This window comes from Vigna unguiculata, chromosome 5, assembly GCF_037176805.1.
Source record: "Vigna unguiculata cultivar grain cowpea cultivar isolate G323 ecotype 2 chromosome 5, ASM3717680v1, whole genome shotgun sequence".
In the NCBI taxonomy this organism is placed as follows: domain Eukaryota; kingdom Viridiplantae; phylum Streptophyta; class Magnoliopsida; order Fabales; family Fabaceae; genus Vigna; species Vigna unguiculata.
Window position 1 is genome coordinate 7,103,780 of NC_140796.1, and position 69,782 is coordinate 7,173,561.

Consider the following 69,782-nt stretch of genomic DNA (forward strand, 5'->3'; position numbering starts at 1 on the left):
GCAAAATGCAAAATATATGATAAGTCGAAATACACGAATTAGTAATATTTACTTTCATTATACTTTACTAATTATTATTATTTATTTTTATTAATTAAAGATTACTACTTATTCGTTTTATAACAGAATTATTATTTTTTATGTCTAAATATTACTGATCTAAAATAACACATTTAAAAAAATTACAATTTTTCATACTATTTATCATTTAATGTTGTCTGCTATCTTAGAATCCAAATATATATAGGAATTAAAATATCTAAATCCCTATATAACCAAATTTAAATTACATATTTTAAAACATAACTACGAAACTTAAATTCACTTTGACGTATATAGTTCATATATATTACTTTTGTCAACTATAATATTCTGTAACAATATTTATGGAAAAAAAATACCCATCTACTTAAAAAATTAACATTTTATTCTATCAAAAATACAACATTAAAAGAAAAAAAACCACAAAACACTACCCGTGCGTACGCACGGGTATAGCACTAGTTGAAAATACAAAAGAAAAACGTTCAACATAAAAGGAAGAAAAGAAAAATCATCTCAGAGCAACTGAGTTATACAATCAAACCAAAAACTCAGACACACAAACGAAAAAAAGAAAATGATATCAGAGCAAGTGGGGTACTGGATCAAACCAAAAACTCAGACACAAAACGAAAAAAAGAAATGCCATACCTAAACTGGAGAAAAGAAGAAGCAAGAACCATATAAAAAACGAAACCACTAAACACCACCCTTAAAAAATGATTTCAAACGTAGCTCAAACAATTAATGCACGCAACATCAATCAACTCATGGACAATATCCCTCCTTCCAACACTTAACAGGCGGGAAATATGAAATTACTTTTAACCCCGATCAATAAAGTCAGATTGAGTCTGGAGAAGAGGGTTACATGAGTAAAATACTCAGCATTGTGTTGCAAATCACGAGTAATCACATGGTAAAAGGTTAATTTACGAAAAAAGATGTTAAAAGGACACATATCAACGAATTAAGTTAGGGTATTTGAGTAATATCCATAAATGAAGTTACGAAAAAACCTGTAAAAAGAACACGTGTTAATGTATTAAGTTAAGGTATTTGAGTAATATCCAGAGGTATTTGTTTTCTTATAGTTATAGTTTAGAAATGTCTAGTATTTAAAAAACTCCTTACATGATACAGACACTTGATTATGATAGGAGTGTAATATTACTGTATAACTAGCTACCTGCTAAATATGCCATTTAGCTCTCTTACTTACTAACTTAAACAAAGATACTTAGTCTAATTTGGAAGTCATTACGTCTCATCTTTATCACTTAATTAATTATTACTATTTGTTTAGATTCTAAACTTGATCTTAGTGAATGAAAAGTTAATTAATACATGATAAATAAATATGTTTGATATAAGGCGAATCGAGGCCTAAAACAAATTTATAAAATTTAATAGAATTATATTAATAATAAATAAAAAATTGAGACTTCTTTTCTTAACATAATTTTATAATTAATTTAATAAAAATATATTAATATAAAAAAATGAGACTTTTTTTTAAACATAATTTTATAATTAATTTAATAGATAAATAATAATAGTAAAAAGTAATTGAGACCTAAAATAAGTGTTTTCCTTACTATATTTTTAAACTTCAATCAATGCTAATTTGATATAAGATAATTTGTGTTGAGATATAACCCATTATATTTAAGAGTGTAACAATATTCAATTATCACTTACAATTAAAAAAAATATTAATTGATGTTACCTACAGTAAAAAAATACTTTTATTCTATTTCAATAATGAAATAAATACAAAGTAGCTATTTTCCTTTGACAATCACTAATAATAAATAGAACTTTAATTCATATAATATGTGGATAATATTCTAAACATATTCTATTTCCTTGTACACAAAAATGGAAGTATATCACAAGTCTGTTATATTATTATTATTATGATTATTATAGATAATTTATTATTATTTCTTTTAATTTTATCTTCAATATCTTAGTAAGATAAATGAATAATTATTTATTGCTTGTTTCTTTTATCCTTCTGTTAATTTATTAGTCATTTTTTTTATTTTAAATCTTAAAATATTTTGTACAATGAAGATTTGTGTAATTAAAGAAGAACTATTTAAATAAACGAAATTAAGTATACAAAAATAACTTTTTTAAATTATCTAATAAATTAAGAATTTAGACAATTTAATTTCAGAAAATTAATAATTAGTTTTTTTTAAATGCAATACATATAAAAAATTACACAAAAGAAAATATGTGTACTTCAAATTATAATAAATCAAAATATGTAGGATATTTAAATAAACTTAATAAACATAGAATGAGTGAAACAATTGAAAAATAATAAAATGAAAAAAAAAATTCCTCCTTCTAACTTCCGTTAATTTGTCGGCCCAGATCATAAAGTTATTAAAAGAAAATATAATTCTATTATTGTTGAATTTATTTCACAAAAGTGGCTTTAAATTAAAGTCCGGTGACCCTTTTTTCTTTGTTTATTATAATGAAAGAACGTAAGGATCTGCGCCATAAACTAATGAGTATGAACTCACTTTGTTAGGGTTTTTGTTAGATTATCTTTCGTATCAAAGAATGTGATGCTCGAGAAAACCTATATATGCCTTTTATTCTGGAATAAAAGAATATATATATATATATATATATATATATATATATATATATATATATATATATATATATATATATATATATTTCTTTAACATGACAAAGTATTTTATTTGTCTGAAAATACACCAATATTTTACTGTTTAAGGTTTTTGATGTAGCCTTTTAATCAAAATTATTATTTAAGTAGCCTTTCGATCAAAATCTGTTGTCGATAGAACTGTTTAAGGATAATTCACACTACAACAATTTATAGTTTAGATCACACTAAAATAGATAACGGCTAAATAAATGTAGCCTAAACATATAATAAACAACATTTTTATAAATGATGTATAAATATCATGAAAGTTCATGATTATATAATTGTTGCTTTAAACTATGTGGGCAAAACTAGTAAAAATGTGGTCTAAAAACATAGGTAAGGTATAAAATCAACATGTAAAATTGTTGTCTATTGTGAGAATTTTAAGCAACGGTTTTAAAAATATTGTTATACTAAAAACTGTTGTCTATTATCTATAGCTACACTCACCTATACCACGCCTAAAAAATCGTGGTCTAATCTTTAAACCACGTTTTTTATAATTTATATCATAATTTTATGCCGTTGTCTAAAGTGATTTATGTTGTAGTGTCATATTGATAAGCAGTGAAGTAAATTTTTGTTTACAATTTTTATTCGTCATGTTGAAGTATTGCAATACATTTCTAAATAATTTACTAGTTTACATGTATTTAACTATAAATAGCACCGTATTACAAAATGATTACTCAAATAATACTATTAATAATAAAAATATGAAAATAATATAATAATAATAATTAGAGCGATAATAATACTGAAACATATATATAAATAATGAATATTATGTTAAATTATATATTAATTTAATATTTGGTTCATATAATTTAAAGAATAACTTTAATGTAAAGATTCTAATGTGATGATTATTAGAATATAAATTATTAAAGTTATGGGAATTATTTTAGACTTATTAAATTAATTCCCTCACTTCTCACTTCATAGGGGGTATTATAGTATTTTATTAAAGTTTTAAAATACTAGAAGAAAGGAATGACCGTTGCTCCTAAAAAAAAGCTGTAGAGTTTTTACGTTTCAATAGAACGTAAAGAAAGGAGACTTTGAGAAGAGAAGACTTTGTACTTGGTAATTTTATATCATCAAGAAGCCATTAAAGAGAAGTAAGAGACGGGAAAACATTGATTAAGAGAACTTTGTAATGGATACAGGTAAGTTCTTAAACTCTTCTAATAATATAATTGTGAGAATCATAATTCCTAAACGTTTCTCTTCTATAATAGAGTAGTTTCTTATATTGATTAGAAAATGGAAACTGCATAAAAAAATTTACATTGGTATTAGAGCCAGGTTTAGGAATTTATGATTATTCGTAAAAGTTTTTCCCAAATTATAAAACCCTAATTTGAAATTATGGAATTTAGGGGTTTTTTTTTGTTAATTGATTTTCACTGCACCATTTGGATTGCAATATACATTATTTATTAGCATATAAGGATTAAGGGTGCCATGAAATTCTGTTGGACATTAAAGGTTTATTGGAAGCCGCGAATTTATGTTTGGTTATTGAAATGCAAATGTGAATTGAAATGTTTTCACTGTTACGAGCATACACATTGGTCTCATATTGCCAAATATTTTAAGTATGCGTCACTGTTATGGAATATTACTTGTTATTGCTTTGGATGAAGTGAAAACTGTATTAATTGGTAAGTTGCGTCAACAACTAATTTCGTCCGAGTAAAAAAAAAAGTGTTGTTTGACTTAGATAATAATTAGGAAGAAAGTTAAAAAAAAATACAAATGAATATTTAATTGAGCATAAATACATATTTCTTTTTTTACTTTTTTATCTTATTTCAACTTTATTTTCATCTTCTCTTTGTTTTGTTTTTGTTTCAAATTCGTTTTACTTTTATTTTATTACTATTATTATTGTTATTATCTTGTATTATTTTAACCTTCTTTTTTTAATTTTATTTTGAATTTTTGTCTTATTATATTTTATTCTTTCTCTTTATTTGGTTTATTTTTATTTTTGCTTAATTTTATTTTATAATCTTTGGGTTTAATATGTTTTACCGTACTTTTTTCATGTTAGCTTTTTTTATCTTATTCTTTTCTTATTTAGTCGTTTGTTTTAAAAAAGAAAGTTTTCCTTTTTTTTATGCATATCCATTTTCATTTTCTTAACAACCTAATTCCTTTTTTATGTACCTGCACCATTCATTTACTTTTTCTTACCTTTTTTTTATTTCGTTGAAAAGCCTAACAAGTTTCTACCATGTTTACATCATCTTATTTCGTTTTTACACTTTTGTTTAGACTAATTTACGTTTCTCATTCTCACACCCACCTTTTCTCTCTTTGCATTCTAAAATTCTCCCAATCACACGCTTCCACGTTGCCACGTGTCACATGTTTTCTCCCTCAACTTATTTTCTAAACCATGCAAAAAAGGCTCTTTTTTCTCCTGCACCAACACAACCTACTGCCTGCAACTCTTTCTTACACCATCATCTCTCCACGTTGGTTTCATGCATCAACACACGGTTTCATGCATTAACCTTCATACATCTCCTTTGTTTTAATCAAAAAATTGTCGTTCTCGTGGATTCCCTCAATTATCAACACGCAACCGCCAACAAGGAATCTTTCTCTCCTATAACACGTTTCCTTTATCTTTCCTGGAAGGCCCAACACTTACTCAAAAGGAACAATAGCCACCATCATCATTCACCAGCACAAACCAAAAAACAACAACCCAAAGTCTACTCTCCTCCACCTACACACACAACTTCCAAGCATCCGAAGAGCACACACAGTGAGAGCACAAAAAGAGAACAAGGTGAAGAGAAAAAAAGAGTGGAAACCGCTCGGGCAAGGCAAGGGGGCTATTGTTGCTTTAACGGTTGAAAATGAAACACCATGACACTCTTCCGTCACCAACCTCTCTCACTGCCGTCACACCCTTCCAACTCACATTTTCCTCCATTACCGATTACCACAACAAACACACAATACTCCATTCTCCTCCCTAGAACAAAAAACCACACTTCATTCACACTTGCATTCATGATTATCATCCATTCACCAGTTCCCCAGTATTACATACCCCACCTTGCTTCCTCCATCACTGTCACGCTTCCTTCCACCGTTAGTTAACTTTTCTCTCGTCTTAATCATTCACCTGCATAAAAAACCAAAATAAAACACAGATTAACTATCCTCCATTGTTAGCCACCGCTCCAACATTTTCACAACACACCAAACCCTCGCGTCTCAAAACCCAAAAATCCAAATTTCAGAAGCAGAAAACCAAGAGAAGAGAAACCCTCGCCGGTGGAGTGTAGTCGGCACGATGGAGTGTGGTCGCGTGACGTTCTCGAACCTGGTCGCGGTGTGGTCGGCATGGTGGTGGCGAGTTGAGGGAGTCACGACGCCTTTCTCTCTCGCGGAAGAAGAGAAGCAAGGATTGGGGATGAGTGGGCGCTGGAGTGGACGCCGGCGACGGCTGGAACCGTTGACGTAGCCCCCTCTGGTCACACGAGCGAGATGCCGCCGCTATCTCGCGTTGGGGAGGAAGAGAAGGACGTGTCGCTGCCGGCTAAGCTCCTGGCGGTGGTCGACGTTGTCGTTAGGGTTCGTCGCCGGCCAGAATGAGTGTAGAGCAGATGGGTGATGATTTGTTCATGCGTGAGGTGAAGGAGAGGGCCTGGTGATTTGGGATCTGATTTGCTGATGAAGAAGAGATTAGGTTAGATTAATTAGGTTTCTCGTTTAGGGTTTAGTTTATGTGTCAGATCAGTTTCGCCTTCTGCACCCCACTTTTGATTTTCACACCCCTTTTTTTTTATCTCTGCACCCCATTAATTTGTTTTGTTCTTGTTGTTGTTTTTTTTTTCTCTGCGCACCCATGTTATTTGCTAGCATCACACCCTTATTTTGGACTGGTTTGCTACCTGCTGCACCCCTATGTTCACTAACTCCACCACTCATTTGTGTTGTATTGTATTTTTTATTTGCACTCCCATTTTTATTGTATACACCTGATTCACTTCATGTACCTCTCATTAATCACTCTAGTACTCCCATATTTTGTTTTTCACTTTCATCCTCCTTAATTAAATTATTTCTTTTTATTTATTTATTCATTTATTTTTATTTTTTATTATTTATTTATTTTCGTTTTTTTATTTATTTTTATTTATTTTTCTTTTCCTAAAAAACCAAATATTTGAAAATTATTAAAAATTACAAAAAATAGAAAATCTAAAAAATGAAAAATATTTTCTTTTACTTTATTGTGTCTGTCCGGTCGTTCGCACCGTGTGACACTTATTTTCTAAAAATATCAAAAATAGTTTTCTTTCTCTTTTAGTGTATGTTCGACCGCTCGCGTCACGTGACACATATTTTCAAATAATCTCAAAAACACAAAAAAATACAAAAATTTCAAAAAATACAAAATATCAACATTTTCCAACAAGTATCTTTTTAAGAACTACGTGATCCCTTGATTCTCCCATGTGAGATACGTAGGAGCAAGGCCAGTCCTTGTCAGGTTCACCTCCAAAAAATCAAATCATTTTCTCAATCGTTTTTTTAAATATATTAAAGAACTACGTAACCCTGATTTCTCATTTTGAATGAGAATACGTAGGACCAAGGTCAATCCTTGTCGGGCCCACAAAATTAAATTTTTTGTTGTTGTTTCTTGTTAGCATTTTTGTCTTATTATTTTTGGGGAAAATTAACATTTTGAAAATCACATCAACTTTGCATATTTAATAAAAGGTACCGCCCTCGGGCGAGCGTTGTAGGGTGCTAACACCTTCCCTACGCGTAACCGACTTCCGGATCCAAAATCTAGTTTTTCGCAGACTTGTCTTATCTTTATGGTTTTCCATAGTTTTCCATAATAACTATGGTGGCGACTCCAAATCTCTTTTCAAACCCGTTTTCTTTTTTGGTTCGTCGTCCCGTCGCGATTTCGGTTGCGACAAGTTGCAATTTTAATATAAATTTATTTGGAAGTTGAATTGCAAATTAAAGTTTTGAATTATGATTAGAAGTGTTGACTGTTACGTAATGGTGACTATGAACATGGTATTTAATTTAGGAATTAATTGTATGGTAAATTTGTAATCACCAAAGTGATCAAATTTTACGTTTTAATTAATTCTAAAGTAAAGTTGAATTATGGAATCACTCATGAAATAAAGGATATCAAATTATGAACATATTAATTGTTCATGGGTTTATTGAAAGTTATTGTTATAAGACATATATGGATTACCCAAAGGTGAACCATTGCTTACAATGATATTAAAGTGAGACATACATTTGATATACTTAGTAAATATGTTTGCATATCTAAAGATAGTATACATGTAGACTTGAGTATGACTGATTGTCTATTAAAGTACATCTATTTTTTATTTTATTTTATTTTATTTTTTTATTTTATCATCTTAATTGTATGATATATGTCAGTTTAAGCATCACCCAAAGGTGAACTTAAATGAATGACTCGTATGGTATTTGTTAGTTTAAGTGTCACCCAAAGGTGAACTTAAATGCATGACTAGTGTAGTTATTTGTCTGAATCCATTAATTTTATCAAAGCATTAATGTGTGAGTTTACATATATTTCTTTTTCTACAGCTTCCATGAATATGTGTGGTTTGGGCAGTGGTGTGATCAAGTTCAATGGCTTGAACTATGCTGATTGGTACGAACAAATCCAGTTTCAATTGGGTGTGTTCGATTTAGATTTGACCATAGTTATGGATGAGATGCCCTCAACCATTAATGAGACCAGTACAGCAGATGAAAAGACTCTTTATGAGGCTTGGCAAAGGTCTAATCGACTGTCTTTGAACTTGATGCGCATGACCATGGCAGAGAATGTGAAGCCATCTATGCCCAAGACCGAAAATGCAAAGGAATTTATAAGGATGATCAAGGAGTATTCACAGTCGGACATTACTGATAAGTCCATTGTGGGAACTCTCATGAGTGAGTTGACAACAAAAAAGTTTGATTGGTCACAACCCATTCATGATCATGTAACAGGAATGGCAAACATAGCTGCAAAGTTGAAGTCAATGGGAATGGAGGTGAATGAATCCTTTCTGGTACAGTTTATTGTGAACTCTCTTCCTCCTGAATTTGGCCAGTTCCAAGTGAATTATAACACTATTAAAGATAAATGGAACTTTCAAGAAATAAAGGCCATGTTAGTTCAAGAGGAAGGAAGGCTTAAGAAAGTGAAGGATCATTCAATTCATCTCATGACTCATGATGGTTCTAGCTCCAGCAAAGCTAATCCAGGAAAGAAGAACAAGAAGGCCAAAGCCCCAATGAAAGTTAATGAGGGTAGAATCAAGAAGGACCTTAAATGCTTCTTTTGCAAGAAGATGGGTCACTTCAAGAAAGATTGTCCGAAAAGGAAATCCTGGTTTGAAAAGAAAGGTACATTTTATGTTTCTGTAAGTTTTGAAACAAATATTGTTGAAGTGCCTAATAATACTTGGTGGTTAGATTCTGGAGCTACCACTCATGTTTCTAATATTATGTAGGGATTTCTTTCAATCCAGCCCATAAAAGGAACTGAAAAGTATTTATACATGGGGAACAGAATGAAGGCACAAATAGAAGGAATAGGGACTTACAGATTGATTCTAGACACTGGTTATTGTCTAGATCTTGAAAAGTGTCTCTATGTTCCTGGTTGTGCTAGAAACTTGATTTTTGTTGCAAAGTTGGATTGTTTAGGTTTTAATTTTAAGATTGAAAATGGTGTTTTTCATTTGTATAGACATACGTATTATTATGGTTCTAGTACTTTATGTGATGGATTATATCGTTTGAATCTTAATTTTAATTTTACTAATTCCCTGTTTAATGTTGAACATGTTTCTAGTAGTAAGTGCAATGTACAAAATGAAAATTCTGCTTTCTTATGGCATCAAAGATTGGGTCATATATCCAAAGAAAGGATTATGAGGTTGGTGAAAAATGAAATCTTACCTCAATTGGATTTTGGTGACTGGGATGTATGTGTTGATTGTATTAAAGGTAAACAAACTAAACACATATCAAAGAATTCTGCCACAAGAAGTAATGAACTTCTTGAATTAATACACACAGATATTTGTGGTCCATTTGACATTCCATCTTGGAGTGGTGAAAAGTATTTTATCACCTTTATAGATGATTTTTCACGTTATTATTATTTATATCTTTTGCATGAAAAGTCTCAATCAGTGGACATCCTAAAGGTGTTTATTGATGAGGTAGAAAGGCACTTAGATAGAAAAGTAAAGGTTGTGAGATTTGATAGAGGTGGTGAATTTTATGGAAAATCCACTGAAAGTGGACAATGCCCAGGTCCATTTGCAAAGTTTCTCGAAAGTCAGGGTATTTGTGCACAATATACAATGCCCGGTACACCACAACAAAATGGTGTAGTAGAAAGGCGGAATCGTACTCTCATGGATATGGTTAGGAGTATGTTGAGTCATAACAATGTTCCTTAATCTTTGTGGATGTATTGATTAAAGACTGTTGTTTATCTTCTTAACAGGGTTCCTAGTAAAGCAGTTCCTAAGACTCCTTTTGAACTATGGACTGGAAGGAAACCTAGTTTAAGACATCTTCATGTTTGGGGATGTCCGACAGAAGTAAGGATATATAATCCACATGAAAAGAAGCTTGATGCAAGAACCATTAGTGGTTACTTCATCGGCTATCCTGAAAAGTCAAAAGGATATAGGTTTTATTGTCCTAACCATAGTACAAGAATAGTTGAGTCTGGTAATGCTAGGTTCATTGAGAATGGCCAGTTCAGTAGGAGTGAGAAATCACATATAGTAGACATTCAAGAGACTAACAGTAATGTTTCTACACATGTCTCTTCTCAAGTTGTTATCCCTCTTGTTGTATCACAGTCACACAACATGCATAAACAACAAGTTGATGTTCCAATACCACAAAATGAACATATAGATAACGAACCAAGTGACAATGTGCAAGTCACTAATGAGGAAATGGTAGAGGAACCACAAGAAGAAATATTAAGAAGGTCTGTAAGGCAAAAGAGACCAGCTATTTCAGATGACTATGTGGTTTACTCTATTGAACATGAATGTGACTTAAGCATTGATGAGGATCCAGTCTCAGTTAAACAAGCCATGGAAAGTGATAATTTTGAAAAATGGTTCAATGCAATGAAAGAAGAGTTAAAGTCAATGGATGACAATCAAGTTTGGGATCTAGTAGAATTGCCTGAAAGTTCTAAACAAGTGGGTTGTAAATGGGTCTTTAAGACCAAACGTGACTCAAAAGGCAATATTGAAAGATATAAGGCCAGACTTATTGCCAAAGGTTTTACTCAAAAGGATGGCATTGATTACAAAGAGACCTCTCCTGTTTCTAAAAAGGACTCTTTGAGAATTATTTTGGCTTTGGTGGCTCATTATGATTTAGAGCTTCACCAGATGGATGTAAAGACCGCCTTTCTAAATGGTGACTTAGAGGAAGAAATATATATGAATCAACCTGAAGGTTTTGTTTCCACAGGAAAGGAAAATATGGTGTGTAAATTAAATAAGTCAATATATGGACTAAAACAAGCTTCTAGGCAATGGTATCTCAAGTTTAATGATACCATCACGTCATATGGTTTTGTAGAAAACACCGTTGATCGGTGTATTTACATGAAGGTTAGTGGGAGCATGTTTGTAATTTTAGTCCTATATGTTGATGATATTCTGCTTGCTACTAATAATGTTGCCATGTTACATGATGTAAAGAAGTTTCTCTCTAATAACTTTGAAATGAAAGATATGGGTGAGGCATTCTATGTGATAAGAATTGAAATATTCCGTGATAGATCACAAGGATTGTTGGGATTGTCTCAAAAATCATATATTAACAAGGTATTAGAGAGATTCAGAATGGATAAATGCTCTGCTGGAATAGTTCCAATTCAGAAAGGGGATAAATTTAGTCAAATGCAATGTCCTAAGAATGATTTGGAACGAAAGGCCATGGAGTCAATTCCTTATGCATCAGTGGTTGGGAGTTTGATGTATGCTCAAACTTGTACTCGGCCAGATATTAGTTTTGCTATTGGTATGTTGGGCCGATATCAAAGTAATCCTGGTATGGACCACTGGAAAGCTGCAAAGAAAGTTCTTAGGTACTTACAAGGCACCAAGAACTATATGCTCACCTACAAGAAGTCAGATCATCTTGAAGTGATTGGTTACTCGAATTCAGATTATGCAGGATGTGTGGATTCAAGAAAATCCACATTTGGATATGTTTATCTATTAGCTGGTGGAGCAATTTCTTGGAAAAGTGAAAAATAATCAGTTATTGCTACTTCCACCATGGAGGCTGAATTTATAGCATGCTTTGAGGTTACTGTTCATGCTTTGTGGTTGCGAAATTTTGTCTCAAGGCTTAGCATTGTTGACAGTATTGCTAGACCATTAAGGATTTATTGTGACAATTCTACAATTGTTTTCTTCTCTAAGAATGATAAGTACTCGAAAGGTGCAAAACATATGGATTTGAAGTACTTATCGGTCAAAGAAGAAGTGCAGAAACGTAGAGTGTTAATTGAGCATATTGTTGCAGATTTAATGATAGCGGATCCATTAACTAAAGGCTTACCACCCAAAACATTTATTGGTCATGTTGAAAGGATGGGTGTTATGGACAAGTCCTTCCTATGAATGTAATCTGGTATATATACATTATTGCATTAATGCTCTCTTTGTTTGACACTCGTGAATTCAATTATAGTTATGTTTCTGTTCATTTATTTGTCATTCACAATTAAAAGTATACATTATTGTTTAGTTTGTGTGGAATGACAGGATGTATCTTTGAAAAGAAAATAAAGATACATATTATAGTATAATTAAAGTGAAATTGAGTTAGATGATTTGTGATACATGGAAGGAACCATGTTGTTGAATAGCTTGCAACCGCCATGATCCATCATCGAATTCAATTATTAAAGAAAGTTGACTTGATAATTCCAATGAATGGTGCACACTTAAAGTTTAATATTGGATCTTCAAGTCATCACATGAACCAAGTGGGAGAATGTTAAATTATATATTAATTTAATATTTGGTTCATGTAATTTAAAGAATAACTTTAATGTAAAGATTCTAATGTGATGATTATTAGAATTAAATTAATTCCCTCACTTCTCACTTCATAGGGGTATTAGAGTATTTTATTAAAGTTTTAAAATACTAGAAGAAAGGAATGACCGTTGCTCCTAAAAAAAAAGCGGTAGAGTTTTTATGTTTCAAGAGAACGTAAAGAAAGGGGACTTTGACAAGAGAAGACTTTGTACTTGGTAATTCTATATCATCAAGAAGCCCATTAAAGAGAAGTAAGATAAGGGAAAACATTGATTAAGAGAACTTTGTAATGGATACAGGTAAGTTCTTAAACTCTTCTAATAATATAATTGTGAGAATCATAATTCTTAAACGTTCCTCTTCTATAATAGAGTAGTTTCTTATATTGATTAGAAAATGGAAACTACATAAAAAATTTTACATATTAATCAGAGATCAACAATTATAATAACAATAATAAATAAAAGATAAAAGGTAAGGAGTAGAAATATCCTGGGTTGAGGCACGCATAACGCTATCCTTAGAGAGAAAACGCCCCTACTGCACAGGGCTAAACAAATATATCAATACACAATCATATATGTTTCTTATCATATGCGTTTCTCTCCCAAGATACAACAACCCGTTAGATTGATCGAGTGCAGCGAAGGATCTTCGAACCTTATGAACACCACTGTCTTAAAGATAATATAGAGAAGAAAAGAACACTCTTGAGAAAACTCTAGTATTTGTTATTCTGTGTTATTCTATCTTTCCCCATGCACCTAGGTGGTATTTATAGGTAGAAAAGGAGACAAAGCAGTAAAGTGTAATAAGAATATAGCCGTTAGCCATAAAACACATTAACCCATAAATTAAAGGTCTATAAAGACATGAGTAACAGTAGAATTTTTATTTTAATTATTTATTTTTTAAATTATATTAAAATATTTCTAACAATCCCCAACATAATTTAAAAAATAAAACAAAAACATATTATCTTTTAAAACAAAATATTGTAATTCAGTATAAGGAACCTTCCGGGTCTGACCCTTACACTTAGTTTTTATAAACTTTCACCCGAGAAAATGCAGAAACTTGATTATCTTGAACTACATCTCCTGATGCTTATATATATTTTAGTTACACGTCATAACTTGGTGTCACCGTAAGTGGGAATTGTTTCTACCTGTCAGCAGACTGTGGTATGACGTGCGGGTAACGAAATTTGATTCCAGTTCTTTCGATTCGCTTCATTTCAATACTTATATGTGAACGCAGAAACGTAATTGATCTGCAACTATAGAATAAATCCCATCGTTAAGTTTTGTCCCCTTTGGATGTTTTCTCATCCTTATTGTAATTTGCTTCTATAAGTTAGTCAATGAATTTTATTTTTATATAACTTGTTTAAATTCTTAATTTTTATTTTGTATAATTAATTTTAACTTATATATAAGCTTTAGTTACTTTTAAAACATTTTAAAAAAAAGTTTAGAATTAATGTTTGGTTGGGCATTTCTTAAATCAGTCATACATTAAACCATTTCCAACAACGTTGGCAGAAGAAGAACACAGCATATCCCGTTCCCTAACCCTAACAGAGAACTTAATCACCCCACTGCGCCTCCCTTCCCAATCCCTCAACCCGTAACTCAGAATCTGCAGGTTCTGCTCCGGCGCCGCCGCCCTGAGAACCTCGGTTATGTCTATCCTCGCTATCCCAACGTCCTTCATGCTTGGAGCGTTCTTGCACTTCACTGTCAGCGTGATGGACCTCGCCTGCGCCGGTACGTCCACCTCTAGCTTCTCGTTCCATGACGGGTTGCCGCTGCCATCGCTGGTGGTTTCCACCGTGGCTATGCCGGTTGCGTAGCTGGTGATGGAGTCCGCTCGCACCACCACGTAGAGGTTCTGAGTGGCGTGCCTCCAGTTGGCGTGGAGGTCCTCCACCAATAGAACAGTGAGGTCTAGGGTTCTCTTCAGAGGTAGGAATGGCAATGGAGCGGGGTGGGGACGGGTTTCACTATCCGATACCCATCCCGTAAAAAAGGTTCATCCCCATCTCCATACCCAAACCCAACGACTATCAAACTTTTATCCCATTCCCATCCCCACCGGGTAACGGGTATAATCTTGTACCCATACCCGTATCCGTTTTCTTACTACTTTAATATTAATTTTAATTAATTTTTATAAAATAATAAAAAATTACGCTAAAGGAAACATAATATTATCAAATATTCAATATTAGGAGTATGGTTATTTTTTCGATATCAAATACTTTGAAATAAATTATAATTGTTTACATTTTATATTAGAATACCAAATAAAATTTAAAGAGAACCAAAACATTAATTAAATTTGCAAACATTAATGAAACCTAGTTGATAAATTTTAAAAATATTTTTTAAAAAATATAAAAGGAAATTTTTTTAAAAAAAATATATAAAAGGAAAAAAATATTTAAATTAAAATATATTTTAAATGTTTGTTTATTTCAGTTTTTTAAATTATAATGAATCTATTTGTTATACACTAATAAAAGTTATAATACATCACTTGATTAAAATAACACAAAGAACAAATAATAAATATAATAATAAAATTTTAACATAAATCTTGTATCTTTTAAACCACAATATATGTTGAATGGTGGTAAAAAAATATTCATGGCAATTACATTAAATTTTTATATTGTAGTAAATAAAAATTATTTATACAATTATAGTGAAAAAATTAAAGTATGCTTGTAATGAGTTAGAAAATAAAAAATAATTAGATAAAATTTATCGAAATAGTATTCTATATGATGAAAATAAACAAAAAAGAAAAATATAAAAAAATTAACAAATGTGTGTCTTATAAATAATTTGGAGACTATTGGAAGGAATCACACAAATGAAAACAAATATATAATTAAAGGTATGATAAGATGAAAAATATCTTAGAGATCTAAGAAAACTTTTCAAATATCAACATATATACTCAATGTTTGATAAAAAAATGACGCAAAGAACAAATAATAAACATAATAAAATTTTATCATAGATCTGGTATCTTTTAAACTCCAATATATGTTGGATGGTGATAAAAAAATATTCATGACAATTACATTAAATTTTTATATTGTAGTAAATAAAAATTATTTATACAATTATATTGAAAATATTAAAGTATGATTGTAATGAGTTAGAAAATAAAAAATAATTAGATAAAATTTATCGAAATAGTATTCTATATGATGAAAATAAACAAAAATAAAAATATTAAAAAATTAACAAATGTGTGTCTTAAAATAATTTGGAGATTATTGGAAGGAATTGCACAAAGAAAAACAAATGTATAATTAAGGGTATGATAAGACGAAAAACATCTCAGAGATCTAAGAAAACTTTTCAAATATCAACATATATACTCAATGGTTGAGAAATAACAAAAAATGTTTTAGCGAAATAAAAAAGTTCTTCAAATGAAACAAAAATTAATAATAATAAGTATTTTTTTTTATATTACCTAGTAAATGAAATGTTTATGCTATTAAACACTTAAATTGAGAGTATTAAATATTCTAATGTGAAAGGAAAATATACAATAAAAAAATATTAAAAAATAATAGAAATATTCAAATGTTAGACCTAAATTTTTTGTAATTAACATACATCATTTTCACATAATTACATAAAGGTTGTGATAAAATAAAAAATATATTGGAGATGCGAAATAAGTTTCATGACAAACTAAATATTTAGAAGAAATAAAAAATAAAAATCATCCTCATTTAAATTATTAAAATATTTACAATTAATTAAGTAACCCTATATATATATATATATATATATATATATATATATATATATAAGGGTTACTTAATTAATTGTAAATATTTTAATAATTTAAATGAGGATGAGGATATGGCGGGGACGGGTATTATGGCGGAGATATATTCATCCCCATCCCCATCCCCATACCCAATTGAAAAAATCGGAGATTCCCCATACCCATACCCATACCCAGTCAATGCGGGGATTCCCCGTCAAAACGGGGACGGGTTCGGACAATACCCACGGGGACGGGTTTGTTTGCCATCTCTATCAGAGAGTCGTGTGATCCGGGTTTTGAGTCCATGGGAGAAGCTTGGAGAGAATAGGGTTAAAACTTGGTGTGGGTTTTGCTAATGGAGAAAGGAAGGGAATGCAGTGATATATGTACTTTATAATAAAGTTTCTTCTTTTATTTTTTTTTTAATTTTTCATCACTATGAATAAATTAAATAATAAGAATATATTTGATGTTTCATAAATTTTAAAAAGATAGTGCAAAACTCTTTACCAAATCTTACCGCTAAAAATAAATTAAAGAAATCTATATTTTTTATTAATTATACTAGTGACATCGTATATATGTTGTCGATTTTTTATCTTTATCACAATAAAAAATCTTAAAATTATAATTATAAAAATAAAATATAAATAATTTTTATAATTTTACTGTAAATAGTTGACGTTTGTATTATCATATTTCTTACAGGTTAAAAGTCGATTTACATCATATAAATAAATTTCATGTTATATTTTATAAGATTAAATTATATTTAAAATTTATTTTTTAATATTGTATAACTTGATTATGATTTATCAAAATTTGATATTTGTTGATTTTACTGTTATTCACTATTAATATTTAATCTTATTAGCACTTTATAAGTTAGTAAGTTTAAGTTATATTTAAAATTCACTTTTTAATAACTGTTATTGATTGTATATATTATAATTATTTTAATTTAAAAAATACTTAAGTTTAAAAAATCTGTCAAATTGAAAAGAAATGATTAAATTTTAAAAAGTGTCTCTTAAAATATAAAATAGTTATGTTAATTTAAATATTATTTATTTATTGGAAAATAAAATAAAAATATATATAAACCAAAAGAGTAAATTATTTGATATAAGGAAAAGTTATGTGCAATCTATTTATACTATACTAAAAAATAAAGAAATTTTAATTCAATAAATAAATGTGAAACATGAAATACGTAACAGGAGAAGTAATCTGAAAGCATCCAACCTATTTATACTATACTAAAAGATAAAGAAATTTTAATTCAATAAATGTGTCCACCTCTCCAGAAACATTAAGAAATTCATTTTAATAGAAATACATCTTTTCAACATATTCTATAATCATGAAACACATCTCATTCACTACCATTAATAAAATCAATAATCATTTCAATATACTAAATATTGTTATGAAATAAAGTTAATAACATAGAGAATGATGACAGATAATAGAGAAGAGAAAAAACAAGAGAGAATAGAGAATGAGAGAATAGGGAGCAACTCATCTAACTATTATTATTGATAGGAAGAGTCCTATTTATAGATACAATATGTAATCCATAAAGGAAACAAATCAACTTAGTTAATACAAATATTTACCATAAAGAGTAATGAATCATATGAGTAAATGTATCAAATCAATGGACAATCATTAATTCATAACACTCTCCCTTGAGTGTACATTGATAAAGAATGTGCCTCGTTAAAACCTTACTAGGAAAAACCCATTGGGATAAAAAACCTAGTGAAGGAAAAAGAGTACAACATTTTGTATTCTTTAATACAATATTGTTCATCACATGTTCTATTTCTCCCCCTCATGTAAACTTACATCATTAAGGTGACAGAGTCCAAATTTGTGAGTCATTTGCTCAAAAGTTTTTCTTGGCAAAAACTTTACAAATAGACTTGTCATATTTTCAGATGAACGAATTTTTGGATATCTATATCATCCTTTCAATTGAACAATACATTATTGTCTTCATATATGGTTGTTGATTCCATCTTTCTCGGGGATAGTCACAAGTTTCTTGCACATGTTGAATTATAAACCTTAACCAAACATATTCACAACTTTCCTCGTAATTTTGTATGATTAGACGATGTTGCTACTATGGTTTATTTCATATACCTTCATGAAACCATTGTGCTACCACATGTGAACAAACATCTTGTTTGTGATCAACCATTGTGACATTGTAAGAATATGTAAAATAACATGCATATCCATAACCCATTGGTCTGAATCTGAATCATTTGGATGGAATAAGCTCATATTCGTAGTACCCTTAAAGTAACGAAGTATATGTTTTACTCCAAACCATTTTCTTCTTGTAGTTGAAGAATTATATCTTGCTTAACAAATTTATAGCAAATGCAATATTAGATCGAGTATAATTCGCAAGATACATTAGTGTTTCTATGACACTAAGATATGGTGCTTCTAGACCAAGAAGATCTTCATCATTTTCTTGAGGTCTAAGAATAGTCTTTATCAATATCTAACGACCTCACAACTATTGGAGTGCATAATGGACATGACTTGTCCATTTAGAACATTTTAAGCACCTTAATCATATAAGCCTCATGATGTATAAAAATACTTTTATTTAAATACTCAATTTCTAATTTCAAACAAGACTTTGCCCTTCAAAGATCATTCATCTCAAATTCTTTCAATTGCCTTGTGAGCTCATTAGTAGTTTCAACGATGTTTATGTCATCTACATAAACAATAATTATGAAAAATTGATTTTCTAATATTTTCATAGAAATACAAAGACAAAAAGGATCATTTCCATATCCTTATTTTAATAAGAACTCAATAAGATGGTTATACCACACACATCCTTACTTTAATCAATAAAAGAGCATGTTCAATTTTATTGAATAACCCTTTTTAGAATTTGTCTTGTTGGGCAAATAAAATCCTTCAGGGATTTTCATATAAATATAATTCTCAAAAGAACCGTACGAATAGGTTGTAACATCATCCATTAGATGTAAATGCAAACCTTGTTGTGCAACTAGGATAATCGAATATTGCAATGTTGTTGCATCCAATACTAGTGAACATGTTTTTTCACTAATCAATACAAGGTTTTGTGAATAACCTTGAGCAACCAATTATGCTTTGTATCTAACAATTTCATCATTTTTAATTTGATTTTTGCGCAAAAATCCATATGTACCCAACGAGTTTCATAACTTTAGGTGTGCGAACTATATGTTCAAAAACCTTTCGTTTAGCAAACAAATATAATTATGCTTCTTTGCATATTTTCATTTTTGGCCAATCTTTTCTTTGCCGACAATCTTCAATGATCATTGCTTATTGATCCTCATTGTCATTCATAGCATTCATCGCTATGTTATAAGTAAAAGTTTCGTCAATGTTAACTTCATTTTGGTTCCATATTATATGATTCATGACATAATTTATTGAGATCTCATCATTTTCAACCATTTCAGGTACCTGAGGTTCTTCTGGAACCAAATCATTAATTATGTCAAATGAATCTTTTGGGATTTCAACTTTTTCGATTAGGTTATTTTGCATATTAGCCCCTTTTCTCATTCAAGAGTTTTTATCTTTGGAACCAATAGGTCTACCACGCTTCAAACGTGTTCACATGAGTTTTTCAACCCTTTTTTTTTCGCATCATAATAACTGATCATGTCAAACAAGGCAATCATTTTGATTTGTAAACTTCTGGTTTACCATGACATGCATTTAAATTGTACTAATAAACTTGTAGTACAAACTATAAGAGAATGTTGATAATTTCTCCAATACACTTTCTTTTTCAACTCAATCATAGAGATATAAAGATATTTCATATCTTTTTCATTGTTTGTCTCAATATAATATCCATTTAGACAAATATCATTGAAACTTAATAAGTTTTTATTCAACTTCTTGGTAGAAGTATAATAGCTCTTATAGAGTCTTCAAATATATTTGTAGTACTATAAATAATACAAACATTGATGTCTCGCATTATCAAACAAGAGAAAAATGTATTACTCTTGAGAATTATATAAGTTGTTGCACTATCAATAAGACACATTTGATACTAGTGCAAACATTCGTTTTTTATATAAACGTAAATTTCAATATGAGATTTTTTTGTAACACTCTCATAATCAATGAGGTGATCAATGCTTCCATTTTCTTTAGCAAAGAAAATAACAATATCAAGATGTATGGCCATAATCAGAATCACCATCTTCATAAGCAAATTGTGTTTCTATGTTCTTCTCATTATTTGTAAGATGCTCTGGTGTACAATAAGTACAACTCAAATGGCCTTTACCATCGTAATGATAATATATACCTTCATCTTTTTGTCAATATTTTCACATTTTTCTTTTCCTTTTTTCACATTATCGTGCCACTTCTGGTGACAAAATGTGTCTTTGAAATTTTCTTTATAACCATGTCCAAAATCAAGATCATGATCGATCATGAAAATATAAATAAAATGTTGCTGCATTCACTTCTGGGAATGGAGCAGAACCAATTTGGACAGGTTTCATGATTTTTTATCAAAAGCTCATTGCTTTGTTCAGCCATACAAAGACATGATATAAATTCATAATATTGATTGCTGCATTCACTTATGGAATGGAGCAAATTAGGCGGATCTCATGATTTTTCATCAAAAGCTTTATTGCTTTGTCCAGCCAGCCATACATAGGCATGAAATAAATTCATAATATTTGTGAATCCTTTTTCACAATATTTTTGTCGCATGAGCAAATTAGTTGCTTAGATGCTTTATTTCTTTATTTAATGGTATCCCAATATCCATTGTATCTTAAATGTATTTCAACATTTAAAATCCAATATAAGGAATTCTTCCTTGTAGTATCAAGGGTCACAAATCTAAATTTTGCAACGTTTCGCGTGTTTAGAACTAGCATATAAAAATAATATTAATAATAATAATCATCATCAAAATAATAATAATAATAATAATAATAATCACCATCATAATAAAAATAATAAGAGAGAGATGAAAATTGATAAATTCAAACAATTCTTATCATAAGAGAGGAAGAATATAAGGTAAAACTATAAATTGAGAAAGGATTAGAAAGAGCCTGGATTGAGAACGCATAGCACTATCATTAAAGAGAAAAAGCTTCCACTAGTCCTCAATTCGTTGGAGCATTGTGCTGATAACGTGTTATGAAATAAAGTTAATAACATAGAGAATGATGACAGATAATAGAGAAGAGAAAAAAACAAGAGAGAATAGAGAATGAGAGAATAGGGAGCAACTCATCTAACTATTATTATTGATAGGAAGAGTCCTATTTATAGATACAATATGTAATCCATAAAGGAAACAAATCAACTTAGTTAATACAAATATTTACCATAAAGAGTAATGAATCATATGAGTAAATGTATCAAATCAATGGACAATCATTAATTCATAACAAATATATAATAAATATATATGTAAGAGAATCAATTCTAACATCTCTTTTGCTAGTGTTATAGTGTTAAGATAGAACATCAAATTATATAAAATATTTTGTACAAGGGTTAGAGTACCATTAAGTGGTTTTTTAATTAAAATTCATTTTTTTCTGATAAAAAAAAATTAAGAGAATTTTGTTGAGTTTACCGTTATTGATGGTTAGTCTTGTATTTGATATATGCATATGTGAGAAATTTATTGTAAATCTTATTTTATAATTTGATTTATCATTAAAGTTAGATTTAAAATTTTTATTTTAATAATGTTTATTGATTTTGTTGTAGTAGTTATTTTAATTTTAAAAAATGGTCAAATTAAAAGAATGATTAAATTTTAAAAAATATCACTCAAAAATTAAAATTGATAAAATAGTCACAGATATAATTACTGATTCAAAATAATTATTTTAATATGTATATATAACTTATAATTAAATTTATTTACTAATTTAGTCTCAAATTGAAAATGACAAAATTGGATCGTTTTAAAAAATTAAGATATTAAATTGAATAAAAAATTTTGATAAAGGACTAAATTGGAAACAAGTTTAACCACTGTCATGTATCATAACTGTAAACTGTCACGTGGCATGACAGTAACCTGACATGTGATATATTATAAATTATAGAAAAATAAAATTAAAAAATTTCGCGACTTGACATCTGTCCTGTATGAACAACGTGTCAACTCCAACTTAACAGAAATAACCAAATTGAATCATTTTAAATAATTAGAGGTACTAAATTAAACCAACAAAAAATATGGGACCAAATTGAACTAAACAAAAAAAAAATAGGGGACCAAATCAGTAATTACACCATTGTTATATTAATTTATAAATTATTTCTTTTTTAAAAATTAAAATTAAAAAAAAATGTAAACCATAAGAGTAAATTCTTTTATATAATGGTATAAGGAAAAACTATGTGTCAATTTATTTATACTATACTAAGATAAAGAAATTTTAGTGCAACGTGAAACATGAAATACATAATAACAGGAAAACGAATCTGAATGCATTCACGGTCTTTCAACATTAAGAAATTCATTTATGTAGAAAACACATTTATAAAACATATTCTCTAATCATGAAAACACATTTCTTTCACTAACCTTAATAATTTTATTTCTCAATAATAACAAATATATATTTAAGAGAATCAATTGAGTTGAGCTCCATTTAAAAAAAAAAAATTAAAAAGTACAATAAAAATTTATTTGAAATCATTAATTATAGAACTTCTCCATTCTTATATATTTTAAAGTGTTGGATTCTTCTTTTTTTTATTCATATTTTGTTTTCAATTTTATCCATTAAGGGATCATCTTTTGAAATTTAATTATTTTTATCAAATTTAATTATATTTTAAATTAAATTAAAAATATATACAAAATAAATTAAAAATATCTAGAATTAAATTATAAAAATGATTCATATTTAATTTTACAATAATAATTTTATTTATTTTTATTAAAGAAAAGATTGAATACGCATACACATATTTTCACTATTATTAAAATGAATCTTATATACATTCTTTTAAGTATTAAGAATAGAATTCTTTAATTTCAACCTAAAAACTAAGAAAAACCCTAAATATCAATGACATAATCACACTAATAACTACTTTACATGGTTCTTTACAAACCCCGGCACGTTTGTAGAAACATCTCTTAAGAATCAGGTTCTCCAACCTATATTTAGGTTACCATGGGTTCTTAAATTAAAAATAAGATATAGAATAAATTTTGATATCCAATAAATTTTTACACTTATTTTATATATTATTTTATTTTTTATATGTTTTTACACTCCATGAATTATTTTAGGAATAATATGATTATTAAGAAGTTAAACTTTTATATTTACACAAAAATAAAAAATAACAAATAGGTGTAGAAATGTGTTAGGTGGTGAAATCACTGCAAGAGAAATAATTTTTAACGGAAGTTATTTTTGACATTCCCAGCGGTTTTAACCCCCGCTAAAGGTGTTACCCGCGGTTTGATTTTTCTCTAGGAAAACCAGCGTCGTTAACTGATTACCGGCGGTTTTGAAAAACCTCTGGTAAAGTAGCATTTACCAGCGGTTTTGAACCCCGCTATTTACCGACGGTTCTAGAACCCCACTACTTACCGGCGGTTCTGGAACCCCCCTGCTACTTACCGGCGGTTCTGGAACTCCTGCTACTTACCAGCGGTTCTGAAACCTCCGCTACTTACCCGCAGTTCTGAAACTCCGCTACTTACCGGCGGTTCTGGAACCCTTGGTGCTTTCCAAAAGTTTTTCAAACCTTTGTTTGTTTTCAATTTCAACGTTTTTAAATTCCTGGTAGGGTTTTTTCACCCCTACAATTCAATTCATTATTTATAGATGACTTTTGCTTGATGTTTTAAATCCCTTTAATTATATTTGGTGCACTTTTTTAATCCACATAATTCCTGAAACATATCAAATAAAAAAGCAAAAATTCTAAAATTTTGATATTTGTTTATAACTAGATATAACATTTATAAAAACAAGAAAGTTTGTTTGTTTAAGGTAAACAATAAAATTTAGATGTTCAAACTAGTGGAATATTACAATATATTTGTTTTTTCATAAAAGTAAAATAGTAAAAGTCTAATATAACATTCTTCAACTATCAATCTTGATCTTGAGCTTAATCATTTGTTTCTTCATTAGGAACACTTCCTTGATCAGACACCTAACATAAAAAAAATCAAAATTACTAACATTCATTACAAAAAAAAAATATATTAATATGTTAAAGATTTAAATATTACCGGTGATTAGGGATGTCAAAAAAATCCCCGCAACAGGTAAAAAATGGATATTAAAAATGGATATCTGCTACTCGCGGGTACGGGTATTTTTGATACCCGCATGTTAACGGGGCGGGTATGTGTATCATAGTATCCGTACCCGCTAAACTTGCACCCCTTGACATTCTTCTCTTTCCTTTCTTTGAAATTGAGTATATACATCAAACCTTATATAGACAATGATGTTTATGGTATGCTGGTTGTCAAATGATATAATCAAAATAAGAATACTTGGCATGTGACAATTGAGGTTTATTATTTGCTTATTTTTTTTATTTTTCAGGAACCAATCGAAGAAGGTGAGTTTGTTGATCAAAGCACTAATTAAAGAATTTCCATTGTGTTGAACTTCATTTTATATTTACTTTTACAATTATTTGGACTTGTATCAACTTGAATTTATTTGAACTTTATTTAAAATTTATGACAGTGATGTATTTTATTTTATTTTATTTGAATTTATGATTAAATATTTATTTTTAAATAATTTTGCAAATATCCGTGGGTACCCGTGGATACACGTGGATATGAAAAAAATAGGCAGATACCCGCACAATGGATACTCGACGGATATAGGTACGGGTACGGGGCAGATATTTATCCAACGGGTAGGGTAAGGGGGAGCTACTACCCGTACTCTACCCATCCTGTTGACATCCCTACCGGTGATGTATGAAACCTAGAAAACTATTATCATGTTTTTTATTTATTTTTTACATTGCTTAATATCACCAACACATGTTATTATTCACATTTTCTAACAGTAATAGCAAAATACTTTCATGTTCTTCTTCACTAAACATGTCTTGTACAATAAGATGGACAAAACATTTATATAGAAATTTTCAGATAAATGAAATTAAATGAAAGAAAAGAAAATAACTAAACGAAGGTACACAAAAAAGAAAGAATATAATGAACCTCAGCAGTAGAAAAAAATAGAGGAATATAAGATTTATAAGATTTGCATGTAAAAAATATAAAGAGAAACAAGTGGAAGTAAGGGATAAAAGAGATAAGGAAAAAAAAAAAACATAGAAATCAGTGGTATTGCCATTCATATTTAGACTATGCTTATACCATAAAATAATATAATATTTACCATGTAATGCATGCAATTATAGTGGTCTTAATTAAATGTCGTCCCAGGCACCTGCTTGTCATTGAGAAAAATATAATCATTACCTTAGCCATTCTTAGAATGATGAAAACAGTATACATGATCAATGATAGGCGTATGGAAAATAATGGAAATTAAAGTTGAACAAAAAAAAATACACATTTGAAAATGTTATAAACATTGACAACATATTAATTGAAAACCATTTCAGACAATGTATATTCCAAAATAATGATTTTTAGGGTTAAACCTACTGATCCAAACTATATCTTGTAAATAAATATCTTAGATCTCAGAACACAAACTATTAATAGGAATACCCTATTATGTTAGTGCACTGAAGAAAAAACACAAACAATAACTGAAGAGAAAGTAAGGAGAAAAATTTTCCATAGTTATTTATTACACCTAAGTTTACCAGATTTGATTGTATTCATTAGATTGCAATTATAGCATTGTACTTAATTATCTCATTAACAAGTATATATATATATATATATATATATATATATATATATATATATATATATATATATATATATATTGAAGTACCAAACACAACAAACATACTTTAACAATGCCAGCTCTTGTTTTGAACAATCAAGATCAAGGTATGAGAAAAATTAAGAGACAACACCTGAAGTCCAATCATGCTTGCTATTGTTGCTGCAGGGTTCTCCAAACCATGGTGTGGCTCAAATAATTCTGCAACCAAGACATTCCAGTAGTCCAGACATACCTGATATTTTTTGGAAAACAAGTACACATAAAATAAAATTCTTGTACATTTCAGAACACTAAGTTAGGACACTTCCAATGGTGGGGACCAAAAGAGGTCTCTAAGATTGAGAACGAAAAACAATTTGAGCAATCACAACATAAGCATTCATAGTGAAGACATAAATGTTATAATCATACCTTAAAAACCTCAGTATCATCCACATATGAGATATTGATGAGATATTCAAGACCCAAAGGCAAAGCAAATATATTTTCTTGAGTGGACTCCAAAATTCGAATATGAACCTGCATGAGTAGAAAGGTATCACCACACAACTATTCTTGTTAATAAAGACCTGAACACTCATCAAACAAACAAAAAATCAATAAGTGAAATATACATAGAAAGAAAAAATAGGAGGAAGAGTTGACATACAAAAGCAAAAAGAAAGACAAAGGAAACTTCGGCACAACAGTTCATGGTATCGTACATTCTTTCACCAGGTCACATTACATTTCATTAATATAAACCTTCCTTGTAATCACAGATAACATAAAATTGAAAAAATAAACTTGCCTTGAAAAATGATGTGAAGAACAGTGCCACATTTTGTATAAATGCCTAAACAGAGGGGAAACTTGTCAGATAGATGCTTCACAAGTAATTTAGTAGTAAATCAGGCTAGCTTACGGAGACTTACTTGCTCCTCATTTGAACCATGTGCATATGCCTCAGGTATATTAGTAGTGGGCGGAAGTATGCTCTGCATTAAACATAACATTATCTCAGAATCAACCAAAGAAACTATCACATTATCAACAAAATAAATACAGGAATATGATGAAGCAAATAGGCAAATAAAACGTTGAACAGAAAATTATTATTTAAACACACCTGCAACTGAACCATGAATATGTTGTACATCTTAATATGAGCATCAAAGTAATTCTGAAACTGAAGGCTGCAACCTGTGAATATTAAAATATAGTGATTTCATCTTGAAAGTTCCAGGTAAAATCTTATACACATAGAGGATGGATCATACCTCGGTTAAGCATTGCAATGTCAGGTTCTGATAAGCAGGAACTGGGAAAAAACTTTAGCAGTGTCTCAAGCTGTAATGAACAAACAACTAAAAGATTTCAGAATTACTCAATTGCAGTGCTACTTAAGTAGAAAACTGCACCTACCAATGGTGATTCAAATATATAGCCCAAAGGAATCCATGATAAGAAGGCATGCAATGTAGACAGTGTTGCACATATGAGCTCAGTTCTTTGGGACGCTGATAACACATATAAGCACAACTCGTGTATGAGCTGAAATTCACTGCAAACAACACGTATAATTCTTAGCATTATGTAAGTACTCCTTCCTTAATAACTAAAATGAACTGGAGCCAGAAAATCAAGAGTGTAAAAAAATAGATAATCAATGTCCAGCATTGAGAAATTAATTCCACCAATAATCTAACACAAAAGAGAATGCTATCCCCTGTCACCTTTCCTGATAAATGTATTTGTGCAATTTATTCTTCATAGTTTACCTCTCAGTATGTCAGTTATAATTTTGTCACTATAAGACAATTACACTCTATAATGTAAGCTTTGGCTCTATATATATTTTCAGCAACAGAAGCTTATCTCTCTACACATTTCAATAAAAAATTCACTTTATTTTGTATTTTATAAGCATTTCAATTCAGAATTCTCTATTTTAATTAATTTATTATCCCTTCTGTTTGTCAGGGCCTATCAGAGAACAAGAAAAAACGATATATCACCAAAGTACAAGAAAGAGAAATGTAATAGAAAAAAAAAGCCATGGTGTAGCCTATAAACAAAGTCAATCGCTATTACCTATTCAATGATTGTTTAAGCTCTTTTATCTTCTGCTGAGTCATCTCTCCTCTTGAAAAATCAAAAACCTCTTCACTCAAGAGCTGAAAGAACATTTTGCAGTGTTACTCATTGACTAAAGGAACATTCTTTATGAGAAAAACGATGAACATACCTTTAATATTGCCATACAATTCTCGCAAATTGTTTCACTTGTTTTAGCTGCTGAAACAGGGTCCGGAATGAAGCTTCTCCATCTCACTGGCCATTCATGCTTCAAAATTTGTGCATGCAGGATTTATTTGAGAAAAACATTCATATGTAGTTAATCAATCAGAAAAAGAATGTAATCAAACATTGCAACAGAATTATTAAGTGAAAGGTAGTTCTTTTATCCTAAACCTTGTAAGGAATAGAATGTATATTGAAACTACTGCCCAATGAGTGCTTTTATTGAATTCAACAAGGCTATTAAATAGCCAGTAACCGAATACATTAGAATAATAACTGAATACATAAAAATAGTTACGTGATAACAGTGAAACATAAAATGGTCCTAAAAGCTAGGCTTTATTATGCAGTAACAGAAAACACTCCTAGAAACTAGGCTTCATGTAGCAACAGCACAGCAGTAAAGATCTTTTCATTCCCTCCCTTAAACTGACAGCAGTACACAGTTAGTTTATTTCAGAAAAATCAACCATTCCCATATTTTTTCTGAGAGTCTGGAAAGTCTCGAGTTTTAAAGCCTTGGTCATTAAATCTGCAACCTGTTCTTTAGTTCCGCAGTGCACCAACTCGATTTCTCCATCTTGCACAAGATCTCTTAAAAAATGAAAACGCACTCTAATATGTTTGCTCCTACCATGCATTACTGGATTTTTGGAAAGTTTAATTGTTGAACTATTGTCACACATAATAATTGTGCTACTGTCTTGAGTATGCGTTAAGTTTCTCAAAACTCTTTTCATCCACATTGCTTGACAGGCACTGGCAGCAACAACCACAAACTCTACCTCTGTACTTGAGAGGGTAACAATTGGTTGTTTTTTGGACATCCATGACACTACTCCTGAACTTAGCAAAAATACATAACCAGAAGTGCTTTTACAATCATCCTCATCTCCTGCATAATCAGAATCTGTGAAAGCAAGCAAATTTTCCTCTCCCCTTTTTTTGTAGAATATCCCATAACTAGTAGTGCCTTTTAAATACCTCAAGATTCTTTTAGCAGCTTGTAAGTGCATCTCTGTTGGCTTTGACATGTATCTGCTAATTAAGCTTACACTTAACATGATATCTGGCCGTGTAGCTGTCAGATATAGTAAACTTCCCACAATTTGCTTGAAGTAAGTGTCATCCACAGCTGTACCCTCCACATCTTTGTTAAGCTTACTACTTGGAACAATTGGACTTTGTACAGGTTTGCTCTCTAACATTGCAAACTTCTTCAACACATCTTTGGTATATTTCCGTTGACACACAAAAATTCCTTCTGGTTTTTGTAAGACCTCAATGCCAAGGAAGAATCTCATCTTTCCTAAGTCAGTCATATCAAAGGCATGCATCATAGACTTCTTGAATTTAAGCATCATACCTATGTCATTGCTAGTATAAATCAAATCATCAACGTATATGCTAACAATTAATATGCCTTCTCCAACGCTTCGTTTGATGAATAAGGTTTGCTCACTTGGACATTTTTGAAAGCCTTCTTGTGTGAAATGTTCTTCTATGCGGCTGAACCAAGCCCTTGGTGCTTGCCTTAGACCATACAAGGCTTTATGTAACTTAAACTTTATGCTCCTTCCCCTTTCTGACATACCCTTTTGGTTGTTCTACATATACATCTTCGCTTAACTCTCCGTGTAAGAATGCAGATTTTACATCTAGCTGAAATATGTCCCATCCTTTGCATGCTGCAAGTGCAATAATCAACCGTACTGTATCCATGCGTGCAACGGGGGCAAAAACCTCAGAAAAATCAATTCCATATTGTTGAGAATATCCCTTAGCGACCAACCTTGCCTTATATTTATCAACCTCATCTAACTCATTCAATTTTGTCTTATAAATCCATTTGACTCCGATGGTTCTGTTTCCAACTGGTAGGTCCATTAGTTCCCATGTTTGATTCTTTTCAATTGAATTTATTTCGCTATCCATAGCCTTTCTCCACTTCTCGTGTTTGACAACTTCCTCAAATAGAATTGGATCATCACTTATGACATCTTGTACTATGTATGCTGCTATATCAACTTCTTCTTCTTCACTTAATCCTTCTCCAGTGACAAATTCTCCCATCCAACTTGGCCTCCTTCTTTCTCTCCTTTGAATCATGTGTTCTTGTGAACTCACTGTTGCTTCATTTCTATCCTCATTACCCTCATTATGCTCACTATTCGCACCATCACTATCATCTTCCACATCTTCCGCAAACCCATTTTCACCATTTTCACGGATGTTTTCCTCCGTAGAGTCATCACTATGTAACTCATCATCACCCCACACCAACTTAGTTTCTATTTGCTCTTTATAAGTTGAACCCCAATCCCAACTTTTTACTTCTTCAAATATAACATCTTTACTAACAACAATTCTCTTTGTCTTAGGATTAAATAATCGATAACCCTTTGACTCATCACTAACACCCAATAAAATACAAGGAAAGCTTTTATCATCAAGCTTACCTCTTTTTGCCTATGGTATGTGCACGTGAGCTAGGCATCCCCAAACTCGAAGATGTTTTACTAAAGGTTTGATTCCACTCCAAGCTTCTTGTGGAGTGATGTTTCTCACAACATGTGTTGGACAATGGTTCAACAGATAAAATGTCCAGTTGACCGCTTCAGGCCAAAAAAATTTGGGAACCCATTTTGCAGAGAGCAAACAATGTACCATATTCATAACAGTTTTGTTCTTGCGTTCTGCGACTCCATTTTGATGCAGTGTATAAGCCGTGGTAAGCTGCCTTTTTATTCCATGTTCTTCACAAAACAACTTGAATTGAAGAGAGGTAAATTCTCCTACTCTATCTGTTCGTAAGCATTTTATGATGCTTCAACTTCTTTTTCCACCATTTTCTTGTAGGATTTAAAGCACTCCAAAGCTTCAGATTTTTCAGATAGCAAATACACCCAACCTTTATGACTATAATCATCAACAAAGCTTAAGAAATACATTTTTCCACTATTTGAAATGGGTTCTATTGGACCGCAAATATCTGCATGTATGAGTTCCAAGACCTTGCTAGCACGCCATTCACTCACCTTAGGAATTGGATTACGATGTTGTTTGCCAGTGAAACAATTAACACACGTAATACTTGAGGTGCTGAGTTCAGGCAATCCATGAACCATTTGTTGTGTTTAAAGTGTCTTCAAGCCTTTGTAGTTTAAATGGCCAAACCTTTGATGCCAAAGGTAAGTCAGGTCAGAGGAGGTATATAGACACTCTTCAATGGCATTAGGGTTAGATCTTTCATTAAAGAGAATAAACATACGGTTGATACTCATTTTTGTATGTGCAATTAATCCTTTAGAGGGATGATAGATATTGCATATTCCATTTTGTATAAGAATAGCAAGACCCTTTTCTTGCAACTGTCCCATGCTCAACAAATTTTTATGAAGCTTTGGGACGTAGTATACATCTCGAATAAGAAAGGCAGTGCCATTAAACATCAATCGCACACTTCCTCTGCCAACAACAGTCATTCGAGAGTTGTTTCCACATTTGACAAAGTGTTGATCTCCTGATACCATTTCTACAAACATACCTTTATCACCACACATATGATTAGAACACCCTGAATCCAGAAACCATTCGCCATTCCTTTTGGACCTATTTTCAACCGTAGTCATCAAAAGAAGCTCTTCCGTTTCATCTAACTCTGCATAATTTGCTTCTTCTTTGTTCCATTGGGGACATTCATATTGGAAATGTCTCAAGTTGTGGCACTTGAAGCATTCCACAGTGGCCTTTGAGAAATATTGTCTTCCTCTTCCCCGTCCACGACCTCGATGTGTGCCTCTTCCTCTTCCTCTGCCTCTTCCCTCCTATGTAAGTACTTGCTCATTATCTCGACAGACCTTTTTAAACTTCTGCTCATGGACCACCAAAGAGCTTTGAAGTTCGTCAATAGACATTGACTCTGTGTCCTTGGACTCTTCAATCGAAACCACGACATATGTGAATCGTGTTGTCAAAGTTCAAAGGATTTTTTCAACCACCTTTGCATCGGGTATAAGCTCTCCATTGCTTCGCATTTTATTTGCCATTGTCATGACTCTAGCAAAATACTCCATGATGGTTTCTGTTTCTGTCATTTCAAGCACCTCAAACTCCCTTCTCAATGCATTAAGCATTGATTTCTTCACACGATCATTTCCCCCAAATTTCTTTTTCAAGGATTCCCAAACAATCTAGGATGTGCTCCTATCCAGAATTTGTTCGAAAACTGATCTATCAATGGCCCTGAAAAGGTAATGTTTGACTTTGTGATCTTCAATTCTGGATTTCTCCAACTGCTCTAATTGTGCAGCAGTCAAAACAGTACCTTCGATAGGCTCCTCAACACCATTTTGAATTAAATTCCATAGACCCTTGGCACGTAGAAGATTCTCCATCAATTCACTCCAATGGTCATAATGTTGGCCATCAAAGTAAGGAATTTTTTGAGAGTTTGTCGTTGTTCATTGTCGTAAGTTTCTTTTCTCACAGTAAGCTGCGGCTTATGTATCAAGCCTAGTGGGGGCTCTCTGATACCGGTTTGTAAGGAATAGAATGTATATTGAAACTACTGCCAATTGAGTGCTTTTATTGAATTCAACTAGGCTATTAAATAGCCAGTAACCGAATACATTGGAATAATAACTGAATACATAAAAATAGCTACGTGATAACAGTGAAACATAAAATGCTCCTAAAAGCTAGGCTTTATTATGTAGTAACAAAAAACACTCCTAGAAACTAGGCTTCATGCAGCAACAACACAACAGTAAAGATCTTTTCAGTCTACACCAAATTTGAAAATAGAAAACAACTTGTCATCAAGGGGTAAAATTAGTGGTGCAGTTTCTGATGATTCTATCCATGAGCTGCTATCAGCGACTAAACATCATATTCTGGTTCAAAAAGTTACGCCTGATTCAACATTATATACCTATGTCAACTATAGCAGGATCAAGTCAATGACCAAAATTTGTAATGTTAAATGCAATGTTGAAATGGATTTTGTTAGGTTAAAAAAACTTTCTAGTCTAGTTTCTAAGAAGAAGAAAACGCAGAATTGGCTTGACTACATTGAACTTAAATATTATAGTATAGTTTCTATGTTTATTTTACTATGTTGATAACTAAAAAGAAATTTTATTCCGCTCTCGATTGTGAAAGAAAATGAAAGCGATCTGAGCTAATTATCTATAACAATAGAATAGGTGTTTTCCATGAGTGACATAAATTTTCCTCATCTTTGAAATTCAATTCTTTTCAACTCCACTCTTCCCCTTCCCATCCTCTCTTGCACTCTAATATCCTGTTAATATTTTCATGGCTCACTCGTACGAAATAATTCTACGCACACAAGTTCAATTGTTTCAATAGCTTTAGGTTACTTCAAGTAGAAAACCTGTGAAGCAACTGCGCACACGAGAAACAACACACAACTTTGAAAAAACACAAACTACTGAACCTGAAGGCAACGCACAGATCATAGCCGCTGAACCTGCAATTGCACAACGTAGTACGAATTTGATGAAAGGGAAAGTGAGAAATTAAGATGAAAGTGAAAGAAAAATTGAAAGCCATTACCAATTTGAAATTGTGATTGAGCCGATCGGAGAAGACAAAAGCAGAGAAATCGAAAGCTACAATTGAGAGGACCATATTTGCTGAAATCGAGAGACGAAAGAGATGAAGTGAAGAAACCCTCTGTTAGGTCATGCGAAATAATACAATGTACTGAAAATCGAGAAAAGAGGACTGGTAAAAATGAAAGAAAAATGTGATTTCCTACTGTTCAGTAAGCTGAGAAAAGAGGACCGGTAAAATGAATAAAATGAAAATGTCCCACACCTTTTTTTTTTTTTTCAAAATAGTATAATAGGTATGAAATTTGTGTGATAGGTGGGTGAGAGTTAGTTGAGTGAACCATAACTCACCTAAAACCCATTTCCAACTCTTCTATCTAACACAATTGAATGGCAAACACAACAAAATATGGAAGGTTTAATGGATAGCAATTATATGGACACGCCATTTGAAATCACAAAAATATAGTTATGAAGAAATCTTTGCATGGCACATTTAAATACATGGTTACGGAAGAAACATAAATTATCAAATTTAATATTTTCATTTTTGGATTAATATCAATGTCCTATACTATGTTTTAATATCAATGGAGACTCATTCATTTAATCCAAGGCTGAAAATATTTTAGTGTAGCAGTGTGTGTTTGTACATTCTATGCAGGTATCAAATTATACATAAACCCAGTACAAAAATTAAAGGAGTCACTACTAAAAAATCATTCATTACCAACAAATCTTTTTATAAAAATATTTTTGCAAGAAATTCATGCATATTTTTCTTTGAATTTTCTTTGGCAGAAAATTCATTTGATTTTTTATACAAATTATAATTGCTAGAAAATCTTTAGAAATTTTGTAGTCAAATATTTTTTTTTCATGAAATACCTGTAAAATTTCTTATAATAAACTATTCGCAAGAATATAATTTAAATTTATTTAGAAATATATATATATATATATATATATATATATATATATATATATATATATATATTTATATGACAAATTAAGAAAATGAAAGAACTCGCTAATGTTTTTCCCTTTTTAGTAGTGAATGTTTTTGTGCATAATTTTTTCGGAAAAAAAAAGTCAAGTAAACTTTATATTATTTTAAAATTTTCGCATAAAAATTAAATGTAGATTATTTCGTAAAAGTATTCATAAGTATTTTATTGGCTTTATTTATATATTTACTTTATGTATTTAAACATGTATAACATTTTTAAAAATAATTTTAATTCTAAATATTTATTTAAAATTGATAACCTTTATTTTTGTTTTATTTTAATATTTCTATTAAAATTATCATAAACTATAAATATTATTAATACATTTATAAAAGTACAATATCATATTTCTTTAGATAATTTTATATCATAAATAAATCAAGCAAGAAAGATACGTAGATAAATACAAGTTAATTTTTATATTTATTCAATTAATAGTTATTTAATTAATATAATTATTATTGTTTTAGTTTTGTATACTTAATACTTCAATTGAAAATTATTGAAACTATTGCAACGGTTTTTCATTATTAAGTGTTCATAAATAAATAAATAAACATGCTTGAATCACTAGAAACTCAAAAGTTACGTAGTCTTAAAACCATCGCAAGCTCATCAATCACCAGAGCTTGAATTATGATGAATCTTTTGCTACCATGCGGCTATAACCATTGCGATTTGCGAATTTAATTTTCTACAACCGGCGATCTTTAACAAAATTGATTTAATTGAATAAAATTGAAAAAATTCGAAATTTATTTAAACACAAAAATAAAATTATAACTGATTTAATAAAATTTAACAAAGATTAAAAAAAAAATATTTTAACCTATAAACAAATAATAACAATAATACATATAAACAAATAAGTTATGTGGACAAAATATTAACTATATCACTCCATAAAAAAATTTGAATAATACATAAACTCACATAAATTTAACACAAATCCACTTTAAAATACCTGAATTTATGGAGAGTTGAAATTTAATTAAGGACAATAATATTATAATTTTCATATTTTAACTTTCATTCTTTATTTTCTTATATGACTTAATGTGAGTCATTGATTAATGTTATTTTTTGTAAAAAATTAATAATTCACACTAAACCACATCATATAATAGTAGAGGATGGAAGTTAAAAAAAGAGTCAAAATATAATTTTCATTTAATTAATTCTTTAGCTATCTTGGAATAAATTGAATTTTGATGTTTCTTAGGATTACGTTTCCTTTTCCGACACGAGGTACCAATGTAACGAGCACATCATGGTCTTCCGCAAAGGATTGAGGATTGAGGATTGAGGATTGAGGATTGGGGTGTTAACACGGGTTATAGTTTCAAATTACTTTATTGCTTTGTGTAGTAATTATTTGATTTTTGAGCTTACCCTATCTGTGTGTTTTTTTGGCGATGATAATGTAATTCATTACATGTGAGCAGATATGGATGCAGGTGAGTCAGTGGATGCGTAGGTCCGGAGTGAGCCTTGGGAAATTTTATTATTGAGTATTTACTTTCTGGTTTTATAATATTTGTAAACAATAATATTATGAGGCTTAAATTATGCCTTTGAACTTTATTATTTCACGTTAAGAATTTGGTTGCGAGTAAATGAACGATTTAAATTTTTTGTATTTTTAGGAAATACACTTTTAATAAATTCAAGTTTATTAATATTTTTTTATTTTATTTTTAAATAAGTAATTTTCGGCAAAGATGTTACACAAAATCCTAAAAACGAATTTTAAGATAAGTCACATAAAGATAAATGAAAAAAATAAAATCAAAATTGATTATAAGATAATAAAAGTAACAATTCATGATTTGTTTTTCCTAAACAAAATTATAATTTATTTAAAGTGTTTTAACTCATTAAATATAATTTTTAATACCATTAAAAATTTGCAAACACAGATAATAACTTAATTAAATTTTATTCTCTTATATAAACTTATAACTAATTTAATATAAGTATATTAGAATTAACAATTTTTTAATATTTTTTCTTAAACATTAATTTATTTAATTGAGGTATTTAATACTAAAAAGTATTTTGAGACCTTTTTCTTAAATCTAATTTTGTAAATAATTTAATAAAAAATACTAATACTAAAAAAAATTTAAACTTTTTTTAAAGATCTAAACTAAATGTTTTATCTATTTTATCCTTAATCGGACCGAACATATCTTAGTTGTAATCATCACAAACATTATTGTTATAAATTGATATTTCAACGTTAGTCAGTGTATAACAAGTTGTTCGTTGGACCGAGTTTCATATAACAAAAGTTTCTGTTTAAGTTTTTCTAAACGACAATTAATATGTTTGTCTGTTTTGTGGTCTCAGAATTTGAATGATGTTCAACTTTTCAGTGACGTCTTTATCATCTTCTTATGTTTCTTTTAGGATGTGGCACAGTTTTCTATCATTAAACTAGGTCTGTCTATGTCTCTCACCGACACAATTTTTTTTGGATTAAATATCTTTTTGGTCCTTCAAATTTCAGCTAAATTTGAAATTAGTCTCTCATCAAAATTTTTGATCAATTTGGTCATTCATATTTAAAAATGCATGAATTTAGTCCTTTTAACCAAATTTTGTTAAGTTTATTTGACGTTTCAAGCGCATTTCAGGATAGTATTTGAATTATTTATACCGTTTGAAACATTTTTGCTTCAATGTTAACTCAAATATTATTACAAAATGTGTTTAAAATGTTAAATAAACTTCATAAAATTTGGTAAGAAGGATTAAATCTACGCATTTTTAAAGATGAAAGACTAAATTGGTATAAAGTTTCGAAAAGAGACTAATTCCAAAATTCACTTAAACTTGAGGAAAAAAAAACATATTTAACCTTTTTTTTAATAATGATACTTTGAACCATACAAATCTTTACAACTCATTTTATATTATTATTTACTGTCCTCTACTATTTTTTATCTATAAATAAAAAAATTACTTTTTACTGTATGCCAAATAGTTGTCAAGTGCGTCAAAATCATTACTCGTTTTTTTAGACAATGGATAATAAGTGTGTTTGGAATCTATCCCCGAATAGTTTGATTTATATGACCATACATACATGAATTAGGTGTTTTAGGAGTATTTCATGATACTCCTTTTGTGGCCATTTTCAACTTGTAACTTTTCATACCTAAAATGGAAATTGTGGTATTTATGGATTACAGCTTGCCACAGCCATGGCATTTCTAAACCCTTTTATAGCATATCAATGCTAATTGCACACTTCTTAAACAATCCACTTCCATATCCTTGTCACTATGTTATAACATGCAGGTTTGTAATATAATATTTTAAATCACATTATTATTATTATTATTATTATTATTATTATTTAATATTTACATATTTTATTTAAAATTGCTAATGCATCATTCATAGCTCAAGCCACATTAAATAATTATTTAGTTACAAAATTATATCATTGAATTGTTTTAAGTAGTGATTGATGTTTCTAGTTTGTGTTATGTATGTATTTTCTTGTAATTGAATAAGTTCAACTTAGATGGTTTGGATTGATTAGATGTTAAATATGAGGATAATCGAATCAATATAATCTTTTTTGTCGATCTTTTGAGTTTTTACTTTTACTCACTATCTTAAAATTTTGGTGTTTTTGGTGTTAGTTAATTACTTCATTCATTTTTTAGCTAACATTTTTAAGCAAAATTTTTCAAGAACATTTGTTAATTGATTCACTTTTTATTTATTTTTTTACAATATTATCCTAATTTATAAATTAATGTATTAATTTAATATGCCCAATTAATTTATTAATTCTGTATATTATATATATATATATATATATATATATATATATATATATATATATCAAATAAAACTTTAGAAACATATTATGTGGTAATAGAAATTATTAGTATATACATGAAAAGAAAAAAATATATAATATTTGTTGCATGTGACATCAATTGTCTCGTGACGGAATTTAAGTGAGTGGAATTATAATTGAATCGTGGTGCTTAGACTGTTACACTCTTAAGTAAAAAGAGTTGTGTCCTGACTATTAGCTATAGTTTTTGGCCTAGTGTTAAACACTCGATCCTAACAATTGGTATACATGGAAATAACACGTCTTGAAAAATCTCACATCGCCTAGGATAACCAATGGGTGAGTGTTAGTGACTATATAATGAGCTCTAAGTCAAAGACACTTTGAGTTAGTGTTTGACTTTTCTTATTCTCTTATAGTAGAGTGTTGTGAGATATAGTTAAATTCCTGCCCTGGTGGGTGTGGGTGTACTTGAAGTCAAAAGGTTGAAGGTGTTCTCTATGGTTGTGTATTTGGAGTTTATACGTTCTATGTTCTATTCTTGTGTCTCTCCTTTTTATCTTATTTTTCTATTTATGGGGTGATTCTTGGTGGTAAAGATGATAATGTTCATAATTGATGATGTATTTTTCCCAACAATATTTATGATTCTTAATTTACAAAATTAATAATTCAATTAATTTGGGATTCATTTCAAAAAACGTCTCTCTGTCATGTTAGTAGATGAGATTGGTCTGAAATTAGAGGATAATTATGTCAAAAAATAATGGAGAAGGTTAACCCGTGTCTAAGGGATTGATTTCATTGTTTTTACATTGAAAGCTGAAATAATTAATTTCATGAATTAAAATAATATAAATATATATGACAAATTTTACAAAAACAAAAATACTTTTTGAAATTTTTAAGCAATAACTCTATTACACAAAATGAGCATTTTAGAATTTATAAGGTCTTTACTAAAAAACAAGAAAAAAAAAATCTCTATGACATATAACTAGCTTTATGTATTTATATTAATAATTTTAGATATTGAAATATTGTATGTTTCTTTAATATAAGAGATTTTGTTAAGTTGAGAGGAACAAGACAAAAGGTTATCGAGAAGTCCATAGAAAAGAAATTGAACGAAATCTCAAATTGATACTTTAATTATTTTTTATTTTTTAAAAATATTTTAGACGTTTAACATGGTTTTTTATGTTAATTTAAACTTTTTAATGTTTAATTATAGTTTAACTTTTAACAACATTAAATATAGTTATTCTATTATTTAATTATTTTTTAACTTTTTTATGAGCATTAAATAAAATATTAAATATATCTGTATAATGCTTATGAACATTTTTATCTTTCAAATAAAATAAAACTATAATAATAATTATTTGATCAAATTGCATTTAATATCATAATTAATTATGATTTTTTTTTAAATTCAATACATATTTATTTTTAACTAATGTCCTTGTAGCACTTATTAGTCTCATAACCAAAAATAATTTAATTATTAAGGTTGAAGATTCTTTTGGAGTGTGGTTTTCAGGCATTTTTGTATATGAGGGTCTTTTTCCATTTTAATTTGTATAAATGGGTCCGTTGAATTTTTTTTGTTGTAAAATAGTCATCCTCCAACCTGCCAGTTTCTGTTTTTTTTTAATCATCATGTGTAAGATCGGTTTCTATTAATTTAAAAAGTGAAGTCGTCCTACTACATGACGACTTCACTTCTCATTTTTATTTTTTTTATGTTGCAGTTATAATTTTTAGATGCTCTTAAAGAGGGGTACTTAGGCATTTTTCACAAAGGGAGCAGAATCTCTATACACCCTACGATTCTGCAACTCTTTTCTTCCTTTCAAGTTTGAACACATGTTTATATCTTATCCTTTTTCAATTTTTTACCTCCAAGAACAAGCTCGGATTTCATCCTTTTGGATTTTACGATAATACTTTTAAAATGAGATATATTGAACGGAATAATCACAAATGAATTAATTTGTTATATATATATATATATATATATATATATATATATATTGCTATGGAGAATTCTTTTAAATGGTTTGTAGATGGGAAATAATTAATAAATGTTGAAATAATATGAATTTTACATCATTTAATTTAATGACATGACAAAAAAAACTTGATGGGTAATATTTGAAGCTAACTCTAACAATATAAAGATAACTTGATCCAAGAATGTACATCTTATAAAAACAAATTATAACTGCAACGTAAACCAAAATGAAAAGTGAAGTCGTCATGTAGGATCATGACTTCACTTTTTAAATTAATAGAAATCGGCTTTACAAATGACGATTTTTCTTTAAAAAAAAAATGAAACCGGTAGGCTGGAGGACGATTTGACCTGTAATGTCGTCCTCCACCTCCACCCTAATGACTTGTTCCTATTCTAAAAAAAAATTCAACTTACCTATCCTTATAAATTTGAATTGAAAAAGACCCTCAAATACAAGAAAGTTGTGGTTTTCAACTTCACCGATTATTATGGAAAACCTAACCAATGATTTCACATTATGGAAAGGAAAATGAAAAAATAATTTTCCTTATCCAAAATGAGATTAACATTTTCCTAAGAAAAACATTTGAATAATATAATAATATGTATTAGTAGTAACGACGACTACACCTAAAACATTATTTTAAGTAAGAAAAATGATCTTTTAACTATTTTGACAACTTTCTCTTCACATCTTTCTCCATTTTTTCAATTTTTCATTCTTATTATTCCAAAACCACATAGAAAAAAAAATTGTTAAAATATCATTTTTCCTTTAATTAATTTGTACCAGTTTGGTTTGCTGCGAGTATCTCACTCAACGGCTACCATTCAAAGCTTATCTTCCTTACATGTTTATTTATGGAGACAAATTTTGAGAGCATACAAAAGTTAAGCAAAAGCAACAATGAACACTCCTTCTAAGCTTCTACCTTTATTCTTTGCCCTTCTTCTCTTCCTCATTCCCTTAACATCCATTCTCAACACTGACCTCTCTGTCTTCACCGCCATAAAAATCATTTGCAGACAAACTTATAAACCCTTTCATGGCCTCACCGCCACAACTTCCAACCAAAGAGACAAAAATATTGATCACTCATTTTCCATCATCGTCAACATGAACATCAAACTTAACAAATTTATCACTTCCAAACTCAATCCCTTCCATCACCAAAACCTCTTCCTCTTTTTCCCTCTCTTCCCTGCTCCTTATTTTCTTCGGCCTCTTAACAATTACACTCGTCACGAACAAAATCAGCATTCTCATCGTAGAAGTACAACTCAGAATCTAACCAATCTTCATCACTATAGTCCCTTCTTCCTTCTCCCAGTGTTTTCCATATCGCCCACATTCGATCCACCAATCTCAGAATACATATCGCTAGATTGGTGGATCGAATGTGGGCGATATGGAAAACACTGGGAGAAGGAAGAAGGGACTATAGTGATGAAGATTGGTTAGATTCTGAGTTGTACTTCTACGATGAGAATGCTGATTTTGTTCGTGACGAGTGTAATTGTTAAGAGGCCGAAGAAAATAAGGAGCAGGGAAGAGAGGGAAAAAGAGGAAGAGGTTTTGGTGATGGAAGGGATTGAGTTTGGAAGTGATAAATTTGTTAAGTTTGATGTTCATGTTGACGATGATGGAAAATGAGTGATCAATATTTTTGTCTCTTTGGTTGGAAGTTGTGGCGGTGAGGCCATGAAAGGGTTTATAAGTTTGTCTGCAAATGATTTTTATGGCGGTGAAGACAGAGAGGTCAGTGTTGAGAATGGATGTTAAGGGAATGAGGAAGAGAAGAAGGGCAAAGAATAAAGGTAGAAGCTTAGAAGGAGTGTTCATTGTTGCTTTTGCTTAACTTTTGTATGCTCTCAAAATTTGTCTCCATAAATAAACATGTAAGGAAGATAAGCTTTGAATGGTAGCCGTTGAGTGAGATACTCGCAGCAAACCAAACTGGTACAAATTAATTAAAGGAAAAATGATATTTTAACAATTTTTTTTTCTATGTGGTTTTGGAATAATAAGAATGAAAAATTGAAAAAATGGAGAAAGATGTGAAGAGAAAGTTGTCAAAATAGTTAAAAGATCATTTTTCTTACTTAAAATAATGTTTTAGGTGTAGTCGTCGTTACTACTAATACATATTATTATATTATTCAAATGTTTTTCTTAGGAAAATGTTAATCTCATTTTGGATAAGGAAAATTATTTTTTCATTTTCCTTTCCATAATGTGAAATCATTGGTTAGGTTTTCCATAATAATCGGTGAAGTTGAAAACCACAACTTTCTTGTATTTGAGGGTCTTTTTCAATTCAAATTTATAAGGATAGGTAAGTTGAATTTTTTTTTAGAATAGGAACAAGTCATTAGGGTGGAGGTGGAGGACGACATTACAGGTCAAATCGTCCTCCAGCCTACCGGTTTCATTTTTTTTTTAAAGAAAAATCGTCATTTGTAAAGCCGATTTCTATTAATTTAAAAAGTGAAGTCATGATCCTACATGACGACTTCACTTTTCATTTTGGTTTACGTTGCAGTTATAATTTGTTTTTATAAGATGTACATTCTTGGATCAAGTTATCTTTATATTGTTAGAGTTAGCTTCAAATATTACCCATCAAGTTTTTTTTGTCATGTCATTAAATTAAATGATGTAAAATTCATATTATTTCAACATTTATTAATTATTTCCCATCTACAAACCATTTAAAAGAATTCTCCATAGCAATATATATATATATATATATATATATATATATAACAAATTAATTCATTTGTGATTATTCCGTTCAATATATCTCATTTTAAAAGTATTATCGTAAAATCCAAAAGGATGAAATCCGAGCTTGTTCTTGGAGGTAAAAAATTGAAAAAGGATAAGATATAAACATGTGTTCAAACTTGAAAGGAAGAAAAGAGTTGCAGAATCGTAGGGTGTATAGAGATTCTGCTCCCTTTGTGAAAAATGCCTAAGTACCCCTCTTTAAGAGCATCTAAAAATTATAACTGCAACATAAAAAAAATAAAAATGAGAAGTGAAGTCGTCATGTAGTAGGACGACTTCACTTTTTAAATTAATAGAAACCGATCTTACACATGATGATTAAAAAAAAACAGAAACTGGCAGGTTGGAGGATGACTATTTTACAACAAAAAAAATTCAACGGACCCATTTATACAAATTAAAATGGAAAAAGACCCTCATATACAAAAATGCCTGAAAACCACACTCCAAAAGAATCTTCAACCTTAATAATTAAATTATTTTTGGTTATGAGACTAATAAGTGCTACAAGGACATTAGTTAAAAATAAATATGTATTGAATTTAAAAAAAAATCATAATTAATTATGATATTAAATGCAATTTGATCAAATAATTATTATTATAGTTTTATTTTATTTGAAAGATAAAAATGTTCATAAGCATTATACAGATATATTTAATATTTTATTTAATGCTCATAAAAAAGTTAAAAAATAATTAAATAATAGAATAACTATATTTAATGTTGTTAAAAGTTAAACTATAATTAAACATTAAAAAGTTTAAATTAACATAAAAAACCATGTTAAACGTCTAAAATATTTTTAAAAAATAAAAAATAATTAAAGTATCAATTTGAGATTTCGTTCAATTTCTTTTCTATGGACTTCTCGATAACCTTTTGTCTTGTTCCTCTCAACTTAACAAAATCTCTTATATTAAAGAAACATACAATATTTCAATATCTAAAATTATTAATATAAATACATAAAGCTAGTTATATGTCATAGAGATTTTTTTTTTCTTGTTTTTTAGTAAAGACCTTATAAATTCTAAAATGCTCATTTTGTGTAATAGAGTTATTGCTTAAAAATTTCAAAAAGTATTTTTGTTTTTGTAAAATTTGTCATATATATTTATATTATTTTAATTCATGAAATTAATTATTTCAGCTTTCAATGTAAAAACAATGAAATCAATCCCTTAGACACGGGTTAACCTTCTCCATTATTTTTTGACATAATTATCCTCTAATTTCAGACCAATCTCATCTACTAACATGACAGAGAGACGTTTTTTGAAATGAATCCCAAATTAATTGAATTATTAATTTTGTAAATTAAGAATCATAAATATTGTTGGGAAAAATACATCATCAATTATGAACATTATCATCTTTACCACCAAGAATCACCCCATAAATAGAAAAATAAGATAAAAAGGAGAGACACAAGAATAGAACATAGAACGTATAAACTCCAAATACACAACCATAGAGAACACCTTCAACCTTTTGACTTCAAGTACACCCACACCCACCAGGGCAGGAATTTAACTATATCTCACAACACTCTACTATAAGAGAATAAGAAAAGTCAAACACTAACTCAAAGTGTCTTTGACTTAGAGCTCATTATATAGTCACTAACACTCACCCCTTGGTTATCCTAGGCGATGTGAGATTTTTCAAGACGTGTTATTTCCATGTATACCAATTGTTAGGATCGAGTGTTTAACACTAGGCCAAAAACTATAGCTAATAGTCAGGACACAACTCTTTTTACTTAAGAGTGTAACAGTCTAAGCACCACGATTCAATTATAATTCCACTCACTTAAATTCCGTCACGAGACAATTGATGTCACATGCAACAAATATTATATATTTTTTTCTTTTCATGTATATACTAATAATTTCTATTACCACATAATATGTTTCTAAAGTTTTATTTGATATATATATATATATATATATATATATATATATATATATAATATACAGAATTAATAAATTAATTGGGCATATTAAATTAATACATTAATTTATAAATTAGGATAATATTGTAAAAAAATAAATAAAAAGTGAATCAATTAACAAATGTTCTTGAAAAATTTTGCTTAAAAATGTTAGCTAAAAAATGAATGAAGTAATTAACTAACACCAAAAACACCAAAATTTTAAGATAGTGAGTAAAAGTAAAAACTCAAAAGATCGACAAAAAAGATTATATTGATTCGATTATCCTCATATTTAACATCTAATCAATCCAAACCATCTAAGTTGAACTTATTCAATTACAAGAAAATACATACATAACACAAACTAGAAACATCAATCACTACTTAAAACAATTCAATGATATAATTTTGTAACTAAATAATTATTTAATGTGGCTTGAGCTATGAATGATGCATTAGCAATTTTAAATAAAATATGTAAATATTAAATAATAATAATAATAATAATAATAATAATGTGATTTAAAATATTATATTACAAACCTGCATGTTATAACATAGTGACAAGGATATGGAAGTGGATTGTTTAAGAAGTGTGCAATTAGCATTGATATGCTATAAAAGGGTTTAGAAATGCCATGGCTGTGGCAAGCTGTAATCCATAAATACCACAATTTCCATTTTAGGTATGAAAAGTTACAAGTTGAAAATGGCCACAAAAGGAGTATCATGAAATACTCCTAAAACACCTAATTCATGTATGTATGGTCATATAAATCAAACTATTCGGGGATAGATTCCAAACACACTTATTATCCATTGTCTAAAAAAACGAGTAATGATTTTGACGCACTTGACAACTATTTGGCATACAGTAAAAAGTAATTTTTTTATTTATAGATAAAAAATAGTAGAGGACAGTAAATAATAATATAAAATGAGTTGTAAAGATTTGTATGGTTCAAAGTATCATTATTAAAAAAAAGGTTAAATATGTTTTTTTTTCCTCAAGTTTAAGTGAATTTTGGAATTAGTCTCTTTTCGAAACTTTATACCAATTTAGTCTTTCATCTTTAAAAATGCGTAGATTTAATCCTTCTTACCAAATTTTATGAAGTTTATTTAACATTTTAAACACATTTTGTAATAATATTTGAGTTAACATTGAAGCAAAAATGTTTCAAACGGTATAAATAATTCAAATACTATCCTGAAATGCGCTTGAAACGTCAAATAAACTTAACAAAATTTGGTTAAAAGGACTAAATTCATGCATTTTTAAATATGAATGACCAAATTGATCAAAAATTTTGATGAGAGACTAATTTCAAATTTAGCTGAAATTTGAAGGACCAAAAAGATATTTAATCCAAAAAAAATTGTGTCGGTGAGAGACATAGACAGACCTAGTTTAATGATAGAAAACTGTGCCACATCCTAAAAGAAACATAAGAAGATGATAAAGACGTCACTGAAAAGTTGAACATCATTCAAATTCTGAGACCACAAAACAGACAAACATATTAATTGTCGTTTAGAAAAACTTAAACAGAAACTTTTGTTATATGAAACTCGGTCCAACGAACAACTTGTTATACACTGACTAACGTTGAAATATCAATTTATAACAATAATGTTTGTGATGATTACAACTAAGATATGTTCGGTCCGATTAAGGATAAAATAGATAAAACATTTAGTTTAGATCTTTAAAAAAAGTTTAAATTTTTTTTAGTATTAGTATTTTTTATTAAATTATTTACAAAATTAGATTTAAGAAAAAGGTCTCAAAATACTTTTTAGTATTAAATACCTCAATTAAATAAATTAATGTTTAAGAAAAAATATTAAAAAATTGTTAATTCTAATATACTTATATTAAATTAGTTATAAGTTTATATAAGAGAATAAAATTTAATTAAGTTATTATCTGTGTTTGCAAATTTTTAATGGTATTAAAAATTATATTTAATGAGTTAAAACACTTTAAATAAATTATAATTTTGTTTAGGAAAAAAAAATCATGAATTGTTACTTTTATTATCTTATAATCAATTTTGATTTTATTTTTTTCATTTATCTTTATGTGACTTATCTTAAAATTCGTTTTTAGGATTTTGTGTAACATCTTTGCCGAAAATTACTTATTTAAAAATAAAATAAAAAAATATTAATAAACTTGAATTTATTAAAAGTGTATTTCCTAAAAATACAAAAAATTTAAATCGTTCATTTACTCCCAACCAAATTCTTAACGTGAAATAATAAAGTTCAAAGGCATAATTTAAGCCTCATAATATTATTGTTTACAAATATTATAAAACCAGAAAGTAAATACTCAATAATAAAATTCCCCAAGGCTCACTCCGGACCTACGCATCCACTGACTCACCTGCATCCATATCTGCTCACATGTAATGAATTACATTATCATCGCCAAAAAAACACACAGATAGGGTAAGCTCAAAAATCAAATAATTACTACACAAAGCAATAAAGTAATTTGAAACTATAACCCGTGTTAACACCCCAATCCTCAATCCTCAATCCTCAATCCTCAATCCTCAATCCTCAATCCTTTGCGGAAGACCATGATGTGCTCGTTACGTTGGTACCTCGTGTCGGAAAAGGAAACGTAATCCTAAGAAACATCAAAATTCAATTTATTCCAAGATAGCTAAAGAATTAATTAAATGAAAATTATATTTTGACTCTTTTTTTAACTTCCATCCTCTACTATTATATGATGTGGTTTAGTGTGAATTATTAATTTTTTACAAAAAATAACATTAATCAATGACTCACATTAAGTCATATAAGAAAATAAAGAATGAAAGTTAAAATATGAAAATTATAATATTATTGTCCTTAATTAAATTTCAACTCTCCATAAATTCAGGTATTTTAAAGTGGATTTGTGTTAAATTTATGTGAGTTTATGTATTATTCAAATTTTTTTATGGAGTGATATAGTTAATATTTTGTCCACATAACTTATTTGTTTATATGTATTATTGTTATTATTTGTTTATAAGTTAAAATATTTTTTTTTTAATCTTTGTTAAATTTTATTAAATCAGTTATAATTTTATTTTTGTGTTTAAATAAATTTCGAATTTTTTCAATTTTATTCAATTAAATCAATTTTGTTAAAGATCGCCGGTTGTAGAAAATTAAATTCGCAAATCGCAATGGTTATAGCCGCATGGTAGCAAAAGATTCATCATAATTCAAGCTCTGGTGATTGATGAGCTTGCGATGGTTTTAAGACTACGTAACTTTTGAGTTTCTAGTGATTCAAGCATGTTTATTTATTTATTTATGAACACTTAATAATGAAAAACCGTTGCAATAGTTTCAATAATTTTCAATTGAAGTATTAAGTATACAAAACTAAAACAATAATAATTATATTAATTAAATAACTATTAATTGAATAAATATAAAAATTAACTTGTATTTATCTACGTATCTTTCTTGCTTGATTTATTTATGATATAAAATTATCTAAAGAAATATGATATTGTACTTTTATAAATGTATTAATAATATTTATAGTTTATGATAATTTTAATAGAAATATTAAAATAAAACAAAAATAAAGGTTATCAATTTTAAATAAATATTTAGAATTAAAATTATTTTTAAAAATGTTATACATGTTTAAATACATAAAGTAAATATATAAATAAAGCCAATAAAATACTTATGAATACTTTTACGAAATAATCTACATTTAATTTTTATGCGAAAATTTTAAAATAATATAAAGTTTACTTGACTTTTTTTTTCCGAAAAAATTATGCACAAAAACATTCACTACTAAAAAGGGAAAAACATTAGCGAGTTCTTTCATTTTCTTAATTTGTCATATAAATATATATATATATATATATATATATATATATATATATATATATATATATATATATTTCTAAATAAATTTAAATTATATTCTTGCGAATAGTTTATTATAAGAAATTTTGCAGGTATTTCATGAAAAAAAAATATTTGACTACAAAATTTCTAAAGATTTTCTAGCAATTATAATTTGTATAAAAAATCAAATGAATTTTCTGCCAAAGAAAATTCAAAGAAAAATATGCATGAATTTCTTGCAAAAATATTTTTATAAAAAGATTTGTTGGTAATGAATGATTTTTTAGTAGTGACTCCTTTAATTTTTGTACTGGGTTTATGTATAATTTGATACCTGCATAGAATGTACAAACACACACTGCTACACTAAAATATTTTCAGCCTTGGATTAAATGAATGAGTCTCCATTGATATTAAAACATAGTATAGGACATTGATATTAATCCAAAAATGAAAATATTAAATTTGATAATTTATGTTTCTTCCGTAACCATGTATTTAAATGTGCCATGCAAAGATTTCTTCATAACTATATTTTTGTGATTTCAAATGGCGTGTCCATATAATTGCTATCCATTAAACCTTCCATATTTTGTTGTGTTTGCCATTCAATTGTGTTAGATAGAAGAGTTGGAAATGGGTTTTAGGTGAGTTATGGTTCACTCAACTAACTCTCACCCACCTATCACACAAATTTCATACCTATTATACTATTTTGAAAAAAAAAAAATAGGTGTGGGACATTTTCATTTTATTCATTACATAAATCACTGAGATGTAAGTAATAACGCCCGCCTGTCATATAATAATTATACGTGAAAAAAATAATGATTTTGAGTTTAAATAAAATAAAAAAATATTACAAAATAAAAACAAAAAACATACTCTATTTACAAAAATTAAAGATATATTCTTAAGCTACATATAAAATAAAATTAACAATGAACTGGAACATTGGAAAAAAATTATTTAACAAGAGTTTTAAATTGATTAAATAAACTTTTAGTACTTTTCGTGAAATTAAAATTTTAAATTTTGATGTAATTTGGTCTATAAATTTAAGAAAAATGAAGAAATATAATTTATTAATTTAACTGTGTTAAATACTATGACATATTACCGTTTTAAGTTAATGTTTCAACATTCTTACTGGTATATGAGTTTTTATCATCTTTTAAAATTATATCAATTTCTTTTTAATTTATATTTAAATTTGAAAAAAGAAAAACAAATTTTAATTTTATAAACTCCAATCCTGTTATTAATAGAATAATTTTATGGATAATTATAGTTTGATAGTCATTTTTTTCTCCTACTACCATCTGACGCTGGTTTTTATTAATAGAATATTATGTTTAATGTATAAAAATCAATATAAATGAAAATTTGAAATAAAATAATAGTATTTATAAGTGTGAAATGGAAGTATAATAAAAACATACGTGATCCTAAATTAATTTCTACGAAAACAATGGTGGAGAAGTCAAACTAAAATTGATAAGTCAGAGATCTCCTTCAAAAGTTGGGTACCAGTTTCCAGGTTTTTTACATCGTGTGGACCCAAACAATTTTCAAACTATAACAACCGTGTAATACCTAATTAAATTAAAAAATAATAATATTTTTATAAGAAAAATATATTTTACTTTAAAATCACGACAATAATATAAAAACATGTGCTAAAATTTTAAATTAAAAAGAAAAAAAATATTATTAAAATATAATTATATTGAGTTATGAATTGAGTGTATTTTATTTTATCAAAGTAAACATATCATCACCGACCTATAATCTCTCATTGAAAAACTATAATTCCCTACAAAAATTATGAATTTTATTGGAGGTTTATTAAGAGAGGTTAGGATAACCTCAAATAATTTATATGAATATTAGAGGTTTTTGAAACTTTTGGTATGTATGGAAGAAGGTTTTCAAACTAAACAGTAAGAAATCATATTTTCCTTTCATTTTTACCGGTCCTCTTTTCTTAGCTTACTGAACAGTAGAAAATTACATTTTTCTTTCCTTTTTACCGGTCTTCTTTTCTCAGTTTTCAGTACATTGTATTATTTCGCATGACCTAAGAGAGGGTTTCTTCACTTCATCTCCTTCGTCTCTCGATTTAAGCAAATATGGTCCTCTCAATTGTAGCTTTCGATTTCTCTGTTTTTGTCTTCTCCGATCGGCTCAATCACAATTTCAAATTGGTAATGGCTTTCAATTTTTCTTTCACTTTCATCTTAATTTCTCACTTTCCCTTTCATCAAATTCGTACATTTGAAAAATTTAATTAAGTTATTATCTGTGTTTGTAAATTTTTAATGGTATTAAAAATTATATTTAATGAGTTAAAACTCTTTAAATAAATTATAATTTTGTTTAGGAAAAACAAATCATGAATTGTTACTTTTATTATCTTATAATCAATTTTGATTTTATTGTTTTCATTTATCTCTATGTGACTTATCCTAAAATTCTTTTTTAGAATTTTGTGTAACATCTTAACCGAAAATTACTTATTTAAAAATAAAATAAAAAAAATATTAATAAACTTGAATTTATTAAAAGTGTATTTCCTAAAAACACAAAAAATTTAAATCGTTCATTTACTCGCAACCAAATTCTTAATGTGAAATAATAAAGTTCAAAGGCATCATTTAAGCCTCATAATATTATTGTTTACAAATATTATAAAATCAGAAAGTAAATACTCAATAATAAAATTCCCCAAGGTCGCCCCTCACTCCGGACCTACGCATCCACTAGCTCACCTGCATTCACATATGCTCACATGTAATGAATTACATGTAATCTTTTTAATTATTTTATTAATGATTAGTCTTAAAATAAACTCTGCAGGTTTGTGAAAACGTTGACACTTGAGAAGGAGAAAAAGACTTGAGACTTTAAGATACTACAAGTTTACAAATGAGTTAACTTTCTTGACAACCAAAACCATGTTTTATTGTTTTAACTCATTATTTTTATGTACTTATCTTTAATAGTATTTTATATATTATAATTTTGTATTTCATATATATATATATATATATATATAATTCATCTAGAAAATTTGAATCAGACAATTCAAAATTTCAGAAAAAGAGAAGAGTTGGTTATTGATGGATTTGATTTATTTTCATAAATAAATATCTTAAGGGAAATTATAAGTTCGAAAAATGATAAACTAATTGATATTTTTAATTATACAAAAGGGATTAGATTATTTTTCAAATGCATATATAACTTATGAAATAATGTTAACAATTTCAGTATCAGATGCTTTGAAAGGAGATTATCAAGGCTAAAGATAACAAAAACTTATTTAAGATCAACAATATCTCAAGAAAGATTAAACAAATTAGACTTATTGTCTATAAAAAAAAAAACGGTAAAAAAATTAATTACGATAATTTAATAAATAATTTTACATAAAAAATGTTGAAAAATTAATTTTAATTAAAAAGTCTCATTTTTTAAGTTTGTTTTAGGTCTCTCAAATCCTTGAGCCAACCTTGAATATGTGAGAAATGGACTTTAAGCCTAACTCAATTTCACAAAACCAACTTATAATACACTCACTTATATACTCTAAATTGGTCTTATCTCTGGTCGATGTGAAACTTCCAACTCACTTGCTTACGCAGGCCGAGATATATATAATCTTGTGTTGTGTGTGAGACTAGACATTAATCCGTGATTCGAAATGACCCGATAGCGGGTACAATGATATATCCAACAAACTTCAAATTTTCACTAGGACAAGCCAAAACTCATGAATATGATACCATGTTAAGGAGTGAAGTTCAAGATAATGATATTTTGACAACTTTCTCTTACTGTGATATTTCTAGATGGTTTTGGAAAATAGAAGAATGAGAAGATGAAAAAAATGAGAAGTCACTTAAAAGATGCCACATTATGTTATAAGAGAAAGCTATCAAAATTTATTTGTTAATAAAATCATTTTCCCTTTAATTATAATTCAACCTCACAAAAATCGGCCTATAAGATAAGGTCTACATCAATTTATATACTCTAAATTATTCTTTGTTAATAGTTTAGTTTTTTTTTTAATTGAGCTAAAAAGACATTTTTGTTTAGTTTTTTTCTTCTTTTATTTTGTGTGTGAATTTAGCAGTTTACCAACTCTATTGAATGCATGAAAGAGAAGGAGGTGAGTGAAGACCACATATAAAATGGATAAAATGGACCCTAAAATATGAATAAAATGGACCCAACTTTAAAGATTTTTGTGCATGACATTCATAGCGTGCTTGCCACATATTCTGGTAATATGTCCGTGCGTGTAATGTCTTCTTTAATCATTTCTAGATCAGATAGTCATAGTTTAAATACATCAAAATTTTAAAAGTAATAAATATTCTAGTGACGTTTTTCTTATAATAGATACTAATTTTAATTTTCTGAAACTCGCCTCTAGTTTTAGTTTTTCTTATACAATTTTTGTTTTCATATCATTTTAGGATTTGACAAAATAATTTATAAATTATCTAGTAAATGCATAAATATTAATCCTTAAAAAGTAAATTATGAAATAAATGCTTAAACTAAATAAATAAAAAGGCAATATCTTGATAAACTATTTTACTTATTTATAATTAATAATTTAAGCAAATAATTGATAAAAATATACAATAATTTCAATGAAGTAATATTATCAAGGGTGGACCTTCCTATGACATTAGGGGTCACGAGTCCAAAAAAAATTTAATTTAATTTTTTATATATTTTTATATATTTTAAAATTATATTATATATTATTATATTATTTATAATGAATTTGAAATAAGTTCTCATCATTTTATTTATATATATTATTTATTCATAAATCTTTATTGTTTAAAAAATAAAATAAAAATCAATTTGATAAATCTTGATTAACAAAAGAGATTAACATTTTGTCTGTGACCATAAGATTTTTTCTCAGTAAGTCATCAATTAAGCATGACAATTAGAAAAAAAAAAGTAAAAAGATAAATTTAAATACAAATATCGGAGAATAAAGATGTTGAAAAAGCATTATCACAATATCTCTCATAAATCAAGATTAATATTCTATTATGATTTATGTGTTTTAGATTTATGATTTTCCTGTTATGATATTCCTCTTCATTTAAGTTTTTTCCCAAATTAGTTTGAACCGCAACTATAATTTTATGATTCTTTTATGAGATTGACATGAAACCTAATTATATTTTCCCCCAAATTAATATAACCCTAAATTATGACATTTAGGAATTTTGTGTTTTTTTTTGCTACATATGGTAAAATTCGTAAAATTTTACCGATATATTTTAGAATGCATTACGAATTCCACTGTACATAATGACTAACCTTGGATTGGAACGTAAATCAGAATACCCATCACGTGTGAATTCAATAAATTAGAAAGATTAAAAATCAAAATCAAAAAACATGTGATCATTGTATGAAAATAGTTCAAATCCAAGAAATAATTTTTTTAATTAAAAAAAATAATTTATATATAAAAAATATATAATTTGGCACTCTTGAATATTTTGTCCAAATTTCGCCACTACATAATTTAAATATTTACATATATAGATTATCATTCATATTAACAAGTAATTAAATATAATAAAATTAATTGTAAAGTATTTAATAATAGTTAGTTGTCTTTCTATTCTCTAAGATTATGTCATGCACTTCATGTAACGTCCATTTAATAAAAAAAAAAACTATTAAATAAAACATCACATAAATTAATATGAAAGAACAACAAAAAAGAGATAATAGAAAAATTACTATAGTCATCCAAAATATACAAGGTATATATGATATCCAAGGACACAAAATAGTCCACAAAAAAACTATGAACATAAACACTAGAGCCTTTAAACAAATGATGAAGAAATAGAAATATCTAATTTAAACTGGAACATCTCCCTCTACCTGGCCTGAATCAATAGGAGTTTTCTCATCTACTCACCAAGTTATGGTGATCATGGCAAAGAAAAGATTAATAAGAAACAAAGACATAAGAAAGGGTAAGCTGTTGAAATTAAATTAACAAATAATAATAAAGTCATTAAAACACAAGCAACATGTAAAACCAAGCAATAATAGACACTCTAACTAGGGATGGCAATTTGGGGCGGGCCAAGCGAGCTGGTCCTTAGGCCCGCACAAAAAAACGCGGGGCGGGCTGGGATGTTGAACCCGCCGGCTCGTCTCGCAGCCCACACGGGCTAAAGGCGGGGTGGGGCGGGCTAGCCCGCAAACCCGCTTATAAAATTATATATTCTCATTTTTTTAGTTCTCACATCATTCATCATGTTGTTTCTTTAAGTTCCTTTTATTATTATTATTATGTATAATCATTGTATATAAGATCATGATTTTAGTTCTTGAATATGGAATATATTTTTATGCATTTTTAGGTACATGTCTTGTAAGGTGACATGTTGCTATTGTACTTTAGCTATAATCTTTGTTATTATTTTTCTTGTCTTTGATTAGGTAAACTAATTGGAATTATTTCGATAAAAAATGAATATCAATTATTATGAAAAAAAAATATTTTGCTCAATGCAAAAAAAAAAAAAATTCGCACATCACAAATGTGGGCCAGTCCGCGGGGTGGGACGAGCCAGAAAATTGAACTTGATATTAAACTGTTGGGCGAGCTAACCCGACCCGCACTTTGCGGGCCAAAACGCAAGGTGGGCCAAATCGGGTCGAGCCAGCCTGCTTTGTCATCCCTAACTCTAACTCAATTATTCGGATACATGTAATGAAATCAGATTCACTAAAAAACTCTCACGTGTGGTGGCTTCTACTGCTCTGCAGAGCCATTACCAATGGATTTCACCCTACCATCCCTGATCATCTAAGGCCATTATCCTACCTTAAACTATAACCTCCTAATACTCTCACCACATGAACCATTCTATTTTATGTGAGTATGAATGATCATTAGAGTGTCAAGATGTAATCTTATTTGAATCCATAAATCATTACATACACTATAATACCACCAAAGGAATTTCTCCATGAAACTCTCACATCTTTCACATGTTACCTCAAAATAACTCATATCCCATGCTAAACACATCAAGTAAAGTCTCAAAATACCACATCATTCATGCATAGTTTCATACATCATGTTTTTAAAATTCACTAAGTCAATCATAGGTTAAAAATAAGAAATTTAAAATTTTGCAACATTCTTGCTTGAGCTATAAATTATCACTTGAGCGACAAGGACTCTCGCTTGAGCTAGAGATTCTAGCTTAGCGACATAGGCACTCGTTTAAGCTAAAGATTCTCGCTTGAGCTAAAATTAAACAGAAACAAAAAAAAATCCAATGAATTTCTCGCTTAAGCTAAAAATTCTCATTTAAGCGACAAGGGCTGTCACTTAAGCTTGAGCTAATATTTGAACAAAGAGTAAAGTGAAATTCTGACTATTTTCGCTTGAGCTAGATTTATCTTTCTTGAGCAACAGGATTCTCACTTAAGCTAAAGATTATTACTTAAGTTAAAATAGCATATTTTCAATTATTTTCAACATGCAAAAACCATAACCACAAACCACCAAAATTTCACATCCATTCATCAATTCAACACATTAAAGCACAAAAACTTCAAGCCATTCAATCCATCAAATTATAACACGCAAGACAAATTTACTTCCATCAAAAAAGAAAGAAAATAACTTCCCTAACCAAAAATGAAACAACGAAGAACCTCCAAGATGATTTTTAAGTTTTAAAACCCCAATTCAACCTAAAGGAACCAAAACCCAAAAATAGAGGAAATATTTAGGGCATTGATCATGATCAAAGTAGAAATCAACACTCCAAAAATTGAAAAATAAGACGGAGGTTGAATTTTTAACTTATGCGAAGGAAAGAAAGGAAATGTTCGGGTGGATTCAAAGAGGATTCTACCACGAACCTAAATGTGGTCTCTGATTCAATAAAGAATGAGAATCAGAAGAGAAGAAATGAGAAGGAAATGGGAATTGAGAGAAAGTTCATTAGAGAATACATGTTTTATTTTCTTTTCTTTTTTAAATTTTGAAAGGCTTGTTTTGGTTTCTTTTAGTAAAGCAAGTTTTTTTTTTTTTTAAAAAAAAGGGTTTCACAACAAACTTCTTTCCTCAATAATACTACTCATGTTATTTTTAAAATCGATTTACATATTTTAAGGACATAAAAATGGTTTAGGATTACTAGTAATTTTAATGATCATACTCAATTATTTTGTTCATAAATGTTCAATTATATTCTATTAATCGTGTTTCATTCATTTTATAAGAATCATCATCTCTCTAAAACATTTTATAAATTATTTTTCTGTGCATTTTCTTTAGATCTTTGACTATCCTTCATCTGTTTGAAGATCAAAGTACGTCATAGAACTCCTGGCATCAAGGCCTATAAACTTACCTGAAGAGTAAGTTTATCTTTTGTCATTTTTTTTTCTATCTTTTAAGAAATCTCTGCATGTGAGGTGTTTTGGGCTTGAATGTGACGTTTAAGGGCTCAAGATGAATGTTTGTTCGGTTAGGATTGTTAGGATGTGTTCTGATAATTGATCAGAGTTTTCTATGTACAACATAGGTATTGAAAAATATTTTACTTAGAACAATTATAAAAAGTTTTATTTAATATTTTTAAAATGTCACTGAATCACTTTTTATACCTATTTTAGGTCCAACAGGAATAAAAAAATTCATATTATTCATAAAATTATTATGGTCTCTCTTTTTTATGTCTAATAAATTTGAACAGGTATAATATATAGGTATAAAAAACTAATTTTACACTAGTGTGTGTAGGTAAAACATCCTGTGTGAAATAGAGTTTGTAGGGAGCACCTTTTGAGTCTAAGAGTATCTATCTAGGTTAGGAAAGCTAGTAGTAACTATGATGATTATAATTCACTCGCCATAATAAGTGAAGTGGTGACAATTTTTATAATAAAGAAGTATGTCGGTTATACCAAGAATATACGTAGAAAATGTGAGCATATATTATTTTAAATTTAAAATAAAGATACTATAAGATGAGAGTGTTGTTGATTCAAGAGGGGTCATTTTGCTTATGATTCTACTTATGAACACAAGACTTCATCATTCTAAACATTAAAGCAATGATAAAAACATAGTACGTTGTTGTTGGGAGCATTACTCATTGTGATGCCATAAGAGAACAACAAAGTCTCCGAATTAACCCAATGAAGTTGGACAAACTCCAGGGCACCATCTACCACTTTAATGGCCACAAGGAGCAACTCAAACACAATTTCAAACACCTTAACAAGCAAACCCAATTGCACTGTATTGTGGTAAACTTTGGTTGAAATTTTTCTGTTCATTGAGCTTGAGCCTTAAAAGTCCTGACATAAAATATTATCAAGTTTTAAAAGAGTTATTCAATTTTTTGACTTATTGACTACAGTGATTATATTTTTATACAAAAACAAATGTTAGTGAAGAGTCCTTCTAAAAATTATGTTGGGGAGAGTCTATTGTTATTTTAACAGTTATATTTCGGAAATAAGTTTCTTATTTTTTGTAAACATTAGCCTAAGTTAAGGTTAAGAATATTAAACTTTGAATTTAACTATATTTAACGACCATAGTATCATAGTTAAAAAGTAGTATTTTGTTAATTGTTAGTGAGGTTTTAGATAGGCGTTACAATTCTTCCATTGGTTTCCAAATATGCTAAGTGTTGAGTTTTTCATGAATGTAAAACTAGGTGAGTTTGTAAACAAACTGTAAATACTTTTACCAAAACTTACAATTTATAGAAACTTTAGTTTAAAAAAATTATAATTTAATGTAATAATATTTTTAAAACAAAATATTTACAACAAGAGCTTTTTGTGGAGCAAAAATATGATAAAATTTTCCCTAACTTAATATACTGCAGGATTACATTCTTGCCAATGGAGTTATAATGACCAATAAAAATCCATTTTAAAGACTAGTTTTTTTGTCAAAATAAAAAATTGTTTGCATAATCAACTGAAGACCAATCTATTTCAGTAAATGGCTAAAACTTAAGTTCATGACATAATGGGCCTAAACCCAATCAATTGAAGAACCACGGGACAAAATTATGAATTAATACGAGTAATTTATTTAACAAATATTAATTATTAATTATCATCTATATGAAGATTATAACCATAAAATTCTAATATATTATACATGTAAAAAAAACAAAGAACGTTTGAAATTCAAAGTAAAATATTTGAATAAAACACACTATAAACACGTTGAAAGTGTGAATCTAGTGAAAATAATTCAAACATAAAAAAAAATGACTCTAAGATATTGCTGTCATGAAAATGAAGAGGTGTATTGCCAAGTTGCACGACATTATCATCATTTATAATTATCAAAATAGTTTTTTATGTAATGGATCAATATGGAAAACTTATAAAATCTCATAATCTAAATTGAGGCTGACATGTTTTGGACGCATCCTAAATGAATTCAAGTAAATCCAATTCATATGTTTATTAATCAACCTATCTTATAAAATAACAATTATATTTTAAAAATATTTCATTAAAAATGTAATTATCATATCTAGAATTAAAATTTATAGTGACCTAGGTTTCTTATTTCCCTCATCTAACAATTGAATTCTATTTATTTATTTTTTTTCTAGTTATGAAATACTATTCAATTGATAATATACATTTGAAATTATCAACATTAAGATATCAAAATGACTCGGTGAGTTAATTTAATTTACATGTAGGGTTTCTATTCTTGTGTTAATCGTTATCATGCATTATTTAAGCACTGTTTTGCTAGAAATAATATTTTTGTGAACTATTATTAATTTTATGTTACTGTTATTTTACATTATATTTATTTAACCCATCATGACTATAACTTTTAAGAAGCATTTGTAGAAAAATAATTAAGAAAACATCATTGTAATTATGAGATTATGTATATCTATTTTTTATGTAAATTCGACGAGTAAACTTATCATAAACCATCTTTTTTCATATAACTTCTTTTATTTAGGAAGGGCTGATCCAACTTTAGCTCAACCTCTTATGGTTGAGTTTAGATGAGATTTTCAATTCAATCTCATAATGACTCCAAATGAACTCATTTTTTCATTTTTCCGTGGATTTGAATTAGTCCATTTTGACTTATCTAAATTCAACAAAAAGATACAGCCATGATCATAACATAATTAAGAATGTCATGAATCCAAAAGTGTAATGTGTTCATAACTTGGCAACAGGGAAGTTATAGAAGGTGGTATGAGCAACACATGTCAAATTCCCAGTTTTCTTCAGCTTAAACTCTAGTGCAATCATAGTCACATTTCTTCCACTCTTCACCACACAAGCTTCAGCTTGAACTTCTTCCTGCACAAACATCGGAGAAATACTCATTTATTGGAGAATTTAACCATGTGGAGGAACATAAACAAGTTCCAACATTATTGGTGAGACCCTTATTGTCACAAACCAAGTTCTCCAAAATTAAGTTGTTACAGGTGAAGGTGAAGAAGACTAACAAACATCTTAAGATGATAGGGTTGGAAATCTCACATTGATTAGAGATAAAACAGAGTTTACATTGATTAGAGATAAAACAGAGTTTATAGTATATAAGTGCATACAACTCTTACCTTACAAGTTGTTATTAAATTAGGCTTAAAAGATCATTTCTTAAAATGTTGTTAGTCATCCAAAGCTTATCATAGTGATATTTGTTATTTGTTAGGTCTATCATGTAACTCGCTATTAGACTGTTAACAAATCATCCATTAATTTTTCGTCAAGGAGAATGTGATAGAGAACATATATCGACTAGATACAAGACAAGTTTTCAAAAATTAAACTATTATTTGAAGAATGTAGTCTGCAAAATTCTAAAAATTCTCTCATAGATTCTCTAAATTCTTATTTTTAACTTGTGTCATTAGCTTGTTTTAACTTATTGAGAAGTTCATTTCATTTTTTCCACTTATTTTTTCTCTCATACAAGTACTTCTTAAAAGTTTGTCCAAAGATACCTATATAATCCACAGTTATCAAATTGAATGCAGATTAAGTACAAGGGTGATGCTTAATAACAATGTTAAATATCAAATCCTAAGTTCAAAGATCTCTTTGCATATGTTTCAGAATTTTTTGAAGTCCTAAGCTTATGTTTCAAATGCAAGTTATGATAAATCATCGAACTTTCTTAGCCACCATGAATTGACAAGTCTTTCTAAAAGGCTTTGAAATTCAGTAGACAGAACTCACATTTATTGGAGCTGCAGATAGATAAGATAGAGTAATTTCCCCAAGAAAAAGTTCCTTGTCCTCAGCAACAACAGTTCTAGCACAAGCAGTAGACAGTGACTCAACAAAAGATGCAACAGATCCTCCATGCAGTGTTCCATAAAAATTCTGCAAATCCAATATACAAAATGAAAATATCCATCTAAATTCATAACACTTTTTAATCCCCCTCCTTAACATAAATTTTAAATTTAGACCTCAGAAAGAGATACAAAATGGAATTCGCACATAATGAACATTTAATAATTTTATCTAAGCAAAGTTTGGAAGAAAAATTTTGAATTGCTTCATCAAAACAATATATCATAAAAATAATAATTATACAAAAATAACATCATGCCTTTAAATTGCTTGAAAATTTGAAATCATTTTTCCAAAAATAGTTATATATCTTGCAAAGGATCAGTAATTTCGACAGACCCATTTCACAGAACATCAAAAAAACATAATCTTGAGACCTTCGGTTCCAATTTTCTCGGGTGTCAAACACAAAAACAATGCTACAATTCAACAATATAAAGCAGTTTAAGCAGAACCTAATTCGACGATTGAATAATTAACAGTTTACAAGCACGAGCCTTTCTCTTCCCAATTTGTGTGGTAGCAGCAAACAGAGCATAACAAGAATGAATGAATGAAAGAATGAATGAAGAAGGGAAAAAAGGGGTTACTGCGATTGGGAGCTTGATAGCAATGGTGCAAGAGATTCGTCCCTTTTTGATGTCGTTGACTTTGAGAAAGCTTCGAAATAAGTTGGAGTAGATGCCACTGGTGTCGAAAATCTGTGGAAGAGGTCTCTCCATGCCCAATGCTTTAAGAAAAGCTAGAGTTAGAGAAACACGTTGGTCGGAAATTGAAGACAGTGCGTGGGTTTGCGAAGCAGAGGAAGAAGCTTTCGACGCCATTAGCGCCTCATACACAAACACCACTTTACTCTTTCTACAAGCGGTTTAGTTTTCACTTCTCATGCTGTTCAGAGGTTCTTCACTCACTATTCATCACCAACACAATTTTACATTGACAAATTATTCTTTTAAATTATCTTATTCAATCATATTACAATAAATTTTTACATTTTTCATAAAATTATTTTTTTAAAAAGAAAATTGAATTATGTTACATTATTAATTACATATTTTCATAATGATAATCCTAGTAAGTTTATGCTCATATTTTGAACTTTATATATTAGGAAAACAAAATCTTCAGTATATTAAAAAATTATGATTAGCAAATCCTCTCGTATTCTAAAACAGGTTTGTAATTGTTAGAATTTTTGTTTTGAAAAATTTAATATTAATTTCTTTTTTTATATATTTAGGCTTTCTTGTAATTTAAACTGGTTTATCATTTTCTTTAATATTAGAATATTATCTCTCATCATGTATATTAACTCATTTAAAAGTTATTTTTAATATCTCCATGAAACGAATCTCTTAAAATGTCAAATGATTAGGAACTTAACCAGAGGCGGAGCTTATAAGGAGCAGGCGGGGGCCACGGCCCCCCCAAACTTTTCCAATTTTTTTTTCAATTTTTTTAAATTATATGTATTTTTTTAAATTCTGTATATTTTTAAATTATTTAAATTAAATATATCTTTTAAAATTAGATAGTATTACATTGAAAAATTAATGAAAATTAAATTAATTATTATTTTTATTTCTTTTACAAAGTATAATATTTAATGTTAATAAATAAAAAAATATAAAATTAAATATAATAAATCAAAACAATTATTAAGATAATTTTTATTTTTTCTTCTTATTGTTTTTTGAGTTTTTCATATGTTGTAGTCATCTCTTACTTTTACCTAATTTCTTTTGTTACCAAAGACAAAAAAAGTTAAACAGAAACTCATTATTTTTGTTCTCATTCTTTATATCTTTTCTCCCATTTTTAAAGAAAAAAACTTGTGTCACTTGACAGTGAAATACTTGTTTAATATTTAATACTATTTTTTATCTCATGACATTTTGTATATTAGTTTTTATGAATATAGAAGAGTAAATAATGTATTATGTGATTTTTTATAAACAATTTTTAAGTGGACTTGATTATCATAATTTTTTGTTGTCTCTTAATCTTTTATTAGATTATGATAAATTATTTGTTAGTCTTAAACTTATTTTTTAAATAGGTATATTGATGAAAAACAAAAGAATAAATCTATTTTTTAAAATTGATAAAAGAGAAGTGAAGATCAAAATAGGACAATATAGTTGGTCACCGCATAACAATGAAATAAAATGTTTGTGATGACTTTTGTATCGATATGTGCACATTAGTAAAATAGAAAATGAATACTTGTAGATAATATGGTTATTTATATTGAAAAAAAGGTGAAAAATTTAGTTATGATCGAATAATTTGATAAGTTCAAGAATATGAAAAAATAATGGATAATTCTTCGTATATGTGTAGTTTCTTTTATAGTTATAACTATACTAAATTATCTATTTATTTTTTTATTGAATTAGTAATAGTAATGTTAAATATATAAATTTTAAGTATATTATTTTGGCTCCCCCAATAATTTTGGTCAAGATCCGCCACTGAACTTAACTTTCATTGAACTATTATATATGAGTTGAATTTGATTGTTATAATCTTATAAACTACTAATAATGAGAGTAACATCATCCAAAGAAGACATACCAACTAAGGAATCAAATTCCTCCACCACTTGAGCTAAAGAGTCCTTAACCTTTCATCAATTACATTAAGACCATAATGTTGTTGTATTTTATGATAATTGTTTATTATTAAATAACATTGACATCTTATTGTAACCGTCTACAATTAGATAGATTATAACTAATCATTTTATAATTTGAATAAAATAGAAGAACTTCTCATATTTCACATTAACAATAAACATGCATATTTCCATTCAAATTTGATTAGACAAATAAAATAATAAATCAATATCAACTAAAATACGTGCGAAAAACCTCGAGACTTATGTAATATGTATATCATGTTAGAATTAATTGACGAATTAATTCTATTAGTGACTCATTCGAAATAGTATGATAGGACCAATTCTGATTTAATTAAGATATAAAGACTTATTGATTATTATTATGGGAAGTGATAATAAAATAAAATAAAGATAAAGATAAAATAAAAACCAACTTGATGGACGTTGGTTTATAAAAGGAATTCTGTCTCTGACTATAAGGTTCTTTTCACAGTAACCCATCAAGAACGTGTGAGAAGAGAAAGAAAGGCAAAGAGATAGATTGAGAAACGGTGGTTAAAGAGCACACAAGATTATAAATTGAAGAACACATATTCACATGATCTCTCATGGATCAAGGTTGGTTAGTGCTCTATTATGATTTATCGTGTGAGAATTATAAATCTTAAAGATCCTTAATTAGTTTTACATGTGGTATCATAGCAAGGTCGTAGGATTTATGATTCTCCTATTATGTGATGTTTCTCCTTTATAATGTTTTCCCCTAATATTATAAACCCTAATTAAAGATTTAGGGGTTTTATTTGTTTTATGCTGCGTTGATGTAAATTATAACCGTTTCTCTTTTGATTGGATCAAGTCGCGTGTTAAGACATTGTCACTGTTTGTGGTGAAAGCTTTTCTGTTATGTGCATATGTGCATAATTGAATTTGGCAAAGAGTTTCATCTTTTTCCATGATTTAAATAGTGCATGCGTGAAGTGACATGATCTGGTTTTTATGTGAATGCGTTAGTTTTTATTTTGGAATCACATATAATTAATGGAGTGATATACAATTAATGGAGTGATGTGAACCATTAATGTCATTGATGAATATTAATGTCATTGATATATAAACTGATGCAGCATGAATTGTGTGTTATGATTGCAATAAATGATATTATTAATTGAATGAAAATCATTCTCAACCGACGCACGAACGTGAATGGTTTGTGTTTGTTTTTTTTTTTTCAAAATCGAATAATTGATGTTTATTAGGATTTTTTATTGGTTTACGTCACCAATAAATTAATATTAATTATTTTATTTATATAAATAATTAATAATTTTATTTTAATTTATAATAATATTTATGTTTGTTATTGTTAAATTAAAATTAATGAAGATGCTATATAAAGTTTATAGCAATTAAATGTGTATTTATTTATTTGAAATTAAGTATGATAAATTTTGTTAGTCACGAAAGTGACCAAAATTTTAAAGTTTATATGATTTCAAATGATTAATGTTTTTATTTTAATTACTCATAGTATGGATGCTAAATTATGAATAATTAAATTTGTGGGTTAATTGAAATTCATTAATTATAAGACATTTAAGGATCGCCCAAAGGTTGATTAATTATTCTCAAAATTATCTAGTATGCGTCACTAATGAGCATGATTGTAGATAATTTTGTATGCGTCACTAGTTTTATTTATATACCCAAAGGTAGTAGGTGATTCTAGTTGATGCATATTTTAATTATCAATAATGTTATAATATGATTAGCATCATTATGTTTATGTTTGTATATTATTGGATCTCCCAAAGGAGAACATTAGTATGCATAGAATGATTGTTTATATCTAAATCTGTTTTTACGTTTAGTTTTATGCTCAAAGCATTGATGTTAGGCATGTGTTAATTGCAGTCTCTATTTCAGTATCTTTACACTCGCATGCTTCGTCTGTTCCAGTCTTTAATGGGTTGAATTTTCCTGACTGGAGTGAGCAAATCCAATTTCACTTAGGTGTGTTGGATCTTGATCTAGCTTTTCAAGTTGAAAAGCCGACTGCTATCACAGATGCTAGTAGCAATGAAGAGAAAGCCCATTACAAAGCTTGTGCAAGATCAAACAGACTTAGCTTAATGTTTATGAGAATGAGCATAGCAAGCAATATAAAGTCAGCTCTTCCCAAAATTGATGACGCAAAAGAATTTATGAAATTTGTGGAAGAGCGCTCCCAAACTGTTGATAAGTCTCTCGCTGGGACACTGATGAGTACGTTGACCACTATGAAGTTTAATGGTTCGCATACTATGCATGAGCATGTGATCGAGATGACAAATATTGCAACAAGACTTAAGTCTTTAAGAATGGTAGTGGATGAAGGTTTTCTCATGCAGTTCATTCTGAACTCATTATCGTTTGAGTATGGTCTGTTCCAGATGAACTACAACACCATGAAAGACAAGTGGAATGTACATGAATTGCACAGTATGCTAGTTCAGGAGGAGACCCGACTGAAGAACTTAGGAAGCCACTTTATTCAATATGTAAAGAATCAAGGAGCTGTTGGAAAGAAAGTTGCTAAGAAACATGGAAAGGGTAAAGGACCACTGAAGATTGACGACTCCTCAACCAAAATCCAGAAGAAAAATGACAAATGTCATTTCTGCGGGAAGTCTGGACATTTCCAGAAGGACTGCATAAAGCATAGAGCTTGGTTCGAAAAGAAAGGTGAGCATAATGCTTATGTATGTTCTGAATCAAACTTAACTGAAGTTCCCCATAATACATGGTGGATTGATTCTGGATGTACGACTCATGTTTCTAATGTGATGCAGGGATTTCTTACAACCCGAACCATAAACCCAAATGAGAAGTTTGTCTTCATGGGCAATAAAGAGAAAGTTCCAGTGGAAACGGTCGAGACTTATCGTCTAATCCTCGACACTGGATATCACTTAGACCTTATGGATACTTTTTATGTACCTAGTATCACTAGAAATTTAATTTCTTTGTCTAAGCTTGATGTTGCTGGATACTCTTTTAAGTTTGGGAATGGTTGTTTCAGTTTGTTTAAGCGTACTTTTATGATTGGATCTGGTACACTTTATGATGGTTTATAAATTGAATTTGGATAATTTATATGTTGAAACTCTTATGACTTTGCATCACAATGTTGGCACTAAACGTAGTTTAGTGGATGAACGATCTGCTTACTTGTGGCATAAATGTTTGGGACATATTTTCAAAGAAAGAATGCACAGATTAGTAAAGAATGAAATCCTTCCGGATTGAGATTTTACTGATCTAAATGTGTGTGTAGATTGTATTAAAGGCAAACAAACTAAACACACAAAGAAAGGAGTCACGAGAAGCACTCAGCTTCTTGAAATCATACACACCGATATATGTAGTCCATTTGGTGTAAATTCTTTCAATAAAGAGAAGTACTTCATCACCTTTATTGATGATTTTTCGCGTTATGGACATGTCTATCTACTGCATGAGAAATCTTAGACAGTAAATGCCTTGGAAGTTTATATAAATGAAGTGGAAAGGCAATTAGACAGAAAGGTGAAAATCGTAAGGTCTGATAGAGGTGGTGAGTATTATGGAAGATATGATGAAAGTGGACAACACCCTGATCCGTTCGCTAAGTTCCTTGAGAAACGTGGTATTTGTGCTCAATACACAATGCCAGACACACCACAACAAAATGGTGTATCAGAAAGGCGTAATCGAACCTTAATGGATATGGTTAGGAGTATGTTAAGTAATTCATGTTTACCTGTATCATTGTGGATGTATGCTTTAAAAACTGCCATGTATTTGTTGAACAGGGTTCCTAGTAAAGTTGTTCAAAAGACTCCTTTTGAGTTATGGATGAATAGGAAACCCAGTTTGAGACACCTGCATGTTTGGGGTTGTCAGGCAGAAGTAAGAATATACAATCCGCAAAAAAAGAAACTGGATGAAAGAACAATCAATGGATTTTTCATTGGTTATCCAGAAAAATCAAAAGGGTATATGTTTTACTGTCCTACCCATAGTACAAGAATCGTTGAAACTTAAAATGCTCGGTTCATTGAAAATGGTGAAACCAGAGGGAGTGAAGCTTCACGAAATGTGGAGATTAAGGAAGTTAGAGTACAAGTTCCTATAACTAGTACTTCTTTATCAAGAGTTGTTGTTCCACACGTTTTAGAAACTCACAACAATCAAGAAGAACAACAAATTAATGATCCCGAGGTTAATAATGAATCGATAATAGAACAATCACAAGAAATAGTATTAAGAAGATATCACAGAGATAGAAAGTTTGCTATTTCGAATGACTATGTGGTTTATCTACAAGAGTCAGACAATGACTTAAGTATTGATAATGATCCAATTTCTTTTTCAAAAGCCATTAATGGTGATAATTATGATAAGTGGTTAGATGCCATGAAAGATGAGCTTAAATCAATGGCACATAATGACGTATGGAACCTTGTGGAATTGTCAGAAGGATAAAAGAGAGTTGGGTGTAAATGGGTCTTTAAGACTAAGCGTGACTCTCAAGGCAATATTGAACGTTACAAGGCCCATCTTGTTGCCAAAGGTTTTACTCAGAAGGATGACATTGACTATAAGGAAACATTTTCGCCTGTTTCTAAGAAAGATTCTTTTAGAATTATCATGGCATTAGTAGCTCATTATGATATTGAGTTGCATCAAATGGATGTTAAAACTGCTTTTCTGAATGGGGATTTAGAAGAGGATGTCTATATGGACCAACCGGTGGGGTTCGCTGAAGAAGGA

General features: G+C 29.0%; 4 protein-coding genes across 6 annotated transcripts; 1 reads left to right on the forward strand and 3 right to left on the reverse strand.

Moving 5' to 3' along the window:
* Positions 1–14,379: 14,379 nt before the first annotated feature.
* On the reverse strand, positions 14,380–14,893 carry LOC146886021 (BON1-associated protein 2-like). The gene is made up of 2 exons (XM_085672914.1): positions 14,890–14,893; positions 14,380–14,822 (listed from the first exon to the last, which is right to left on the reverse strand). Exons 1-2 carry the CDS (start codon positions 14,891–14,893, stop codon positions 14,380–14,382), a joined length of 447 nt encoding a protein of 148 aa, XP_085529040.1.
* Positions 14,894–24,732: 9,839 nt separating this feature from the next.
* LOC146886022 (protein EXPORTIN 1A-like) lies at positions 24,733–34,654 on the reverse strand. Of its 3 annotated transcripts, XM_085673270.1 has the most exons (12): positions 34,503–34,654; positions 34,384–34,416; positions 28,867–28,965; positions 28,713–28,795; positions 28,044–28,182; positions 27,899–27,968; positions 27,748–27,821; positions 27,554–27,616; positions 27,430–27,474; positions 27,051–27,158; positions 26,770–26,871; positions 24,733–24,894 (listed from the first exon to the last, which is right to left on the reverse strand). In XM_085673270.1, the coding sequence occupies exons 3-12, from the start codon at positions 28,879–28,881 to the stop codon at positions 24,850–24,852; spliced, it is 744 nt and encodes a 247-aa protein (XP_085529396.1). In that variant the 5' UTR covers positions 28,882–28,965; positions 34,384–34,416; positions 34,503–34,654; the 3' UTR covers positions 24,733–24,849. The 3 variants fall into 3 exon arrangements, with proteins under 3 accessions (XP_085529396.1, XP_085529395.1, XP_085529397.1); XM_085673271.1 differs by lacking the exons at positions 34,384–34,416; positions 34,503–34,654 and adding an exon at positions 26,115–26,165 and having other exon boundaries at positions 24,785–24,894; positions 28,867–31,047; XM_085673269.1 differs by lacking the exons at positions 34,384–34,416; positions 34,503–34,654 and having other exon boundaries at positions 28,867–31,047.
* Positions 34,655–61,144: 26,490 nt separating this feature from the next.
* On the reverse strand, positions 61,145–63,290 carry LOC114184017 (uncharacterized). Its single transcript, XM_028071243.2, has 3 exons — positions 62,956–63,290; positions 62,246–62,392; positions 61,145–61,357 (listed from the first exon to the last, which is right to left on the reverse strand). The coding sequence occupies exons 1-3, from the start codon at positions 63,187–63,189 to the stop codon at positions 61,214–61,216; spliced, it is 525 nt and encodes a 174-aa protein (XP_027927044.1). The 5' UTR covers positions 63,190–63,290; the 3' UTR covers positions 61,145–61,213.
* A 3,963-nt stretch (positions 63,291–67,253) lies between these two features.
* LOC146886023 (uncharacterized) lies at positions 67,254–68,051 on the forward strand. The gene is made up of 2 exons (XM_085673104.1): positions 67,254–67,712; positions 67,820–68,051. Exons 1-2 carry the CDS (start codon positions 67,268–67,270, stop codon positions 67,852–67,854), a joined length of 480 nt encoding a protein of 159 aa, XP_085529230.1. The 5' UTR covers positions 67,254–67,267; the 3' UTR covers positions 67,855–68,051.
* Positions 68,052–69,782: the final 1,731 nt, after the last annotated feature.

What these genes read in the sequence shown, in the direction of transcription:
- LOC146886022 (XM_085673270.1), bottom strand. An exon ending in ATATATTTGAATCACCATTG is followed by an intron (nt 27,969 to 28,043) that starts GTAGGTGCAGTT and finishes TGTTCATTACAG; the next exon opens with CTTGAGACACTGCTAAAGTT. An exon ending in CAAGCATGATTGGACTTCAG is followed by an intron (nt 24,895 to 26,769) that starts GTGTTGTCTCTT and finishes TTTTTATGTTAG; the next exon opens with GTGTCTGATCAAGGAAGTGT.
- LOC114184017 (XM_028071243.2), bottom strand. Translation starts at nt 63,189, where the DNA reads ATGGCGTCGAAAGCTTCTTCCTCTGCTTCGCAAACCCACGCACTGTCT. An exon ending in CTATCAAGCTCCCAATCGCA is followed by an intron (nt 62,393 to 62,955) that starts GTAACCCCTTTT and finishes TTGGATTTGCAG; the next exon opens with AATTTTTATGGAACACTGCA. An exon ending in TATCTGCAGCTCCAATAAAT is followed by an intron (nt 61,358 to 62,245) that starts GTGAGTTCTGTC and finishes ATGTTTGTGCAG; the next exon opens with GAAGAAGTTCAAGCTGAAGC.
- LOC146886023 (XM_085673104.1), top strand. Translation starts at nt 67,268, where the DNA reads ATGAAGTTTAATGGTTCGCATACTATGCATGAGCATGTGATCGAGATG. An exon ending in AGCTTGGTTCGAAAAGAAAG is followed by an intron (nt 67,713 to 67,819) that starts GTGAGCATAATG and finishes AATGTGATGCAG; the next exon opens with GGATTTCTTACAACCCGAAC.